Below are 72,089 nucleotides of genomic sequence, written 5' to 3'. Positions count from 1 at the left end.
TTCCTTGTTAACAAGAATGATCTGGAAAACACTGGAATGTGAGTTCCTTCTCTGTAGGAACATGCTAACAGTATGTATATTTTTGGTCGTTATCTTCCCTCTCTCTGATATCAGGATGTAGCCTGTGGGCCTCATGACAGGTATTGTTCCTACAAGCCCAAATTGTAATCTTTTCCTGACAATCTCATAGTTTATATCACATGAGCTCCAGGCTTAGTCAATAATTTTTAAAGTTGCTCTCCTACGAAGAAGCCTTTTCTCCAAACATGCCTGGAGGAAGAAAATCCAAGATCCTTTACAGTTTACGCCTATAAATATACTATTAGAAAAAGCTCAAGTGCCCAAATCCCAGAGATCTGTGGAGGATGTTAAAAAATTTGGCTGCCTCAATAAAGGTCTGCTATATTTTTAAAAACTCAAGGGCATTGTGTGGTTTAATCTGGCTTCTTTTTATTTATTTATTTATTTATTTATTTATTTTTGAGATGGAGTCTTGCTCTGTCACCCAGACTAGAGTGCAATGGCACAATCTCGTGTCACTGCAACCTCTGCCTCCCAGGTTCAAGCGATTCTCCTGCCTCAGCTTCCCAAGTAGCTGGGATTACAGGTGGCGCCACCACACCCGGCTGATTTTTGTAGTTTTAGTAGAGACGGGGTTTCAGCATGTTGGTCAGGCTGGTCTTGAACTCCTGATCTTGTGATCCGCCTGCCTTGGCCTCCCAAAGTGCTGGGATTACAGGCGTGAGCCACCGCGCTCGGCCTAATCTGGCTTCTTAAATAGCAAAGTTACTTTCTGATACACAGGGAATCAGCAGCAAGCTAAAAGAAGTTAAATTCAGTAGCAAATGGTGTAGCAAATTATTTCAAGAACAGTAAATAAGAACAGGGAATGTCAAGGTTCCCCCAAACATTCAGAGTTGAACATGAAATCACCACCCACCTAAAAGATGGGACAGATATTTGAATATTAACTTTGTGAGAGACTGTATTCCAGGGCCAGGACGAGGAGTGCATTTGAAGTCTGTGTTTACTTAAGAAATATCTGGCCAGGCAAAGTGGCTCATGTTTGTAATCCCAGCACTTTGGGAGACTGAGGTGGGTGGATCACTTGAGGTCAGGAGTTCGAGACCAAAATGGCGAAACTCCGTCTCTACTAAAAATACAAAAATTAGCCAGGCATGGTGGCGGGCGCCTGTAATCCCAGCTACTTGGGAGGCTGAGGCAGGAGAATCACTTGAACCTGGGAGGCAGAGTTTGCGGTGAGCCAAGATTGTGCCACTGCACTCCAGCCTGGGTGACAGGGTGAGACTCTGTCTCAAAAAAAAAAAAAGAAAAAAGAAGAAGAAAAAGAAAAACATCTGCTATAGAGCAAATGAGTTTAACACCTCTAAGGAGTAAAGATATCAGAAGAGGAAAGATCAGCTTCTAATTTAACAAATATCTTCCTTATTGGGATATGCCAGGCACCAATCCCAGATGGTGGTAAATAAGAGAGATGCACTCCTTAGCTGCATGAAGCTTAAAGTCTAGTGAAAAAGTACTTGTCATTCCAACAAAAAAATCAAACCCCACACTCCTACATGATGAGCAGGGTTCTTGGTTCTATATTGAAAAGGAAGAAGCTGCACAGCCTGGAACACACAGAAAGAATAGCAGAGAAAGAGATCAGGGGGCCCCAAGTGCCCTCGATGGGCATACAGTGACATAGTCTGTGCACTTGAGTGGCCTGGAAATAGACAGTAAACTCTCTAACAGCATGAAACATCCAGCTCTCGCCCCTTTCTTCAATTCTGTGCTCAGCCAACAACATCCTTGTCGTAACTTGGCTTTCAAGATATGGCAGAGGCTTTTAGTTACCTTCCTGATACTGATTACTGATTTTCCCCTTCTTTCTGTCAAAGAAGATAAACTTCTTCTCTCCCCTCTTATATGCTTTACATGGAGGGCTGTGAATTAAACAAACAAAAGGCAGATTTAAAAGGAGATGAGGTACACATTTTTTGTTAATATTTACATGCATGAGAGTTCACAGAAAAGAAGTGAAACTCAAAGAAGCAGATAGAACTGGGGCTTATATGCCATTTTAACAAGGAAAAAGGGATTGAGTGGGTTTTTTAAGCAAGACAGAGGTTGTTTTTTTAACTTTTATTTTAGGTTCAGTGGTACATGAAAATTTAGGTTTCAGCACTTGTGTCATGAGGGTTTTTTCTACAGATTATTTCGTCCCCCAGGTACTAAGCCTAGTACCCAGTGGCTATTTGTTTCAGATCCTCTCCTTCCTCCCATCCTCCACCCTTAAGGAGGTTCCAGTGTCTGTTGATCCCCTCTTTGTGCCCATGAGTTCTCATCATTTAGCTCCCACTTATAAGGGAGAACATGCGGTATTTGTTTTCTGTTCCAGCATTAGTTTGCTAAGAATAATGGCCTCCAGCTCCATAAATGTTCCTGCAAAGGATATGATCTCATTTTTTATGAGCGTGAAAATGGTATTCCATGGCATATATTACCACATTTTCTTTATCCAGTCTATCATTGATGAGCATTTATGTTGATTCCATATCTTCACTATTGTGAATAACGCTGCAATGAACACACATGTGCAGGTATTTATGGTAGAACGATTTCTATTCCTTTGGGTATATACCCAGTAATGGGATTACTGGGTTGAATAGTAGTTCTGTTTTGAGCTCTTTGAGAAATCGCCACATTGTGGAACTGCTTTCCACAATGGTTGAACTAATTTATACTCCCACCCACGGTGTATAAGCATTCCCTTTTCTCCACAAACTTACCAGCATCTGTCATTTTTTGACTTTTTAATAATAGCCATTCTGGCTGGTGTGAGATGATATCTCATTGTGGTTTTGATTTTCATTTCTCTAATGATCAGTGATATTGAGCTTTTTTTTTCATTTATTTGTTGGCTGCATGTATGTCTTCTTTGAAAAGTGTCTGTTCATGTCCTTTCCCCACTTTTTAATGGAGTTGTTTGTTTTTTGCTTAATCTAAGATCCTTATAGATGCTGGAATATTAGACCTATTTCAGATGCATCGTTTGTAAATATTTTCTCCCATTCTGTAGGTTGTCTATTTACTCTGTTGATAATTTCTTTCGCTGTGCAGAAGAAGCTCTTTAGTTTAATTAGATCCCACTTGTCAATTTTTGCTTTTGTTGCAATTGCTTTTGGCATTTTCATCATGAAATCTTTGCTATTCCTATGTCCAGAATGGTATTGCATCGGTCGTCTTCCAGGGCTTTTATAGTTTTAAGTTTTACATTTAAGTCTTTAATCCATCTTGAGTTGATTTTTGTATATGGTGTAAGAAAGGGGTCCAATTTCAATCTTCTGCATATGGCTAGCCAGTTCTCCCGACACCACTTAATGAATAGGGAACACTTTCCTATTGCTTGTTTTTGTCACCTTTGTCAAAGATCAGAGGATTGTAGGTGTGCAGCTTTATTTCTGGCTCTCTATTCTGTTCCGTTGGACTATGTGTCCATTTTTGCACCAGTACCATTCCATTTTGTTTACTGGAGCAGTGCAGTGTAGTTTAAGTCAGTTAATGTGATGTCACCAGCTTTGTTCTTTTTGCTTAGGATTGCTTTGGCTATTTGGGCTTGCTTTTAGTACCATATGAACTTTAAAATAGCTTTTTCGGCTCAGCATGGCAGCTCCTGCCTATAATCTCAGCACTTTGGGAGGCCAAGGCCAGTGGATGACTTGATGCCAGGAGTTCAGGACTAGCCTGGTCAATGTGATGGAACCCTATATCTACTAAAAATATAAAAATTAGCTGGGCATGGTGGCACATGCCTGTAGTGCCAGCCACTCGGGAAGCTGAGGCACAAGAATCGCTTGAACCTAGGAGGCGGAGGTTGCAGTGAGCCGAGATCACACCACTGCACTTCAGCCTGGGTGACAGAACACCAAAAAATAAGTAAATAAATAAATACATAATAAAATAGCTTTTTCTAGTCCTGTGAAGAATGTCACTAATGGTTTGATAGAAATAGCACTGAATCTATAAATTGCTTTGAGCAGTATGGCCATTTTAATGATAATGATTCTTATCCATGAGCATGGAATGTTTTTCCATTTGTTTGTGTCATTTTTGATTTCTTTGAGCAGTGTTTTGTAATTCTCATTGTAGAGATCTTTCATTTCTCTGGTTAGCTGTATTCCTAAGCATTTTGGTTTTTTTTGTGGCAAGTGTGAATGGGATTGTGTTCCTGATTTGACTCTTGGCTTGGCTATTGTTGGTGTAGAGGAATGCTAGTGATTTTTATACATTGATTTCGTATCCTGAAACTTAGTTGTTTTTTCAGCTGAAGGAGCTTTTGGGCCAGGACTATGGGGTTTTCTAGATATAGAATCATGTCATCTGCAAACAGTGATAGTTTCACTTCCTCTCTTCCTATTTGGGGTTGGGTTGTAAGGGACAATAAATTGTGGGGAAGGAACTAGGAGAGTTACAGGAAAACTAATAGCCATTAGTTTTTATTAGTAAGGTCTGTTTGTGCAAACTCATCTCAGTATCCACTCTCTGCCTTCAGTGATGAGTTACTACTCCTGGTTCAGAAGAGGCACTTCTCATAGGGAAATTCATCCCCTGCTTTTAGGCAGATAAGAGGAGGACAGAGAATTCTTCCTGCACCTGTTTATTCTCAATTGAAAGAAAATTGAAAAAAAGAATATTGAAAAAAGCTTGTAGGTCTTTTTTAAAATGGCATATTTTGGGGTGGCATATTCTTATCTCCTTCATTTTTTAATAGAACATCTAGCTGAATATATGGCCACCTACAATAAAGACTATATTTCCCACATGCCCTTGCAGCCAGGCTTATCCATGTGACTTAGTTCTGGCCAATAGGATGTGAGAAGTGTTACGGGCAACTTCTGTGTCAAGATCCTAGAAGAAATGCATCAGCCTTTTTCTCCTTCTCCCTTCTCACTGGCTGGAAAGCAGACATGGTAGGGGGCATTCTTGGATCACATGGGTGAGGCCACACCCTAGGGATGATGAAAACATAAATAGAAGAAAATTGGGTCCCTAAGGTCTTTCTGAGCTTGAACTTTTATATGCAAATAACCAAATTTCTATGGTATTTGGGCTACCATGACACTTGGATCTTGGATCTGTCTCATTCAGTTGAACTTATCCCCTGACTAATACACTGTGTAAATTTCCCCTTACAGGGGATGCAAGTCAGAAGACATGCATGTTCAGCCCTCTGGTAATCCAATTTCACATGGCAAATTAATACATTAGCAGTTGTCCAGAAAGCAGGAGTCAGCCTTCTGCAGTCTGCCAGCAGGGATAACAGCAGATTCCCAAGTCTGGCCTCCTGGAAAGGCTCTTAGAGGTCAGCCCCCAAGCCTATAACAATAAAAACAGCTCAGATGGCACAGAGGATGTTGAACCTCACCACAGCACAAACATTAGGGGTGCAGCCAGCAATCCCTCAAGAGTCTGAATAACCAGACCTGCAATCTCATCATTACCACAGATTTTCGTGGTCAACTGCCCTTATCTTTTTTACTATCCATGGCTAACCTGACTAGAATTCTCACAGAAAGTGTAGTGTTATGCCAATCCATTGTTGAAAGAAACACTTTAGAAAAAATAAATTTAACAGGCTGGGTGTGGTGGCTCACATCTGCAATCCAAGTGTGGGAGGATTGCTTAAGCCCAGGAGTTCAAGATCAGCCTAGACAACATAGTGAGACCCTGTGACTACAGAAAAAAAAAAAAAATCTTAAAATTAAGCCAGGCATGGTGGTGTGCACCTGTAGTCCCAGTCACTCGGGGGTCTGAGCCCAGGAAGCCAAAGCTGCAGTGAGCCATGATTGTGCCACTGCACTACAGCCTGAGTGACAGAGCAAGACTCTATCTCAGTCAATAAATCAATCAATTTAACAGCGTTCCTTTGAGCATTAAAGGATTCGTGAATTGGGCATCACACAAAACCAAAAGAGGTCCAAAGAGCTCTGCTCCACAGCATGACCAGCAAGCTTTTATAGGCTGACCACAGAAGCTAAGTAGAGAAATTACTTGATTGGCTACAGCTTGGCATTTGCCTTATTTGGGTATAATCCAGTGGAGAGTCCCGAGTTAGAGGTTGGTTGGTGATTTCTGATTGGTTAAGCTCAAGTTTTGTTTTATGATTTCCATTTAAATGGATTTTGGTTTGTGCTCCAGGTACAGAGACAACCTTGTGTTAATGGCCTCCTTCTTATTTTCTTTAACACCATGATGACCAAATTGTTGCAATTTGTTGGAACTTTCTTGATGTTAGCACCAAACACCTTGCATCCTGGAAACTCCTTAGTCCTAAGCAAACAGGGATGGTTGGTCACCCTGCATGATGCATCCTGGTACATGGACAAACAGCTGCATCCACATCCTACCCAGATTCCCATAACCCTCTGTGTGTGGTCTTTATATTTCACTCATCCCATTGTCAGAAGACATTGTGAATGTCCCCATGAGCTCCTCCATAACACCTGCTATAGTGCCTGGCACAACCCAGAGATAACTAAGAGCTCCTTTAGCTGGATTATATTCTAGTGGGCATGTGAGCATTTTGCTCTCTTAAACTATTGGAAAGTCATCCTTCGTAAAAGAGAAAAATGACATTACAGAATAGGGAGGGAAAGGAGTGATACATTTAATGAAATGCATTTGAAAGTTGGGAAATGATGAGAAGTATATCTCAAGTGCCGCTCTGGAAATGCAATAAAGACAGCAGCATTCCAAACCCTCCCATTTTACAAAGCCAGAAAAATTCTTTTGATTACTGACAGCTCCTGCTATAAAACTGGGAACAAGATCATAAAGAAAGTTATGATGAGGCATCCTTCAAAAGTCAAAGACACAAAGGCTGAATAATGAGAATGGGCCATTTCTAATTAACTAAATGGCTCTGGACTGCCCTCCAGGAGTTGAGGCATAAATCAAGTGGTGACTGTTGTCCATGAATTTTGTCCTTATTTCTGCCCCTGCCACACTGAGCTGCTGTGAGCTGCTGCTTTCTGTCTATCTGTCTGTTATTTCCCCCGAGACCAGGAGTTCCTGGAGGGCAGGGATATCTGGCACAGTGCTGAGCACATGACTGGCATTCAATGATACCTGTGGATGTCACCAAAGTTCCCTGGTCCCCAGATAATAGCTTTTCTGGACAGTGCAGGGTAAAAAGTGAGGACTCACCCAGATTGCCTCTGAGTGCTTCCGTTTCCTGATCCATAAAATAGCACCTAACCCACAATGTTTTATGCGGACTAAAGAAGTCACATGCAGAGACTCTGGAATCCTGCCTGGCATAGAGCGGGTGTCATAAAGTAGTGCTACTTTGATTACTTCCACAATATGACACTATCTATTCATTGTGAAACTTTGAACAGCCTGGATGTTGATTTACTCAAATACTAAGTGAAAAGAGTAAGTTACATAAGAGTGTGTGTGGAATGATGCCATTTATGTAAGAAAAAAATGTGTGAGCAGCTGAAGGCACCTGGACCAGGCCCCCAGAAAGGAAAGGGTGGAGGGAAGAGGAGGAAAAGGGTAAAAGCAAGAAAGGAAAGCAAACAGAACAGTCACACTTTGTTCTCCTCACTCCTGAATTGTTTAAATCTTCTGCACTATGAATGTAATCATGTCTCATTCACGGACTTAAAAAAATTAGGCAAAAAAATTACACAAATGGATCCCCTGAAATCATACTGACCAGTGCCGCCCTACTGAAAGCTCCTGACCATTCAACCAACATCCCCAGGCTGAATGTTGCATGCTGGGCCTCACCCTCACCCAGAGCCCCTCATCACAAGCAGGGCTGACACTAGGGGGCTAAATAGTTCTTGGCTGTGGGGCTGTCCTATGCACTGTAAGTCATCCAGCAGCATCCGGGCCTCCACAACACTACATGACAGTGGTACTCCTTGGAGTAGTCCAAGCTGTGACAACCAAAAATGTCTCCAGACATTGCCAAATGCCAAATGATTTTGCTCCAGGGGGGGCGAAATCACCCTGGATGGGAACTAATGTTGACCCATTTTGTGAAAATGAACAAGTGATTGCCACCTATTTTTAGGGAGTGCCACCTATGTGCCCCTCACTTCTAAGCAAAGCCCAGCATCAGCATGGCAGGAGCAGGCATCGAGAGTGCTAAGCTAGATCATCAGCTAGATCTGCTGCTTCTTCCTTTCTTGGAGAGATAGGATCTCATTATGTTGCCCAAACTGGATTCAAATTCCTGGGCTCGACAGGCACTCACCGGTACCCTGAATACACTGATCTTGTCTGCTTTTTTTTTCTTTTTTTCTTTTTGAGACAGCGTCTCACTCTGTGGTCCTGGCTGGAGTGCAATGGCACCACTCATAGCACACTGTAGCCTCAAACTTTTGGGCTCAAGCAATTCTCCCACCTCAACCTCCCAAGTAGCTGGGATCACAGGTGCACACCGTCTGCTTATTCTTCACTATTGTAGATGGAACAACCTGAGGACCACTATCCACTTCCTCTTAGTAAACACTGTGTCTCCCACAAGACTGTAAAAACCATTCCACAACATTTGGTTTGCAAAACAACCCTTCCCCACACCTGCTCCTGCTGCTTCTCTCAGTCTCACAAGAAAATGTCATCTCTTTCCCTGGGGTCCTGGGCCATGATGATGACAGTTTACATTTATATTGTGTGTTCTGCCAGGAGAGGATGTGAAGAGCTAAACTACACAGGGGACTTTTGAGAAACTATTGGAAACCAGAGGCACTGAAGGATCACAGCTCTGGGAGTGGTTTGGGCAGCTGAAGGGGTTAAAACAAAGGGCCAAAGTTTCTATCATTTGAGAAGCTAAAGCATTCCTTCTCCCCCAACCCCAACTCTCCTCCTCTCCCTTCCCCTTCTCTCCCCTCCTTCCCTCTGCCTTTCCTCTTCCTCACTAAGGAGAATTGGGTTACGTTAGGGAATCTGGGCAGGAACCCCTAAGAACTTCCAGATGCAGGATCTCCAACCTGAGATTTGGCCCCTGCAGAGGAGAGACTAGCCTGTCGATGGAAGTGGCACTGGGCTTAGTGGTAGAAACCTTGGTCTGCTTTCCTTCTGCTGAATATGACTTTGGCAAAGCTCTTATCCTCCCTGGACTTCAGTTTCTTCATTTATGGACTAGAGATAATAATCTACCTGCTTTATTGGCCTCGTGGGATTAATCTAAGAGGTCAGTGAGATAATGTTTGTGTTGAGCTTTATAAATGGTACAGAACTATGCCAGTTGCTCTGGTCCTAAGACTCATCCCCTCCAATAGCTGTAGGCCTAACAATCCCCAAGAGATGAAAATAAGAAGGGGGTGGTGAGTGAGAGGTGATTTGTCAGGAGACACCTGAAGAGATTTGAGTACTGGCCATGTAGCATGTCCCATGGAATAGGAGCTGGGATTTCATGAAGATTGATAAACTCCAGCATTAAAGCATATTTCCAGGATGTCTCCCAATCTGTCTCCCTCCAGATGCAGCACAGTAGCTATTCACATGGGAATGGGAAGGAAAGGGAGGGTGGGAAACTTTTCAGGACACAGAACCTAACAGCCACTTCACCCTCTGTCTTAAGGGGCCTGGAGGCTTTGTGTCCTCCTTTGACATTCCAAACGGATTGTAACAGACTCCTTAAATTGCCGTCAAAGCTCAGAAATTATAAATCTATAACCCAGATGGGGGAAGTATATGTCAGTCACCTTTTCCCCCTATACAGCCTTATTGCCCAGGTGTTATTGTTGAATTCAAGGCGTGGAGGCAAGATTCTCCAACACAGGTAATCTAACCAGATACGCTGCCTGAGGAGGCGCAGAGAAGGCTGGCATACCCTGCTGGGCCATCAGAGGCTGCCCTGCTCTGGCAGAGGATGGGAAAACGGCTCATGCTGCCAGAAGGAAAGTGTTTGTAGATCTGCTGGCTGAGTAGCTTCAAAGAGACAGAACCTTGCCTTTTGCAAATGAGAAATGGAGACTCTGTGATATGACCCCCAGATACTAGATTAAGAACAACTCTCACTACTATTGCCATCTACTGAGATCTCTGATGTGCCAGGCAACTAGCTAAATGCTCTTCCTATCTTTTTTCACCTAATCTGCCCTACACAAGCAAGCAGATGAGGACCAGTAGCAAAGGGACTTGCCCAAAATGACACCATCTGTGAGTAGCAGAGCCAGGATTCAAACACAGATCTGTCTAATCCCAAAGCTTTAACCTTAACCACAACACACACTGCCTTCAAGCTGCCCAGCAGTGTTTCCTTCCAACAGTTCGTTCTAGAGTGTACATTAATCAATGTTGCATAGTAATAAAGTCACAAAGTGGTTCACAGTGGCTCACAGTGCAGTCAAGGTTAATTTCCCTGACCCAAATCCCCTGTCCTGGCCCTCTTCTAAACTCTATTTAAGAAGTAAAGGGGATTTTGGGGGAGCAGACAAAATAACCAGTGAACTTTTGGGACTATCTTCAATGTAGCAGACCAAATAAATAATTAACCCAAAAGTTAAATTCCTTTTTCTGTTTAAAATCTAAGCATGTTATAAGGAAAGCCAAAAGTGGGATCTTTGAAAAGCTGAATGAAAAGGACTAACTCCTTCAAAACAATTCAAAAAATGGGGGAAAAAAGAAAGCAGGAAAGTAAGAAAAATTAGAAATGAGACTACAAATGTGAGAGCAATTAAAATAGTTCATGAAAATAACTGGTTATGCCAATAAATTTGAATACCAGGATGAAATTGATGGCTGTTAGTAAAATGAATTGCCAAAACAGACTCAGGAAGAGATAGAACTGAACAATCATGATAGAATTCTTGGGGAAAATATGTCAAACATCTACCACTACAGTAGGAACCAGGCCCAAATACTTTTGTCCATAAATTCTATCTGTCCTTAAAAGAATAGTTTATTCCTATGCTATTCAAATCATAACAGAAAATGAAAGAAGATGAAAATTTTTTTCCAAATTATTTTGAGTAGATATAACTTTGATTCAAAATATAATTTTTAAGTTAAAAAATTTATAGTCTTGCATTATTAATAATATAGATGAAAAACGTTACTTAATATATTAACGAAATGAATTTGAAAGTATGTTTTTGGTTTTGGTTTTGGTTTTTTAATATATTTTTTGGTTATCCATTCCTGAGTTACTTCATGTAGAATAATGGCCTCCAGCTCCATCCAAGTTGCTGCAAAAGACATTATTTTTTCTTTTTTATGGCTGAGTAGTATTCCATGGTGTGTGTATATATATACATATATTCATGCCACATTTTTTTAGCCACTTATTGGTCAATGGGCACTTAGGTTGGTTCCATATCTTTGCAATTGTGAATTGTGCTGCAATAAATAAATAACATGTTAAGTATGCAGGTGTTTTTTGATATAATGATTTATTTTCCTTTGGGTAGAATGGGTAGAATGGATCTAAGGGTTGATCTACTTTTAGTTCTTTAAGAAATCTCCATACTGTTTTCCATAGAAGCTGTACTAATTTACATTCCCACCAGCAGTGTATAAGCTTTCCCTTGAAAGCATATTTTTGAAGCACAGTAAGCAAGTTGGGTTTATTACAGGGATTTCAGGATGGGTTAAAATTATTAAATGGTTTAACATCAGGAAATCTATTAGTGCAATTCATTGTATCAGTAGGTTCAAGATGAAAAATCCATACACTTATTTTAATAGATGTCAGAAAAGCATCATGTAAAAATTCTGAGTAAAATTATAATTTAAAAAAATTCTAAATTTGATAGGGTAGTCAACATATATCAATAGCAAACAGCATATTAAATAAAAGTATGATACTGAAGTTAAAACAGGAAAGGATGCCTGCTATCACCACTACTTTTCAACATTGTTCTTGAGGTTCTGAAATTATTATTTATAGATTTTATTCCCAGGAAATCCATGCACCTCAACTAAAAACCTATTAGAACCAAAAACATTCAGTAACACAACTGTTTAAAGCTAAATATATACAGGCCAGACGCAGTGGCTCACGCCTGTAATCCCAGCACTTTGGGAGGCTGAGGTGGGTGGATCATGAGGTCAGGAGATTGAGACCATCCTGGCTAACATGGCAAAACCTTATCTCTATTAAAAAAATACAAAAAAATTAGCTAGGCATTGTGGCAGGCTCCTGTAGTTCCAGCTACTCAGGAGGCTGAGGCAGGAGAATGGCTTGAACCCAGGAGGTGGAACTTGCAGTGAGCCGAGATCGTGCCACTGCACTCCAGCCTGGGCAACAGAGCAAGACTCCGTCTCAAAAAAAAAAAAAAAAGCTAAAGCTAAATATATTCAAATCAAAGTTTTCATTTATATCAGCAACATGAAATTATAAAACATAGTGGGATAGTAGATCCACCTCAAAATATTTTTTAAATGTTTAATGCCAAACATTAAAATTAATAAAACAGACTTATTATTTAATAATCAAGAGGATGATACGAATAATTTACTTTATGTTTTCTTGATTCTTTTAATACTACCCAGAATCAGTGAACTCTGTGGCCATAAGAGGCCTGAGAAATTATTCAGTCTCCCTCCCTGTTCACTATAAAGGAAACTACGTTTGAACAACGTCACTCTGCTCATAAATCCTGTGAGAAGCTGGATAAAAACTAGAATCCAAATCCAGCCCATCCCCTTCCTCCTCCACTTTACTACTTTCATTAAAGGATTTTATTTGCTAAAAAAAAGAAATGTATTTAAAATGCCCTCTGATTTAAGAAAAATAATTTGCAAATGCCGTGGAGATTAAAACTATCTGTGATTGTTTTCTTATGTACTTTAAATTGTCTTTGTGAAACAAAGGTCTGCAGGGTAGAACAAATGTAAAGTGCTCTTCCATCACACCAAACTCTGGGCAATTAGTGCTTTTCAATAGTCATTATGCCATTTCTAAAACAATAAAACCTAGTGATCATGATGCCTGGTAGCAGATTGCAGTGCATCTCATCTGTAAACTCCCCAAAGTGTCAGTTTAAATCTGTGCATGGTATTGCAATTATAATGAAAAATGTTCTGAATTTAAAGCTATCTACCTTCAACCATCTGGAGACGTTCCTTTATTAAATGTGCTCCTAGCATTGGTGGAGTCTCATGATAATTCATTTTTGAAAGAAAAGAAATTCATCCCTGGTTCACAAGCCGGTTCAGACAGCCTTGCAGTCTTGCATTTAATAATAGCCTGAGAAACAGAGAACAAAAGCTGCTGTATCTCTGCTGAGACAATTCGAAGACAGAGACTAGAGAGATAAAGACTATCCTGGTCTCAGACTCGGTTAAGATTTAAAAGCAATTTACAAGTCAATTCAAGAAAGACTGACAAATCCAGGAAGACATTAGCTATAATACAAACATGAGATTACTATCAAGCTGTAATAACAAAATCCAAACATTTTCTCACCATCACCTTTGGGAAAGAGAAAGAAAGAAAGAAGGAAAGAAGGAAGGAAGGAAGGAAGGAGGGAAGGAAGGGAAGAAAGAAAGAAGGAAGGAAAGAAGGAAGGAAGGAAAGGAAAGAAAGAAAGAGAAAGGAAGGAAGGAAAAAAGAAAGAAAAGAGAGAGAAAGGGGGAGGGACGGAGGGAAGGGAAGGGAAAGAAGGAAGGAAAAGAAAGGAAAGGAAAGGAAAAGAAAGGAAGAAAGAAAGGAGGGAGGGAGGGAGGGAGGAAGGAAGGAAGGAAAGAAAGAAAGAAAGGAAAGAAAGAAAGAAAGAGAAAGAAAGAAAGAAAGAAAGAAGGAAAGAAAGAAAGGAGGGAGGGAAGATGGATGGATGTTAGCATAAAAAGAGAAAGCAGTGCAGTTCCTGAAAGTTTAAATCCCAATCTTCCTGCTCAGCATATTTTTCCAAAAGAATAAAATACATATTCGGGGAAGATGTAAAAGAGGCCATAATATAGTCCATAGCATTTTCTTTAATGTAGGCCATTCCATTTTCTTTTAGGAAAGTTGCTTCTCCTTTTCTATATGTAACTGTTCAGAAGGTAAGGTCTTTAAGCATATGTGTTGGGCATCTGTTCACATAGCCTCCTTTTCCTCACCTTCATTGTAAGGGGATCCCATATTTTCATCTTTTTATTGGTATTATACTTTAAGTTCTGGGGTACATGTGCAGAACGTGCAGGTTTGTTACATAGGTATACACGTGCCATGGTGGTTTGCTGCACCCATCAACCCGTCACCTACATTAGGTATTTCTCCTAATGCTATCCCTCCCCTAGCCCCCACCCCCCAACAGGCCCTGGTGTGTGATGTTCTTCTCCCTATGTCCATGTGTTCTCATTGTTTAGCTCCCACTTATGATTGGGAACATGCAGTGTTTGGTTTTCTGCTCTTGTGATAGTTTGCTCAGAATGATAGTTTCCAGCTTCATCCATGTCCCTGCAAAGGACATGAACTCATCCCTTTTTTATGGCTGCATAGTATTCCATGGTGTATATGTGCCACATTTTCTTTATCCAGTCTATTATTGATGGACATTTGGGTTGGTTCCAAGACTTTGCTATTGTGAATAGCGCCACAATAAACACACGTGTGCATGTGTCTTGATAGTAGAATGGGGAATCCCACATTTTCTATGAGGAACTGCACTTTCTAAATTCTGAGCCATATGGCTTAGGAAACACAAACACACACACACACACACACACACACACTTAGCTATATGCCTAGACCATCAGCGTGGCTTAGGAAACACAAACACACATACACACACACTTAGCTATATGGCTAGACCATCAGCGTGGCTTAGGAAACACAAACACACACACACACACACTTAGCTACATAGGTAGACCATCAGCACAGGCTGAAGTGAGACACAGCTGATGTTCTCTCCAGGCAGTCACTGCCCCTTGAGAAAACTGAGCACTTTCTCCAGGGAGACCCTGAGTCAGAGGAGGCCTCCCTGTCCAGATGGAAGCTTTCTAAGCCAGAGCAGAGTCAAGATATCTTCCCTCCACTCATGGGCAGTCACCAGCATCAGATCGGTTTCCACTGCCCCTGCCACCTGCTGCCAATTCTGGAAGAACTGGTTTCAGGGAAAGAAGCAGATACACAGTCATGTGTCGCAAAATGATGTTTCAGTCAATGAAGGACCGCATATACAAGGGTGATCCCGTAAGATTATAATGGAGGCCGGGCGTGGTGGCTCACGCCTGTAATCCCAGCACTTCGGGAGGCCAAGGCGGGCAGATCACAAGGTCAGGAGATCAAGACCATCCTGGCTAACACAGTGAAACCCTGTCTCTACTAAAAATACAAAAAATTAGCCGGGTGTGGTGGTGGGACCCTGTAGTCCTAGCTACTTGGGAGGCTGAGGCAGGAGAATGGCATGAACCCGGGAGGCGGAGCTTGCAGTGAGCCGAGATTGCGCCACTGCACTCCAGCCTGGGCGACAGAGCAAGACTCTGTCTCAAAAAAAAAAAAAAAAAAAAAAAGATTATAATAGAGCTGAAAAAGTCCTATTGCTCAGTGACATTGTAGCTGCTGTCATGCCACAGCATAACACGTTACTCACATGCTTGTGTTACTTTACATGCTGGTGTAAACAAACCTGTGCTGACAGTTGTATAAAAGTATAGCATATACAATTGTGTATAGCACATAATATTTGATAATGATAAATGACAATGTTACTGGTTTATCAACTTACTATACTATTATTATTTTAGAGTGTACTTCCTTCTACTTAAACATTTAAAAAAATAGTTAAAAGTAGCCCGGGTGCAGGCTCATGCCTGTAATCCCAGTACTTTGGGAGGCCGAGGCAGGCGGATCACGAGGTCAGGAGTTCAAGACCAGTCTGACCAACATGGTGAAACCCCGTCTCTACGAAAAATACAAAAATTAGCCGGGCGTGGTGGCGCATGCATGTAGTCCCAGCTACTCAGGAGGCTGAGGCAGGAGAATCGCTTGAACCTGGGAGGCAAAGGTTGCAGTGAGCCGAGATAGTGCCACTGCACTCCAGCTTTGGTGACAGAGCAAGACTCCATCTCAAACAAAGAAAGAAAGAAAGAAAAAATAGTTAAATGTAAAACTGCCTCAAGCAGGTCCTTCGGGAGGAATTCCGGAAGGCGGCATTATTGTCACAGGAGATGACAACTCCATACCTGTTATTGCCCCTGAAGACCTTCCAGTGGGACAGGCTGCGGAGGTGGAAGACAGTGATACTGATGATCCTGACCTTGTGTAGGCCTAGGCTAACATATGTATTTGCGACTTAGTTTTTAACAAAAAAGTTTAAAAGATAAAAAATTTTAAAATGTAGAAAAAACTTTATAAAACAAGGATATAAAGAAAGAAAATATTTTTGTACACCTGTACAATGTGTTTGTGTTTTAAGCTAAGTGTTATTACAAAAGAGTCAAAAGTTTTAAAAAATTAAAAAGTTTAAAAAGTGAAAAAGCTTGACAGTAAGCTAAGGTTAATGTGTTATTGAAGGAAGCGAAATTTTTTTCTATAAATTTAGTGTAGCCTAGGCATAGAGTGTTAATAAAGTCTACAGTAGTGCACAGTAATGTCCTAGGCCTTCCCATTCACTCACCACTCACTCACTGATTTGCCCAGAGCAACAGTCGGTCCTGCAAACTCCATTTATGTAAGTGCCCTTGACAGGTATATCATTTTGTATCTTTTTTTTTTCTTTTTTTCAGACAGAGTCTAGCTCTATTGCCAGGCTAGCATGCAGTGGCACCATCTCAGCTTACTGCAACCTCCTCCTCCTAGGTTCAAGAGATTCTCCTGCCTCAACCTCCTGAGTAGCTAGGATTACACGCCACCGAGCCCAGCTAATTTTCTGTATATTTAGTAGAGATGGGGTTTCACCATGTTGGCCAGGATGGTCTCAGTCTCCTGACCTCATGATCCGCCCACCTCGGCCTCCCAAAGTGCTGGGATTATAGGCGTGAGCCACTGTGCCCGGCCTATTTTGTATCTTTTATACCATGTGTTTACTGTATCTTTTCTATGTTTCCATATATTTATATACATAAATTATTACCATTGTGTTACAATTGCCTACAGTACTCCGTACAGTATCATCCTGTATAGGTTTGTAACCTAGGAGCAACAGGACTTACCATATAGCCTAGGTGGATCAGCCGTCTAGTTTTATGTAAATACACTCTGTGATACTCACACAATGACAAAATCACCTAATGATGAATTTTTCAGAACGTATCTCTATCATTAAGCAACACACAACTGAACTTCAAGAACATATTAAGCCCCTCCCCCTCACACTATAGGTCTCTGGAGTCACAAGTTGGCCTGGGAAAAGAGTTTAAGCCAATTATAGATTACAGTTATAGCCTGGATAGAATTAAGTCAAAAGTAATTAAAATGTTAAAGAATTTGCTCAAGATTTTATTAAGGGACAGGAAAGAGGAAATTGACAAAGTGTGGCTATAGGCAATGACTGCAAGAAATAAAAACTATTCCTGGTTTATATCCCCCTGAGTTTGACAGGTTACAGATTATTTTTAACAACAAAATCGTAATAGCACAGGAAAACAAGAAAGGCCATCAAAAGGCTATAAAGTGTTTTTAAATCCTGGGAAGATACCAGATGGAGTTACGTTAGTATAAAAATCGGAACTGAGAACATGCTAGCCCAGAAGACCTGAGATGACTGAGGCTAACCCCCAAGGGCCCCAGAGAACTCCGTAGTCTCTACAGAGAAACACCAGGTGCAGGGGCTGGCCAGGCAGCCATGATCAGAGAGATTTATGGAAGAACTGCATTCCGAATCAGTGACAGTGCTAATGGGGGTTTCCTGGAGCTGTTGAGGGAGGGTGGAGATTGATTTCAAAGAAGCATGAGGGAAATTTTGAAAGTGATGGAGTATTCTATATCTTAATTGGGATGGTGGTTATACAGCAGATAGACTGGACACCAAAAATCAATGCACCACTGCGCTCCAGCCTTTTTACATTTTATTATATGTAAATTATACCTTAGTAAAGTTGATTTTTCAAAAGAGATTTCAGCTACACATTAACCAGCTGAAAGGTATGGGTCGTGTTTGGATCCTAATTCAAACAGTTTAGGGAAACAAGAGAACTTAAAGAATAAATTGGAAAATATGAACATAATCTGGATAGTCTATGATTTAGGTATTATTGCTGATTTAGAGGTGGGTATGATGAAGGTATTGTGGTACATTTAAAAGGAGCATCCTTATCTCTTAGAGATTTACACTAAAATGTTTACAAATGAAAGTATACAATGTCTAGGGTTTGATTCAAAATAATTCAGGGGGGTGGATATAATGAAAGGCACTACAAAGGAAACAAAATTGGCCACGAGTTAATTATTGGGTGGTGGATACATGAGGCTCATTATACTCTTCCCATTACTTTTTTGTATATTTGGAATTTTCCACATTAAAAACTTAGAAATAATTACAGGCTGATATGGTTTGGATCTGTGTCCCCACCAAATCTCATGCTGAATTGTAATCCCCAATGTTGGAGGCGGCATCTGGTGGGAAGCGATTGGATCGTGGCGGTGGATTTCCCATGAACAGTTCAGCATCATCCCCCTTGGTACTGTCCTTGCAAAAGTGAGTTCTTGTGAGATCTGGTTGTTTAAAAAGTGTGTAGTACCTCTCCTCTCTTTCTCTTCCTCCTGCTCCAGCCATGCAAAATGCCAGCTCCCCCTTAGCCTTCCGCTATGATTATAAGTTTCCTGAGACTTTCCCAGAAGCTGAGCAGATGCCAGCACCATGCTTCCTGTACAGCTTGCAGGATCATGAGCCAATTAAACCTCCTTTCTTTATAAATTACCCAGTCTCAGGTATTTCTTTTTAGCATTGCAAGAATGGACTTATACATATGCATATATGAAAAAGACCAAAAGACACTTCAATAACATATTAAATTGGTCATGGTTTTTAGAATTAGGGTTATTGATGATTTCCAATTTTTTCTCCATAATTTTTATCAAAACTTTTTTAGGAACATAACATTTTAGGGTTTTTTTTTTTTTTTACTGTTTCAATTTTACCCATCCTTTAAGAATAACTCAAGTCTTCTCTCCTCCAAGACCCTCCCCTGGTCCCTCCAATAAAGATTGTCTTCCTTCAACAGCACATGAGAAACCACTTCCTCTTCTTAGCACTTGGCACATGATATCTTTGGTAATTTATTATCGCATATGTTTATTGTTGCAGTCTGGGGGGTCCCTAAGACCACTCTTGGGTTTAATTTTTTGCTAGGACTCAAATAACTCAAAAAAATCCTTACACTTGTGATTCCAGTTTATCAAAGTGAAAGGATACAGATTAAAATCATCAAAGAAAGAAGATGCACGAGGTAGAGTCCAACGGAGACCAGGCATGAGCTTCCAGGTGTGCTCTCCCAGGACAGTCACGAAGACAATGCTTACTCCCCCCCAGCTGAGTCTTAGTATCTGAGGATTTTACCGCAGCTCAGTCGTGAAGACATGGTTGGCTAGCTGTGTGGCTGGCCTTAGGCTCCAGCCCCTCCAGAAGTCAAAGCCATACTATGTAGCCCAAGGCCACCACCACAAATCATGCTGTGCTTTGGTCTGAATGCTTGTTCCCTCAAAATGCATATGTTGAAACTTAATCCCCAACGTGATAGTATTAAGAGGCAGGGCCTTTAGGAAGTGATTAGTTCTCCACCCTCATGAATGGGATTAGTTCCCTCATAAAAGAGGCTTGAGGGAGCCTTTCCACCCCTTCTGCCATGGAAGAACACAGCAGCAAGGTGCTGTTTATGAAGCAGAGAGTCCTCACCAGACAGTGGATCTGCTGATGCCTTGATCTTAAACCTCTAGAATGTGAGCAACAAATTCTGTTCTTTATAAGTTACCCAGTCTAAGACATTTTGTTGTAGCAGTGATAGCAGCAGCAGGCCGTCCTGTGCAGCCACTGCCATCATGCTGGCTGCTGCAGGGAAGACACAGGGAGGAGGCAAACAGCCCCTCCCACCCCAAGCCCACCACTCTGAGGGCTGCCAGGATGGGGCCAGGCTGGGTCGTGCTATGGGCAAGGGGGAGCTCCAGACCACCCCTGAGGGCCAGGACCACAGAGGGAGCTCACGGCAACATCACCCCTGCCCCGATGCCGGCCCAGGTCCAGTGAGGGCCTGGAGCACCTGCCCCAGGCTGCAAGGGGGCGCAGCTGGGTGCTGTGCCCATAACAGCAGCCCGAACAGACTAAGACACACTGTTAGCACAGACTATCTGGTATGACTCAAGGCCTCCAGGTAAATAAGACATTCTGGCCAAGCAGGATGTTCCACGGGTTTGGAGGTTACCTCCCAGGAGCTAGGCGAGGGCCAAATGTTTTGGGGTCAAGGTTAACCTTTCACTATACAAATGTCTTCTCATTTATGTTTTCAATCCCCTGAAATACCATAAATTTATCATTTATATTTTCAAGCAGAAATACCATAAATTTCGCTATATTTTCAGTTATTTGGCATGTGCTTTGCACAGAGAAGAGAAATGCTTTCTGTCGAGGCCCTTGCCCCATACACACTTGCTGAGAGAGGGCCGAATAAGTCTGTTGAAAGTAAATGAGGCAGTGGAATTAGGGTTTCCACCATCAGAGATGGACAAAATCTGGGAGAATGGGAAGAAAACAGTTCAGGGAACTGAGCGATAAGGAATTTTGGAAAAGAATTGAAAAGGCAGGTAGAACAATGTTTTTTGAAGTGAAGTCAACAGACCAGCAGCATCAGCTTGACCTGAGAACTTGTCAGAAATACAAATTCTGGGCCAGGCACGGTGGCTCACACCTGTAATCCCAGCACTTTGGGAGGCCGAAGCAGGCGGATCACGAGGTCAGGAGTTCAAGACCTGCCTAACCGTTAGGGTGAAACCCCGTCCCTACTAAAAAAAAAAAAAAAAAAAAAATTAGTTGTGTGTGGTGGCACATGCCTGTAATCCCAGCTACTCAAGAGGCTAAGGCAGGAGAATCACTTGAACCCGGGAGGGGGAGGTTGCAGTGAGCAGAAATTGCACCACTGTACTCTAGCCTGGGCGACAGAGTGAGACTCCATCTCAAGAAAAAAGAAAGAAAGAAAGAAAGAGACAAAGAAAAAGAAATACAAATATACAAATTCTAGGCCAGGTGTTGTGGCTCACACCTGTAATTCCAGCACTTTGGGAGCCAAAAGCAGGAGGATCGCTTGAGCCTAGGAGTCCAAGACCAGCCTGGGTAACATAGGGAGACCCTATGTCTATAAAAAAACTTAAAAATTAGCCAGGTGTGGTATCACATTCTACAATTCCATTCAATTCATTTCTGAACTAACTACCCAGAGATAGTGTCAGACTCCACAGTTTCAAGGACTCAGTCCCACAGGACTGACCTTACTCCAGATGCCAGTCAGAAGTGTTGGGTCCCCAGGTTTCCAGGACTTCTGTCCAACTTGGCTATAAATCAGGGGTTCTCACAAACCCCTCATCAGCTTGGTAATTTGCTAGAACAGCTCTCAGACCTCAGAAGTCACAACTTGCTTGTAACAGTTCATTATCAAGAATACAATTTAGGAAGAGCCAAAAGGAAGAGATGCATAGGGCAAGGTATGGGAAACAGATGCAGTTTCCATGCACTCTCTGGGCACACCACCCTCCCAGCACCTCCAAGTAGTCACCAACCCAGCTCCCCAAACCCCACTGTTTAGAGATTTTTATGGAAGTTTCATGGCACAGGCATGATTTATTGAACATTAGTGATTGAACTCAACCTGCAGCCCCCCTCCCCTCCCCAGAGGTCAGGAGAGTAGGACTGAAAGTTCCAGTCCTCTAATCATGCCTTGGTCTTTCTGGTGACCAGCCCCCATCCTGAAGCTGTGTAGGGGAACCCAGCCACCAGTCATGTCCTTAACATATCACTCTGGAGATTACCAGAGTTTTTTGGAGCTATGTGCCAGGAACCAGGGACAAAGACCAAATATATATGCCTTTATTTTATTTTATTTTATTTTTTTGAAACAGGATCTCTCTGTGTCACCTAGGCTAGAGTGCAGTGATGCGATCTCAGCTCACCGCAATCTCCGCCTCCCAGGTTCAAGCGATTCTCATGCCGCAGGCTCCCAAATACCTGGGATTATAGGCGTGCACCCCCATGTCTGGCTATTTTTTGCATTTTTGGTAGAGGTGGGGGCTTACCATGTTGCCCAGGCTGGTCTCAAACCCCTGACCTCTAAGTGATCCTTTCACTTCGGCCTCCCAAGGTGCTGGGATTACAGGCATGCGCCAACACATCCAGCCAAATATGTATGTCCTATTATGCCACAGGAACCCACAGAAGAGCTGGTTGTATGTTTGGATACTTGGACACAATAGCCACTGGTATAAAGGGCAGTCTATGAAGATCACAGCTCCAAAGCCTTCACTTCACTCAGCTATTCGGGGCCCACATAGGTAGTAAAGTGGCTGACCAGTGACATTACACTCTCATGAAAGGTCAGGTTGTAGAGACTTGTTAACAAGAACAGAGAATGCATGAAGTTCCTTTTGCTTCTAGAATGAACCATGTTGCCCCATAGCCCCAAGGAGCACCCCCCGCAGTTTCTCTCATAGGAACCAAAATGGGTTCAAGTCAAGGATCTAAGTGGTAAATCAACAGAACAATATTTATGAAAAATTAAAGTGCAATGTTTTATAAATGCTAACCCACTCTTTGGCCTGGATTTATGGCTTGCTCTAACAGCTCACTTTTCTCTCTCCTCAAGCTCAGGTTCTCATTCGTACCCAGTTTATTAGGAAAAAATAGATTGGAGCAGGGAAATTTCCATAACAATGATCCTCTCTCATGCTGAAGACACTCTTAATCAATGAACTGACAGCGTAATGGGCTGCTCATTAGATCCTTCAAGAATAATAAGTCTCAGGCAAGTGAAGGGGCTCTGCCTGAGCGTAAAATTGAGGAAACCACAGAGAAAGATATGAAAAAAGCCAAGAGGCTGCAGTAGATCTTCTTAAAAAGGAACTGTCTCAGTGATGTACTTGGCATTTTGCAAAAGATTATCATGGCTTTGTAAGCATAACAACTTTCACTTATGATTCTTTATAAAAAGAAAAATGAATAATGAATTTGGTGTTGTGATTAGACAGCCTAAAATACATACATTCAAATCATTGTAAGTGTTTTAAAGAAGCGGTATCAGTAACGTATTGCTGAGTAAACAAATCATCACAAAACTCAGTAGCTTAAAACAACAATCAGTTGTTCTTTCTCGTGCACCTGGAGGTAGGGGGTGACTAGTCTAGTCTAGGCTCAGCAGGGATGGCTCTGCTCCATGTGTCACTCATCTTCCCTGGACCAGTGGACCAACTGAGGCATAGTCTCCTTGTGGTGATGGCCAGGCACAAGAAATCAGGTGGAAACCCACAAAGTCACTTAGCCTAGGTTTGGACTTGACACCATCACTTCTGCCTCATTCTGTTGGCCAAAGCAATGCACATAGATTAAACCCAAAGTCAAGGGGCAAAGTCATGGATGGAATGCATGGTACAGGGAAGGGTAAACTAGGGGCCAATAATGCAATCTACGACAGGGAGAAATGCATTTTTCCCATAAGGCATATGAACTGAAATTCTCTATAGTTGAACACAGTTCCTTGATTTTTTTTTCAATAATAAAACTATTTCTTTAAAAGTGACAGAATGTATTTGCTCTAAACTGCTTTTTCGGCCTCATCTCCATAAATGCACTGGCTTGCTCAAACCCTCCTCTGGAACACAACTAGCCAACAGATATACCCTATAATTCTACTTTTTTTTTTCCTTTGCTTAGAGCAGTGATTCTCAAAGTGTGGTCCCTGGACAAACAGCACAGCATCACATAATAATTCACTAGAAATGCAAAATCTAAGTCTTCATCCAAGACTTACTAAATCAGAGTAGTCTGTGTTTTGATAAGCACTTCAGGTGATTCTAATGAAGGTTTAAATATGAAAATCACCATCTTCCCCCACAGAGGACATTTGACTCTGTTGCTATTATTAAGCCCAGTGCAGATACCCCCTGAAGAATGCTTTATGTCACCACTTCCCCCAGCCAAGACTATCTCCCCACTTTTAAACTCTCCTGGTACTTATTATATAGTCAGTAAATTATTAGTTACTTTTTCATATTACCATATCTTATCTTCCCAGCCCAACTATAGATACAACTATAGATACTATAGCCCAACTATAGATACTGGTCAACAGGCCATTTACCATGGAATTTAGAATCAGAGGGACTTGGTTCTAGTCCCAGTTATGCCCCTTACTAAGTACATGGTCTTGGGCAGGTGACCTAACCTCTCTGAGCCTCAGTTTCCTCATACAGATATGAAATTGGTAAAACTCACTCACTCCACAGTGTTTATGCAAAAATAGCAGTAAGCTAATACAAGCACTTTCAGCATGGCATCAAGAAGGCTGGGGCCAGTATTGGAGACCAGAACATGCCACCCCAAAATATGCCACTTTGATATAAGGATTATTTTGAGCCAAAGGCAACTGAGAATCAACAGATGAAGGAAGACTTCTCTTACCTCTCATTTTCTGCCTTAAAGCAGGACATAAATTTATAAAGATGTCCCTCCTTCCCTCTCTACCAGGAAGGACAAAGGTTGATCACCAAAGACAACTTTAGACCCTTATCAGCTTGGAGATGACATCAGAGGAATCTACCCAACAAACTTTACTAACCAGCCTTTATCTATCATTCATTTCTCATTTATTTTCCTTCCCACAACTTTCAGCTCATAAAGACTCAAGATCCTTTTTCTTTTTTTTTTTAATTTCCATTTTTATTTTTGGTTCAAAGGGTACACGTGCGAGTTTGTCACATGGGTAAATTGTGTGTCACTAGAGTTTGGTGCATAAATGGTTTTGACACCAAGTAGTAGGTGTAGTACCCAATAGGTCATTTTTTGACCCTCACCCTCCACCCACCCTCCACCCTCAAGTAGGCCTTGGTGTCTATTTTTCTCCTCTTTCTGTCTGCGTGTACTCAATGTTTAGCTCCCACTTCTAAGTGAGAACATACATTGTTCAGTTTTCTGTTCCTGTATTGATTTGCTTAGGATAACGGCCACCAGCTGCGTCTGTGTTATTGCAAAAGACATGATTTCATTCTTTTTATGGCTGTGTAGTATTTCCTGGAAAATGTGTATCAAGGTCCTTTCCCCTTGTCTTGTCGCTTCTCCCAAAATGTGTTGTTTTTGTTGAAGACACTGTATAGGCCAGAGTTGTAAGGCACCTCTTTGAGATTTACTCATTTTTCCCTGGTATCTCCCATGAATACATGAGACATACATGTTAATAAACTTCTACTTTTCTCTTGTTAACCTGTTTTTTGTTATAAGGGTCTGTTACAGGTAAGAGGAAGGTTTTGGGGAAATTATTTCTTCCTCTTTTATACCAGTATTTGGGCTTCTTCACCTCTCCTATAGCATCTTAGCCAGTGCAGATGAATGCATTAAACTGCTGGTTAAACATTTGTTCTGTTTTAAATATAAGTGGGATTTTATTCTCTGGACTCTTGCTCTCTCCCCTGAGAAGTCCAGAGTTTTCCTATGCCATGCAATATTCATTCCCACTATCTTCTTTGGTCACAAGAGTGGAGTTCTGAAGGATTGCTGAGGCCTCAGGACCTAACAGCCAGCAAACTTGCTCCAGTGCCCACATGCTGCTCTGAGAACCATGAAGCAGAGACATTTATGAGATCTAAAACCCTTTGTGTAGCTTGTCTCCTGGCCCTGGGCCTGCTTTCAACTGGGTTTACAAGAGGCATCGAGACATTCAGCTGTTTGATCAGTGCCATATGAGGACAGTGATTTTCAACACAGCATGAACCAAGTGGTAAATTATCCCAGCTAAAATAATCCCCATCAAAGAGAGATGCTGGACTTGAGCTTTCAGAGTTGACTCTCAGGTCATTGATGTGTTAGTTATTGTCATCCAGGACCTTTGGCTAATTCGACTTTTTTGTGAATGCCTTAGAGGTTCAAGTTGAAGAGATGGCGACTCAGGAGACAAAGAGAATTAAAATGCTCTTAATTACAAAGAATTTGAATGTGTTTCACCTAGGAATTTAGAAATGTGAACTCTGGTTAAAATCATCCCAGAGCAAAGATTTGTGAATTTAAGCATAATTACTTTCATTTCATTCTAAGAAATGCTAATTATGAAGCTAGTTTTGTAAAGAAATCATTATGTATTGGGGAAAAGGTTCAATCACTACACATTTAGAGATAGAGGATTCATTTACTGGCAGATAATACAGGTGCCATAACTGAGCTTCTGTGGAACAACATAGTTCCACTTTTTAAAAAAGACATTACAGTAGCCCTATTGAAATATTTACACTATTCTGAAGGATGTCCATCACATGGAATTGGAAGTACCAGAATTTCATTTTTTCAAGGGACATAGATTGGAAGTGGCAATGTCAAACTTTACCTGGGCCTTGGACTCAGAAAAAGCCACTGTAAGCAGCAAGAGTTGAGAAATCCCCACTGCTCTTCCAGACCCATCTCCATCCTTCCAAAATGACTCCCTTGTTTATAAAATCCCAAATTTTCTCCCTTTTCTTTGGGATATTCCCTCATTAATGAATGATATCCCAATTGCAATAGCCCAAATCAATTCATTTCAATTGCCCAGGGAATTCTGTCCTAGACAGAAGGAAAAAACATGTCTCTCTACTTTTTCTCTCCCAACTAAAAATGCAATTAGTACATGGTTAAGTCTATATCTACCTATCACTAGGTATAAAGTTAAAAGTTACATCCCGTGCATCTTCTCAATGTTGTACCTCCTTCATCTAACTTCAAACCAACATATTTAGAATCACTTTCTAGCCAGATATTTGGCTTAGGTACAGCTGTGGGTACTGCCAGTTAGAAAGCTCAGCTCTTGGTTTTTCTACAACCAGAGCACTACCTTGTTTTATTAGACTAAACCTCGTTTTATTAGATGAGAGTCCTTCTAGTTAATGCCCCACCTCTGGTCTGGATGCCCACTACCTGCTGGCTGACCTCCTCTTGCACATGGAGCCTGCTGGCGGGTGCTCCCTGGTGAAGTGTAGGCTGAAATCCCTGCCTACCCATCTGACCTTCCCCTGCTAGACCCTGCTGATGCCTGTCTAGTGTAAGAGACAGAGTACCTGGATTAATTAAGGGGATGATTTCATTCAAGCTACTGCTATGTTGGGGCCCGGAAAGCAATACCCTAAAGTATGGCACTTTGGCATGCTGAGTACTTTGAGCTATAGGAGATTGGAACACCCCAGAAGCAGCTTCAGAACAAGGTCTCTCGGACCTTCTTCCCTCTGTCTCTCTCCCCTCTTTCCCCCACTCTCCCACAGGGAGGGTCTCTCTCTGAAGTTCCCTTATCCACCTAAAGATAGGCTTTCCAGAAAGAATACAACTATCATAAGCTCCCTCCCCAAGAATCTCAAAAACCAGGGAAGATTAACTGTATCACAAGAGAAGAGACTGAATGCCTAGACAGGCTTTATCACAGGCTATCACCTATTCTTTTAAGTCAGAGATAATTTTTGTTTCCTGAGAGACTTTTTTATCTGCATAGCAAGATGACATTTGTTTGTCGTGCATTTCCTCCCCTCACCTTCCCATACCTTGTGTCACTACCACCCCCAGAAGCCCCAGGCCTCTTTTCCTTTCTGTAGCTCAGATGCTTTATAAACTTCAATCATTTGACCCTTTTTTGAGTCTCACATTTTGTGGGACTCCCATGCGTATGCACATAATTAAAGTGGTTTTTCTCCTGTTAATCTGTCTACTGTCAATCTATTGCACAGACTCAACTATGGAAACTTCACAGGGTACAGAGGAAGTTTTCCCTCCCCTACAGCTACAAAGAAGATGTTGATTAATGAGGAACACCCTGAAGAAAAGGAAGTTGTCCTGGGGTTTTCTAGAGGCAAGTAGCTTAGGTGTGGTGGCCCACACCTATAATCCCAGCACTTTGGGAGGCCAAAGTGGGTGGATCACTTGAAGTCAGAAGTTCGAGACTAGCCTGGCCAACATGGCAAAACCCCATCTCTACTCAAAATTCAAAAATTAGCTGGGCGTGGTGGCAGGCACCTCTAATCCCAGCTACTTGGGAGGTTGAGGCAGGAGAATCACTTGAACCTGGAAGGGGGAGGTTGCAGTGAGCCAAGATGGTGCTATTGTGCTCCAACCTGGGCAACAGAGTGAGATGCCATCTCAAAAAAATAAAATAAATTTAAAAATTTTTTTAAATAGAGACAATTAGGCAAGGAAGTCATCCTCAATTCTCATGGGGGTCATAAGGAAGAGTGGAGGTGGCTCTCATCTTGGGATTTGTTGGAATATTCAAGAGCAGAGTGGTCATCTACAGTTAGCCCTTTCTCAGAACACAGAAGGGTGGGAAATTTCCTAATCAGCTCTGCATTTTGGGAGCACAAGGCTAAGGAAAAATGCAACATTGTCACTAGTATCTGAGTTCCCACCATCTCACCAGAAACTCAGCTCTGATAAGCCCCTTGCAGGCTGCCATGTGCCAAAACAAAACACTTATTTTAAAAACAATAATTGCCAACTTTCATACAATAATGCTTTGTTTTCTTGGGGCATTTGGAGTTCGGCTAATTGATCACCCCCCAGGAAGAGATTTTCAGCAAACTGGCTTTCAGAAAGCTGAGCCACTTCCTCACAACATTCTGTAAGATCAGACAGACACAGGCATTTTTGTGCATCTCCTAAAGCAAATGCTAAAGCCCCTGAGGGCTGTGAGGGTCAAGAGAGAGCATTCCTCTTGGCCCTCTGAGGGTTCACTGAGAAATCAACTCACAAAAGGTGGGTTAATTGGAGGAAAGGCATACAGATTTATTTAACATGTATACACAGGAAACTCATAGAGTCATTACCACCTTCAACGTAGTTCAGAAGCTTATATTCCATCCTAGAAAAGCAGGTTATGGGAGAAGAGAAGAAAAATTCTGTTTGAAACCAGCCCAATTTTCCAACAAGCTGTATGCCTATAGAACTGAAGTTTGAGAAACTTGCATTTGTACAATGAAACACCCTTGCTGCCTGTTGACCAACTCCTCTTCCTTACCCCTCCCTAATTCCTATTTTCCAGCATGCACATCATTAAAATAAGATGCTAGACCCCTCATTCAACCACCTGCTGCCTGTTTATCACCTCCTCTTCCTTGCCCCTCCTGTTTTCCTTCTCAACTAGATAAACCCTTAACTTAGTAAGGGACAACCTGGATTTGCAGTTTGGCTTCCATTTCTCTGGCTGACATCATCCATAAAATAATGAACCTTCTTCCCTGGCAATACTCATTGTCTCAGTGATTGGCTTTCTATTCAGTGGGCAACGGGACCTAGAGAGAACCCCTGGTGTTCAGGAACATGTTGAGGGACAATAAAGGATTACTGGGGAGAATGAATGGACCCAGGTGCAGAGATTAACATGTCATCCAAATTAAAGCATTCTTTTGATGTAAATCTATCATTTGTTCGTCAAGCAAAATCACGTTTCAGTAGTTTCCAGCTCTGCAAATCTCAAATCCATCAGCTGTATTCAAACTGTACAGGCAGAAAGGAGACAAAGATAACAGCCAAGGAATTTGTTTATGCCCCTGGGTTTTTCCCCAGCTCCCAAAGTACTAGAAATACAAGCATAAGCCATGACACCCGGCCTTGATTTTAGAGTTCTGACCTCCAGAATTGTGAGTCAATGTACTTCTGTTGTTCTAAGAGCTGGTCGGTGGTTCTTTGTTACAGCAGCCCTAGAAAACCAATGCACTTGTAGAAAACCTAAATTACTGCAAAAAGAATCTGCCCCAGCACAGTCATACGCTGCCTGAGATCCTATTCCACTCAAAGGGAGAGAATAAAAATATGAAATAAAAATTGCCACCAGCCTTTAATAACCACCCCAGAAAGCAGGACTTCCCACCCTCATAAATTACAGATCACAGTGTGCCCTGATGCTGCCTTTTCAGAAGCCAGTGTGACAGTATCCCCAAAGAAATACACAAACCCTTTGACGCAGAAATTTCGCTCATAGGACTTGATCCTCACACATACTTGCGATTAAATGCACAAAGATCCACACAAGAAGATATTCAATGCAGCAGTTGTTGATAATCACCAAAGCATGGGAGACAAAACCTAACCTATAACTGCCTCAGTAGTTATAGGTTATATAGTTATAGGTTATATACCACCCACACAGAATAACCTGCAGTGGCTAGGCCTTCCCAGACCAATCTCAATACTAATGTGGAAAACTCTCTAGGCCTAATTGTTAGGAAAAAAAAGCAAATTGTGGATCAACAGATGTAGTATGTAACAATTCATGTGTTTAAAAAAACAGGGGCCAGGCACAGTGGCTCAAGCCTGTAATCCCAAAGTAAGGCCAAGGCAGGCAGATCACGAGTTCAGGAGTTCAAGACCAGCCTGGCCAAGATGGTGAAACCCTGTCTCTACTGAAAATGCAAAAATTAGCCGGGCATGGTGGCATGTGCCTGTAATCCCAGCTACTCGGGAGGCTGAAGCAGGAGAATTGCTTGAACCCGGGAGGCAGAGGTTGCAGTGAGCTGAGACTGTGTCATTACACTCCCACCTGGGCAACAGAGCAAGACTCCATCTCAAAAAAACAAAAACAAAAACAAAAAAACAGTAACGAGAGGTTCTGGATGTTGAGGAATGAGAGGGAAAGTAGATGTGACTATAAATGGGTAGCAGAAAGATTATTATAATTATCTTAGTCCATTTGGGCTGCTGTAACAAACATATTGTAAGTTAGGTAGCTTATAAACAAACGGACAAAAAAAAATTTATTTCTCATAGCTCAGGTGGCTGGGAAGTCCAAGATCAAGGCACAGACAGATTCAGTGTCTAGTGGTGGCCCTTTTCCTCACAGATGGTGCCTTCTCGCTGGGTCCTCACAGGGTGGAAGGGCAAACAGGCTCCCTGGGATCTCTTCTTTATGAGGACACTAATCCATCTCATAAAGGCTCCACTTCCCAAAGGCCCTACTTCTTCATATTATCACATTGGGGATTAGGTTCCAATGTGTGAATTTGGGGACAGCACAAACATCCAGGCCGTAGCAGTGGTGATGGGACAATACTCTATACCTTGATCACCATGGTGATTACATGAGTCTACACATGTGATCAAATGGCAGAGAAATACACACACATTGTACCAATGTCCATTGCTGGTTTTGATATTGGGGGAAATGGCGTGGAGGGTTCAGGGGACCTCACAGCACTATCCTTGCAACTTCCTGTTAACCTATAATTACTTCAAAATAAAAAGGTTTTTGTAAGTAAAAACAAATATAAAAAAAATTACATAGAACATTAAAAAAAACTCTGTATGTGTGTATATATATGGATACGAGTGTCTATGGATGCACAGGAAACTGTTTGAAAGCATAGTCACCCATCATTGCCAGTCCTTTTCCCTGGGAAGGGAGTGGAATTTGTGGAGAGAGTAAGACACTGTACTCTAGAACTCTATCAACCTTAGTATTGACAGAATATTTTACAACAAAGCATGTACTTTATAACAATGTTACTTTAAACAAAAAATAGGTCTTTCGAAGAGCAATCTGTTTGTCCACCTCTGAGGGATGGCACTACTAACCACCTTTGTTTTCTATTCTAGAATTTAAAAATAAAGTAAGCTAAGAAGAGGGAGAAAAGTACCTAAAATCAAAGAACATTGCTTCACACACCAGCTCTTCTGGGTAAGTGAATGATGGGGCTTTTATCTGCCACCTGGAGAAGAGATTCAACACAGTAGAGAAGGGGCTGGAATCAAAAATACCCACCCAACCCATCAGCAGCCCACCAGCCTCTCCCTCGCATTTGTGATTGTTAACTGCCCCCTGCAGAAGCTTCCCTTTGTATCACAGCAGTCCCCCTCATCTGTGGGGAATATGTCCCAAAACCCCCAGCAGATGCCTGAACCTGCAGATTGTACTGATCTCTATACATACTATGTTCTTTCCTATACATATATACCTATGACAAAGTCTAACTTATCAGTTAGGCACAGCAGGGGATTAAAAACAGTAACAATAAAATAGAACTATAACAATACATTGTAATAAAAGTTATGTAAATGTGGTCTCTCTCTCTCTTTCTCTTAAAATATTTTAATATTTTTAGACTGCAGTTGACCATGGGTAACTAAAACCACTTTAAGTAAAGCTGTGGATAAGAGGGGACTACTCTATACTCACTGAGAAAGAGGTGTCTGCAGAACAAAACAAGAAAGCACAGCACTTGCTTTTGTCTACTTTGGAGAAACTATTTATAAGGACTCCTGAAACCACTTGCACATGTGGAAGAGTAGGGGTCCAGTTGTAAGAGAAAAATATTAAGACCTCTCCCCTCCCCCTTCCCTCCCCCTCCCCCTTCTTCTCCTTTTCCCTCCTCCTCCCTCTCCCTCCCTGTCCTTCTCCTTTTCCCTCTCCCACCTCCTCCCACCATCTCTCTGTTGAGGCAGGGCAGGCAAGTGCTGCCCCCATGTAGAAAGTGTGCCACCAAGAAAGACCTGCATTGGAAGGGCTAGATGTATGCTGCATAAGCTGCATAGACCTTACAGGGAGTCTCTCTTCTCCTTCTTGCTTCCTTTGCACAGAATCACCATAGATATCACAGGAGCTTATGCAGTTGGAGGAAAAGGAAAAGAAAACCATTTAACAGCAGGCTGTCTCCTCTACACAAAAGATGCCTTGTTCAACAGGAGAATTCACCAGGGTTTGGGACAAGCCCTTACCGTCAAAGAGTGTGTTTTGGCCAGCCATGTGCTCCAGGCATGTGCTTTTCTTGGAAACCTCGTCAGGAGAGGGTGACAGTCGGCAAGGACTCACGTGCTGAAGTTCCAGCTCATACCATCACTCCACGTTCACCCTGCTGCTACCACCACTTTAACAGCCCTAGAAGGACAGAGACTCAGCTCTGGATGTGTGCAAGTTAAAAAAAGGGAATCAAACCCCCTTTAAAAGAGTCTAGAATGCCAACTTTGGGTAATCATGACTCGATGCTTTATCATTTATTTCATCACTACCTCGACCATTGGGATTTGCAAGAATTTCCCTTTAACAAAGTAGATCTTTTCTAGTAGGTTCTGCCCTCCCACCCTTTTCCTTTTTATTTTTTTTACTCGGTCCCTGATAACTTCATATCTCTTGAGGAATGGCTGAAACCCCTCACAACAGCCCTGACTTCTGAACCAAAAGTCAGCATTCCCTGGACACACAGGATCCTGTCACACACAAGGAGGGGTCAAAGGAGACCAGTGGCCATGCCAGATAATGACTAGCAGAAGAACTATCAACTCTTCCAAAGTCAAAATTAGTATTTTTTATAGACAATGTATTAGTACGTTTTATGCTACTGATAAAGACATACCTGAGACTGGGCAATTTACAAACGAAAGAGGTTTAATGGAGAACTCACAGTTCCACATGGCTGGGGAAGCCTCACAATCATGGTGGAAGGCAAGAAGGAGCACGTCACATCTTACATGGATGGCGGCAGGCAAAGAGAGGGCTTGTGTAGGGAAACTCCCATTTTTTAGAACCATCAGATCTCATGAGACTTATTCACTATCATGAGAACAGCACAAGAAAGACCCGCCCCCATGATTCAATTACCTCCTATCAGGTCCCTCCCACAACATGTGGGAATTCAAGATGAGATTTGGGTGGCGACACAGCCAAACCATACCAGTGGGCCTGCAACTATTTTTTATAATCATCAAAGTCATTTATTGAGCACCAACTGGATATATGGCCACTTCGAACAATAAGATGTGACTCTTGCCCTTATGATGTTTTCAAAATTGAGATCAAATCCACATACCATAAAAGTCACTATGTTGTTTCCAACTTTAAACCAAACTTTTATACTAACCAATCTGGACAGTGAATTTACTCATTTAATTCCCTAAGGGTATACTTGGGAACCAAGTTATTTTGGAAACTCTACAAAGAAGGTATAATGCTTAAAGTTCAAGGCTGTCTTGTGGCCTCCCAAGGCCTCCTCCAATGGGCCCTTCCCCCTATCCCCCAAGCCTCATCTCACACCCTCTCCCATTCCTCCCTGGGCTCTGGCCACACAGGCCTGCCCTCAGTTCCTTCAACACTAAGCCTTGCCTGCTTGTCACTGCCTCTTCTTAGAAGGCTCCTTTCCTAGCTCTGCAAGACCAGAGTCTTATGCAGGTCCCAGCTTCTGTGTCCCCACCTAGGACACCTCACTTCATGTAAGGACTTTCCTCTCTCTCATCATCCCATCTCCCTCCCTCCACTGAACAAAACTTGTAATTATCTTTTTATTTTATTTTATTTTATTTTATTTTATTTTATTTTATTTTTGAGATGGAGTCACTCCGTTGAACAGGCTGGAGTGCAGTGGTGCAATCTCGGCTCACTGCAACCTCTGCCTCCCAGGTTCAAGCAATTCTCCTGCCTCAGCCTCCCAAGTAGCTGGGACTACAGGCATGTGCCACCATGCCCAGCTAATTTTTTTTTTTTTTTTTTGGCTTTTTAGTGGAGACAGGTTTCACTGTGTTAGCCAGGATGGTCTCAATCTCCTGACCTCATGATCCGCCTGCCTCAGCCTCCCAAAGTGCTGGGATTACAGGTGTGAGCCACCATGCCCAGCCATAATTATCTTTTTATTTGTTCACTAATTTACATCTTCACTGCCCAGCCATAATTATCTTTTTATTTGTTCACTCATTTACATCTTCACTCTCCATCCTTCTCCCATAAGAAAGGAAGCTTCACAAAGGCAAGGAGTTTGTCTCTACTGTTAACACGGAGTAAAATGTGGGACACTCATGCTCACCATAAATAAACCTGCTTTCAATATTTTCCTAAGATTCATGTAAAACTTTAGGGCTTTAATCACCCACTTATCTGTGTGTTAGAACAGATCTAGTATTGCTTTCCAAGGAAAGGGTTGGCCCTGCAGACAAGTACTTCTGTGAGCCCTGGGCAAGCAAGCCAGCCCTCAGTTCAGGCACAAATCCTGGCCAGATCCTGCCGTTGTCTTAAAAGGATGCCTACCGTTTCTCCAGCCCAGGGTGACTTAGTTGATGCTCTGTAGCTATTTATCAGAGGACAGACATCAAACTCACTGCTACATATTTAGCAACTCCCACTTAGTTGCCATAAATAATATGATGAAGGGCTGCCTGGAGAATATGCCATATATTCTTTCCTTTAACTTTATTTATTTACGTATTTATGAGACAGAGGCTCACTCTGTCACTCAGGCTGGAGTGCAGTGTGGTATCATAGTTCAATGCAGCCTCCAACTCCTGGGCTCAAGTAATCCTCCCACCCCAGCCTCCTGTAGTCACTGAGACTACAGGCATGAGCCAACCCACCTGGATTCTTTCCTTTAATTTTTAATGGAACTTTTTTTGCATCAGCTAGACCCTTAGAGAGAAAAATTGAACCATTTTTTGTTCCCATATAAAAGTTTTTACTAAACTATACTTTTTCACTCTACCGTTGACCCACATTGAAAGATACTATGAGACACAACCCTGGGAAACTCATTATTCTATATGATTACATATTCTCTCTGAAGTTTTTGAGGATATTATTTGCTACATTACACTGGGTCTCCTTTGAAGACCCACAAGAGAAATCTCTCAGCTCCCCTGTAACAAAAATAGCTGTGCTTTTCTGAACACTGGCTTGTTTTTAATCTTTTATGTGCCACGAATCTTATTTATGCCTGTGCTTTGGAGGCTAAGGAGCTCACAGCCACACTTTTGGAACCATATCATGCACACTTGATGTGCTAACCTTACCCTGGGCTTCACTGGATTTTTTATAAAGTTATTTTCCTTTGACCTCCATTTTTTACTCACCTGTTTTTATCTTGTTAAACTAAATCTATTATTGTCTCATAATCCTTTCTGGAATAAGGCAGGGAATCTATACAACCAGAGTTAAGATTTTGGCAGTTTGATGCCATGTTACATAAAAACAGTGATATGGGGGTATATTTGGACAGCCTGGTTTAAAATACAGACTGTGTAGGATTTCCAGGGTTTAGTTCTGAGGCTCCTAGGGTCAGCCCCAGGACTACTGAGATTTACACCAAGCAAGAAATCTATGGGGTAGTCTATTAGGAAAGATGTCTTCCATGATGCCAGGGACAAAGAAAACACACAGTGGCTTCCAGTATGAGCATCTAGGCAAACTCATTAGGTTGGATGCTCCAAGTGGAAGGTGGTGATCTGTAACAGAGCTGTTATCTACATGGGCAACCCTCTTTTTAGTGTGTGCTCTGGGTGAGTTTCAACATTCTACTCCATGCATCCTCTCTGTTATCCCATCTCTCACCTCACTAACCCCCATAGCCCTTCTATTCACATCTGTTATCAACACAACCCCTCCTATGGTTTGAATGTATCCCCCAGAATTCGTAACTTAATCCCCAATGTGACAGTGTTGGAAGGTAGGGCCTAATGGGAGGGTTGGGTCAAGAGGGCTCAGCCCTCATGAATAGGTCAATACCATTATGAAAAGGGCTTGCAGGAGTGGGTTCACTGTCTTGTGCTCTTTGTCCATCCACCTTCCGCCATGGGATGGTGCAGCTCTAAGGCTCTTACCAGTTGCTGGCCCCTTGATATTGGACTTCAGCTTGCAGAAGTGTGAGCCAATAAATTCCTGTTCTTTGTAAATTACCAAGTATGTAGTATTCTGTTATAGCACACAAAACAGACCAAGACACCCTTCAAAGCCCTCACCCTCTTCTCTGAGCATTTTCTTCTTGTTCCTCTGGAAATCAGATGGTCTGATACGGAGGAAAAAATCTTTTTCCTGGGTCTCTGGCTGGAGCTCTGGAAACTAAACTGACAAAAGACAGATTAACAAGAAAATAACAGAGTGTATAACACATGCAACGTGCATACACAGATGAGAAACAGTGATAAGAAACTCAACGTGGTCGTTAGATCTTGGGGCTTGTTTAGCATCTTAACAAAGAACAAGACATTTTTAGAAAAGTGACAAGATAAAGAAAAAGACATGTAAGCTTTTAGGGGCAGCAGACCGTGGGAAGGTAAACATATGGGGGAAACTAATGGAAGATAAGGTTAATTTAGTAAGATTTGTTTGTGCAGCCCATCTTGGTGCTGATACTCCTTCTTCATGGCCATAAAACTTCCCTGGGAGAGGGATTTGTGGTGGCCTTATTTCTCAGGTGTATCTGCTTTTAATAAGACAAGGGAAGCTCTGGAAAACCTTCTTTCTGCGTTGGCTCTCATTTGCCTCCATCTCAAAATAATTCCCGTGCCAAAGCAGCATACTTTGGGGTGACATATTCTGATCCCCTGCAATCTCTAATCATATCTCTTCCCAAAAGCCAGGGCCACCATGTTGGAAAAGGTCAGGGGATGCCATTCACATAGGAGGCAATGCTGTGCAGTGAGCATTCGATGTGACCATTGGGAGGCAGCCTGGGCTGTGGTCCCTCAAGAGGTGCTGCTTTCCCTTCTGCACTTCACATCCCTCAAAGCCTGAAGGTGCAAGCTCTTGGAACAGAACATCCTCAGCATCAGTCTTCACTGTTCCATACAGTTTCTGTCTACCAACCTCCCGGTCGCTCCTCCCCATTCACTGATGACTGCAGCATTTGTCTCAATCCCTTTCTCCTCCCACTGCTGTTATTATTCTCCGTGATTTCAACATCCACTAGATGCCCCATCCCAAACTCTGGCCTTTCAGTCTTTTCCTTCAATCTTAGTTTCAATAATCTTTTCCTTCACTGCACCATAGCCTCACAACTGGAGTCATCAATAATGGTGCCTCCTCCAATCTCAAAGTGAAACATCCAAATCTTTGTCCATCCTTTCCTATCCTTCCACTCACCTACTGCTATGGTTGGAATGTTCGTTGACTCCAAAATTCATGTCGAAGTATAGTTGTCATTGTAGCTGTATTAAGAGGTGGGACCTTTATGGGGTGCTTAGGCCAAAAGAGCTCCACCTTCATGGGTGGGTTTGGTCCTGTTATAAAAGGGTGAGTTCAGCCTTCTGCCGTGGCTGATGTGGCAAGAAGGCCTCACCAGATGCTGGTCCCTTGATATTGACCTTCTCAACCTCCAGAACTGTGAGTCAATAAATTTCTGTTTATTATAAATAATAAACAGTCAGGTATTATATCAGCAAAAATAGACTAAGACACAAACTCTAGTACTTCCACTCTAGCAAAGGTTTTCTGATCCACTTGTCCAAACACTTTTTCACTATTCAGAACCCCAGTTGGGTTAAACTCCATTTAACCCAAACACATAGTGAAACTCTTCGGGAGATTCTTGCATGGCCAAGCTGACTGGACTCATTTCACATTTATATCAGATGTGCAAATGACACTGTCAGGCACTCCTCTTACACCTCCCCAAAACAAGCTCTTTCCCACTCTCTGGGATTACAAAAACTGAAATAATCCAGGCCATCAATGAACATCACCTGGGTTGTCCAGGTTGCTTCAGACTGTGGCCAGCCACCAGTGGGGTCCAGTCATAAGGATCACTCAGATCTCACAGGCTAGTGGGGGCCTCAGCCCCTTTTGCACTCCTGGGGCTGCCTGGGAGCCTCTCACATGCTCATGTACGGTCCTCTCAACATTGTACCTTTTGTCCTCCTCTCTTTGACATCTGCTACCAAAAAGTCACTTGAGGTGGCACCTCCCTGTGGCTGGCCACCAAGAGGATGCCTTTCAGGATCATGCTGCAGTGGAAATGAGTGTACTCTTTGCTCAGGACCCTTCCCTGTTCCCTGTGGAGCTGGTAGGACTATGATCACAGCACTCCAGCCACAAGTCTAAGCTGGACTTCTCTCGACCTGGGTTCAGCTGGTCATAGTATCCCATACCCCAGCACAATAGTTGGTCCAGGAGTGGGCACTGCCACAAGCCTGGTCACCTAGAGTTCTCAACAAATACTGGGAGATGAAAAGGCATCTTTCCACTGAGTGTTTCCCTGAATCTAGCGCACTGTCAGCCATTTTTCCTCCTAGGTGGAGCAAGCCTTTCTTCAGGAGGCCAATACTCAGAGAGGCAGAGAGCCCAAGTACCGTCACCTGAACCTATACATCCATCCAGGCCTGAAGATCGGTCCCTGGGCTGGACAGGTACAAGCATCAATTCTCCTTTGTGCTGGACCCAGTTTGGTTTGGGTTTCTTCCATTTCTCGGCACAACTAAGCACCATTAGTAGAGCTGGTTGTCCATGCCGAGACCTGATATTCTTGATTCTGCTCCCCTTGAGGAGCCAAGACTGCTTGAAGTCCCCTGGGGTCTTCACCACACCTGAGCTACACTGTGTTCCACGCAGGAGAAGGAACAGTGGCCCCCTCGCTGTGGTGCACATTGAGTGCAACTTAGACCCCAGAACCTCACTGGTTCCTACAGCTTCTGCTAGCAGCCACACTCTCTCCAGGACTCAGATCAAGTTCTTGAATCTGAAGTGAAAGTAAATGTGCAAGGCATGAGCCCTGTTGTCCTCCTCAATCCAGGCTCTTCATCAGCACCAATGCAAAAATCTCTCCTCCCTCCCCTTCCAAACAATAGCCTTCTGCCCCTCCGTTGTCACACGTGCTCAGACATGTCTGAACACCAAGTTAAACTCAGTCTGCAAACACACACACACACACACACACACACACACGCACTTACTTCTATGCTTAAGGTAAAAAGAAAGAGCCAAAGGAAAGAACTGTAGAACGTTTTGCTCCAAAAGTCAAGAGGAAGGCGATCCATGCAAAGAAAATGAAGAGAATAATAAATATAATAACTGAAACGCCTTTTAAGAGATTCAAAAAGGACAATCTGTTTTCCCCTTCAAATGCCAGCCAAAAGGGGGGGAAAAAGTTTCCAGCCTCTACGTAGAAACATAGCCCAACTGTAATTTCATATGGCTGAATCCACTGCCTGATTGGTCTCTGCCTGGGACCGTTTTTGAGTAGCTGCCCTTTTCTCCATTGATAGGCCTACAGTGGGAATGACCATGTTCACACAGCGCAATCCTCAACTCCCACCATCCCCTTACCACAGACCAACACCCTCTAGCCCAGGAATTTGGAATGAAGACCAGAAGAGGCAGCTCAGCCCTACAGGAGGGCAAGGAGGACTATAGCTGCAAGAGCTGCTGGCTGCAATTTTCTAGATACTGCATCCTGGCTCTGGTTTATGCTGAGGCCCAACCATGGTCCTGATCTTGGGTTCTACCATGGACCCCAAAGAATTCTGTTTGCTGAAACTAGCTCAAATGGATTTTTGGTACTTGGCAGCCAAGGGTATTAATTAGAAGAGACATTCAATGAGGCAAAGATGATTATTAGAGGAACTTAATGAAAAGAGCAAAGTGATACCCTTCCCCACTAAAAAAAGTAAGGAGACCAAATCCATGTCTCCAAAGATGAACCTGCTGGAGGATGAGTGTCAGGCAAGGGATCATGGGCATATTATTCTCCCCTAGTGCTAGTGATATCAAGATGAAGAAAAGGAGCAGTTACTGTGAAAAAGAAAACTGGATTGACAGCTGTCTTGGGAACATGCAGAAAGAGGCCAATCTTTAAAATTGAAGCTAGGTAGGGAAGGAATGAATAACTGCATTACCATAAGCGAATAAGTGACATTTGACCTTCTGCCATGGTTCATGTGAACCCAATCAGCTGTACCGGCCCCAGAGGATGCCCTCCCTTACTTGGAGCTGAAATGCAGACTTCAAAATTTCACAGCTGATGACAGTATTCTCAGGAAGAGCCCATGAAGTGACAGATGGGAAGATGCTTTGCAAAGTGTAATCACTCCACCAGCACAAAAGAGAGAAATCATCATTTAATTTCTGTCCCACAATTATTATTTTGTTGAACATGTGGAAGGACAAGAGAGAGAGAAACTAATGAAAAATAAGCAATTTTCTAAAATTAAAACAAAAAAAATTAACAGGGCCCAGAAATCGGATTCCATCGTTTCTGTGAGTGAAGCCTTTCTATGACTTCCTGCCACCTACAGATCAAGTCCCAGACCTGGATATTGTGGCTACGCCACATTGCTCACTTCCCCTCTCCCAGCCCCAGTCCTGCCCTCTGGGCACCAGCAACATCAAAGGCTCATGGCTCTCCTACTCACCACGCTGGTCCTCATCTCTGTGCCTGGTGGCCAGCTTCTAGCACATCTCCTTCCTTGTTGACACAGATTTCATTTACTTTTTTGAAAAATCACTTTGTTCTTACCACTTCATGTTCCTCTAACAATCATCTTTGCCTCATTGAATGTCTCTTCTAATTAATATTCTTCTGGCTGCAAGTAACAACAACCAGCTGAGCTGGCTTCAGCAGAGAGAATTCATTGGAATGATATTGCCTGCCCCCACATCACCTGGCTCATTCACCTGCTTAATTCCTACTTTTTTTTCTTTTTTTACTTTTTTTTTTTTTTTTTTTTGAGATAGTGTCTCACTCTGTCGCCCTAGGTGGAGTGCAGTGGCGCGATCTGGGCTCACTGCAACCTCTGCCTCCTGGGTTCAAGTGATTCTCGTGCCTCAGCCACCAGAGTAGCTGGGATTACAGGCACACACCACCACGTCTGGCTAATTTTTTGTATTTTTAGTAGAGTTGGGATTTCACCATGTTGGCCAGGCTGGTCTCGAACTCCTGGTCTCAAGTGATCCACCCACCTCAGCCTCCCAAAGTGCTGGGATTACAGGCATGAGCCACCTACTTCTTTCTTTAACCTTCAGCTCATGGATCTCCTACCCCAGCAAGACTTCAGGGCCCTGCTGGGTTAGATGCCCCACCTCTGCGCTTCCATAGTGTTCTGTACAACACTTTTTGCCATCTTCCTCACCAGTGAAACCAGGAGCTCCTCAAGGCCAGGAACTTGATTCCCCAGTGTCAGTTACTTGCATGGCTGGTTGGGAGAATTCAATAAATGTTGGACACATACACAAATTATCAAGAAGGTGAATTCTTGCTGGTGACCAATGTAATAGATATGAATCACTGTCACCTATACATATATTTTGTAATTGCCTGAGCAGTTATCCTTGTCCATGGAATCCTATTTCTCCAGAGTCTATTTCAATCTATTTCACCCACATTCTGCCTGCTTCAGACTGTCTGGTACCTCTCCCGCTCAGATTTTCCATTTGAACTTGAGATTGTTCCATTTATCACCATTATGTTGTTCTGGAACATAAGGCCACACTTATTATGGTGGACTTGATGTTACCTGGTGACAAAAACACTAATTAGGAATTACCTCATGTTTCAGATCTCAGGATGTTTTTTTCAAATGACCGAAGCTGAATGACTTGCTTGGTGTTTATTTAAATAACGATAATAAGCAGATAAGCAGGTCTTACTTATATGTAAGTGTTCAATATATGATCTCACTTCATCCTTACAATAGTCCTGAATAGTCATTATTGTTGCCATTTTATAGATAAGGAGATTGGTACTTAGAGAGATTAAGTAACTTGCTCAATATGCTACAGATAGTAAATGGTAGAGCCCAGAACCAAGCTGAGGATATCAGATTCTAAACCATCCATCATCCATATCAATGGGTGCAATTACACCCAAACACAAGCCAAATGAAGAAAAGGAGGGGGCTGAGAATGGGTGTGATGTGAACCCAAAAGGATGATAAGAAGCTTGACCAAAAACAAGTGACTATATTTCATTATGTTCCCAGCAACTATTTTATTGCTCTAAGAATGTGTGTTACTTTCTTTATTCTCTTATTGTCTGTCATAAAACTGGAAACTGGAACCTGAGGCTAGGAGTGATTGGAATGCATTAATCCTCACTTCTCAGCTGGAATTTGACATAAGACCATATATCTAAGACCACCTTAGGAATCTCTTGAAAGCAATAAGTTTGCAAACTAGATTACCAGCAGCAGCACAAACCACCTTGGGGTTTGTGAGGTCTGCACCTCTTCCCACTCCCTGCTATGAATGCTGCTCACCAGGACTCACACATTCTCTGAGACCAGAATGCAAACTATAAATCATCAAGACTTAGGAGGATAAGGAAGACTCCTTCAGGGTTTCCTCTGGATGCAATAGGCATAGGCACTGTTCTATGCAACCCCACCTGGGCTTCCTGATGGACATGTCCCTAAAAATTACAGCAATGCTCTAACAAATGTCCGATGAAAACTTCATTCAGATCAACTGACATAGATTTGGAAAAAACACATCTGAGTCCGAACATGCAGTCTGCTTCACTGCTTCTCATTTGGGGAACATTTCTCCGTTGGGCCAGAAACAGAAAAGTCTTAAAAGTGCTGAGTCTAGATATTTTTAATTAATGAAAAGAACATATCAAAATTTAATGGGGGGAAAATAGGTCAGCTTCCATTTTTTATCAAGAAAAAGGGCTCAGTGGTAAAGCCTTGGAACGCACTACAGACTGAACATGTGTTGCCATTAGAAGAATTGAGGCTGAGGCTTAAGGGTTTCCTCTGTTTTTGACTTTCTTTCTCCGTAAGTGACAGAAAATGGGATTTATTTGTAGAATTTCACTATGAATTGCTTGAGGAAAGTGGACTTGAAAAAAATCTATTGAAATAAATGTTTTGTGGAAGGTAAGCACACAAGTGAAAGGAAATGTTTAAGTTCTAACAAATGGCTGATGATTTGTAAAAATGGTAACTGTGAAGCAAAGCAGGTGTATTAGTTTTTATATTGCTGTGAAGAAATACCCAAAACTGGATAATTTATTTAAAAAAAAAAAAAGAGGTTTAATGGACTCACAGGTCCACATGGCTAGTGAGCCCTCACAATCATGGCAGAAGCTGAAGGAAGAGCAAAAATACTTCATATGTGGTATCAGGCAAGAGGGCATGTGCAGGGGAATTGCCCTTTATAAAACCATCAGATCCCATGTGACTTATTCACTGCCACGAGAACAGCATGGGATAAACCCACCCCCATGATTCAATTGCCTCTTACCAGGTCCCTCCCATGACATGTGGGCATTATGGGAGCTATAATTCAAGATGAGATTTGTGTGGGGACACAGCCAAACCATATCAACCAGGTTGGAAATATTGCTCATTAGTGTATATTAAGACTTGTCTAATTCATCTTGCGAACAGAGGGAAATAAGGGAGCAATAAAGTAAAGCTGTTCCAGTGACTTGTGAATTAAAAGGAACTTGCTTCTCTTTCTGTCTCCTACAGATGAGACAGAACTGCCATTTTTCCTTTGCCACGTGCTGTGGAGTGACTCTTCCCAAAGAGAATGCTACCAACATATGAGTTGTCACATTACCCTCTTATGCCTGATTTCAAACAAGGCATTCAATAGTCACAAGGTAGAAACAGCCCAACTGTTCATCAACACATGAATGAAGAAACAAAATGTTATCAACATAACACACAATGGATATTGTTCAGCCATAAAAAAAGAATTAAGTGCTTACATATACTACAATGTGGATGAACCTTGAAAATATTATGCTAAGTGAAATAACCCAGACACAGAAAGTCACATATTATATAATTTCATTTTTTTCTTTAATGGTCATTATTCTTTTATTTTTCCAGCTTTATTGAGGTACAGTTGACAAATAAAATTTTATATATCCAAGGTGTATAACATGATGATTTCATACATGTGATAAATTGTGTAATGATTGCCACAATCAAATTAACACAACCATCACCATTTTGTGTGTGTGTGCACATGTGTGTGGTGAAGACACTTAAGATTTACTCTTGACTAGGTGTGGTGGCTCACACCCATAATCCCAGCACTTTGGGAGGCTGAGGTGGGAGGATTGCTTGAGTCCAGAAGTTCAAGACCAGCCTGGGCAACATAGTAAGACTTTGTCTCTACTAAAAAAAAAAAAAAATTAAAAAAGATCTACTCTTAGCAAATTTCAAATAAATCATACAGTATCATTAACTATAGCCACCATGCTGCATATTATATCCCCAAAACTTATTCATTTTATAACTGAAAGTTTGTACTTTTATCCAGCATCTCCCCATTTCCCCCAACCTCTCAGCCCCTGGCAACCACCATTCTACTCTCTGCTTCTAGGAGTCCAGCTCTTTTATCCCACACATAAATGAGATCATACAGGATTTGTCTTTCCGTGTCTGGCTCATTTCACTTAGCATAATATCCCCTCCAGGTTCATCCCTGTTGTCACAAATGGCAGGATTTCCTTCTTTTTATGGCTGAAGAGTACTCCATTTTCTTTATCCATTCATCTGTCAGTGAGTTGTCTTTCTATCTTGGCTATTGTGAATAATGCTGCAATAAGCATGAAGATGCAGATATCTCTTCAAAATACTGATTTCATTTCCTTTGGATATATACTCAGAAGTGGATTGCTTGATTGTATGGTAGTTCTATTTTTAATTTTTTAAGGAATCTCCACACTGTTTCCCACAATGGCTATACCAACTTACATTCCCAGTGGATGAGGGTTCCAATTTCTCCACATCCTCACCAACACTTGTTATCTCTTGGGTTTTTTTTTTTAATAATAACTGTCCTAACAGGTGTAATGTGATATCTCATTGTGGTTTTGATTTCTATTTCCCTGATGATTAGCAACATTAAGCACCTTTTCATATACCTGTTGGCCATTTGCATATCTTCTTTGGAAAAATGTCTATTCAGGTTCTTTGCACCCATTTTTTAATCAAGGTATTTGATTTTTTCATCAAGGTATTTGATTTTTTCCTATTGTGTTGTATGAGTTCCTTATATATTTTGGATATTAACCCCTTATAAGATATATGGTCTGCAAATATATTTGCATTCTGTAGGTTGTCTTTTCCTTTTTCTTAATTTTTTTTCTTTTCTCTTTTGATCTGCCACTTCAGGAGGTTGTCCTTTCATTCTGCAGGTTGTTTCCTTTGCTGTGCAGGAGATTTTTAGTTTGATGGAGTCCCATTTGCTTATTTTTCCTTTTGTTTCCTGTGCTTTTGATGTCATATCCAAAAAAATCATCACCAACGAATGTCAAGGAACTTTCTCCCTATGTTTTCTTCTAGACATTTTATGATTTTAAGTCTTATATTTATGTCTTTAATCCATTTTGAGTTAATTTTTGTATGGTGTAAGGTAAGAATCTAATTTCATTCTTTTTCACATGGATATTGTTTTCCCAGCACCATTTTTTAAAGAGATTATCCTTTCCCCACTGTGTGTTCCTAATGCCCTTATGAAAGATTTGTTGACTGTATATGTGGAGGTTTATTTCTGGGCTTATATAATTCCATTTATATTAAATATCAGAATAGGTGAATTCATAGAGACAGATTGATGGTTGCATGGAGCTAGGGAAAGAGGAGAATAGGGAGCAACTGCTTAATGGATACGGGGTTCCCTTTTGGGGTGAAGAAAATGTTTCAGAATTAGATAAAGGTGTGACTTCAACATTGTGAATGTATAAATGCCTCTGAGTTTTTCACTTTAAAATTGCTAATTTTATCTTATGTGAATTTCACCTCAATTTTTTAAATTCTATAAAACAGGGTATTTACCTTAATAAATGCTATATGGAAATTTTAACACCTGAGTAAGAGGATGGTATAATAAATGCTTATAGTAAAAACACATTTATGAGAGCAGGCCTGCTGCCCTCCACATCACTCAAAAGTGAAGCGTGGAATTCTTTGGATGGGTCATAATCTTCTGAAGAGATATAGATTTAATTACAGGACTATGGGTTTAGTTGAGTAGGAAACCTCCCAGCCACAATATTCTATCTACCATCTCCTATGTCCATTCTTATAAGAAAAAAAATGCAAACGTCAACATCTCCCAAACTTCTTTCTTTAAAGCTGTGCCATGGTTATGTCTGCCTTTTGTTGAGTACGTTGGGTGTGGGAGAGCAAACTGTCCCACCCCAAGACGGCCCCTCAGGTTCACGGAAACACCATGCACCATAGCACTCACAAGCTCCTCTAGGACGTGAACCTCCATCCATACTCAGGATCCAGCCCCTACACAGGGAAAGACCTGAGTTTTAAACAAATCAGGGAATCTGAGAACACTGGAAAGTTTACTTTTTGCTGGCTCAAGTCTTATTATATTTGCTCCATCTCCACAAAAAACCCTACTCTAAGGAAATGTACTGTACAAGAGAGATACGTTAATTATGAATCCCAGGCCGTGACTCTCAACTCTTCCCTCCCAGAAAGAAATACCCTAGAGTTAAAAACTACTTCAGTTCTAAAATAACTTATCAGGACTTTAAAATAACTCTGCTGCCTGCAACCAGAAATCGGCTAAAGCAGGTTCAAAGCTGAATGGGTGGAAGGGATAATGCAATTCCTAGTGCAATTCTTTCCACATGGGGCCATAGGAGGAGAGAACATCTGAACACACTGCTGGTCCTTAGACACACTCTTTTCAAGTTGAACATTTGCACAGGACAATGACTAGGAAAGAGACATATCTGAATGTACATAGAAAGTAACTCATAAGCAATGATGCAAAGTTGGAATCAGAAGCTGAATGCAAATCTGAAAGCTACACTTGTACAGCATCTTCACCCAGAAATTCCTCGATACTGCAGGGGGAAAAAGTCCAATTTGTCAGTGTTGACAAGAAAACATATTATTATTCTAAAGACTGCTTTTCCTTGGGATCTATTTCAGGAGATGCAGGCACAGAACACAATGTGATGCGTGCACTGGGAACTGTCCAAGGTCCCCAAATAAATCTCCTACTGTTATCTTCCTCGAGAGGAAGGAAAGAAACAAACCAAGGAAATAAATACTATTGCACCAAACTGGTAATTAGAGAATCAGTAAACAGAACAAGCCCTAAAGTTTGGATACCATCATATTTGTCTTCCTCTCTTCACTCTAGAATTTTTTGCACATCTTCAGATAGGGGGAAACTGATCAAAATGATAAGCTACTGACAGTCTACCTCCCCTTGCCTCAAGTCATAAACACAACATTCCTCTCTTTCAGAATCTCTATTCATATCAGAGAGCATAAGACAGACAGAGGTTTGCATTAACAAATTCTTTTTTTATCTTTTTTTTCTTACTTCAGAGATCTTTGTTCTGATGCATTAAGAAATTCTTTTTTTTTTTTTTTAGACGGAGTCTTGTTCTGTCACCCAGTCTGGAGTGCAGTGGTGTGATTTCAGCTCACCGCAACTTCTGTCTCCCAAGTAGCTGGGATTACAGGTGCATGCCACCATGCCTGTCTAATTTTTTATATTCTTGGTAGAGACGGGGTTTCACCATGTTGGTCAGGCTGGTCTCAAACTCCCGACCTCAAGTGATCTGCCCACCTCAGCCTCCCAAAGTGATGGACCACCTGATTTGTGAACTCCCTGGAATTTTGCACAAAATGTGTGTTTACCTGCATCATCTAGAGAGAGGGGTAATAATTTCATCAAGCCCTCAGAGGGATCCTTAACCCAAACAAGCTGTAGGTTCATTATTTTAAAGGCTCCCAAGAGAGATAGAATGACTGAGCAGAACCTAGTTTTGGCTTGGCCCTTGGGTTGCCACCATCTTTACCATATTCAGAATCTGGTCTTCAGGAGCTATGGAAATATTTTCACTCTACTGGTTTATTCAAACAATTTTTGTTGTATCTATTATGTACAAGAATGGGGAGTGGAGCCAAAAGCCATTGTAAAATTTGAAACCAAGTCCCACAAAATTAGGCAAGCATCAATTAAGAGAACTCACAATGCTAAAGCAAATCAGGTACATTTTACAAAGACTTGCTCCAAATCAGCAATGACTTACGTTGACTTGGCTTACTTGAGACTTTAAATTTAACAGATATGCTCTTAAACCCTTCCACCTTCCTTCAGTTTAACCTATACCTGTAGACACAACATTGTGAGGTTGCAATTTAAATTCATATCCAAATCTGCAGATAGTCACAAAACTAAATCAAGTCATTAGCATATTGTGGTTTCCCAAGACTCTAGTCCTATATACAATTTTCTTAACAGCTGCTATTGATTTGTCTTGCATGATCCCAGGTGAGACCAGTTCTATTCTCTAGAATCTTCTCTGACAGGCTCTACAGTGTGTGTGTCATCCACACAAACTCAGAAAGCAGAAGTCAGATCCACATGGGCACTTCATTTAAAAAAAAATCACCTCGCAGCATGGAGAATGCAGGTTCTGATCTTCAACAGGAAAGTCTCTTAAAGGTTTCTCCTCACTCCCACCCCTGCTGTATTTCTCTCCAATGTATTTCTGTTGTTTATTAAGAGGTTGTCCAGGCTTAGAGATGTTCGTGTTTACATCGAAAGAAAGCAGCAGAGCTGGATGGGAAGCGAGGCAGTGCTGCAGCTGCAGAACCCAGCCTCCCAACCACAGGCCATTCTGGGAAGGTGGCATCCCAGTTTAATGAGAAGAAAACAGAGACGCATATATGTCTATACAGTATTTGGTCACCCACAGGCCAGCATTCTTCCCATTCCTCCAAGAGCAAGGCAGTTACTTCTGACCTGTTAACCACAGCACTGAGTCAGACCTAAGGTAAAATGTCCAGATCAGCCCTGGGCAAGACAGTGAGGCTGGCCAGATTTGGCTCTTCTTCTTGCACTCCATCCAGCCTGTCCCCTTTCTACTTCTTCCCCCACCAACCTCCACCCCCAGCTAATCACCCACCAGCAGCCCACTCTGTGAGCATATCCTTCAGAGATCCTTGTTCTGATCCATAAGAAATTCTTAACCAGAGAGGGACCACCTGATTTGTGAACTCCATGCAATTGTGCACAAAATGTTATGTTTACCTGGTCCTGAAAACCATCCCAGTCCCCTGGTGTATCCCTGGCTTGGGATCCTATGGGACATGTTTTCTCTCACTTCCGGGTGAACAGAGATGTCCTGCACAACCAGCCTGTCTCCCTCTCTCTCTCCAAGCAAAATGTGTGTCTCTTGGCAGTGACATTTGAGGACCAAGCCTTCATACTGGCTTCCCAGCGGAACCCAGTGTAGGCTTGTCTTGGATGCTCCTGGAGCAGTGACAGATGCTGCCAGGTGGGGTGCTGGGCGCTGACTTCCACGCAGATGCCAGGGTGAATGCAAATTCCCTCCAGGCATTGCAGCCATTTGCTCCAATCTCGCTTCTGCCAGCATCTCCTCTGCCAGATTCAACACTGGTTTTTTTTTTTTTTTTTTTTTTGCTTCTTTTACTTTCTCTGCCCCAACCCCTGAGGGAGCTATTAATGAATGGACAACTGCCCAAAGATCAGCAGCCACAGGCCGGTGGAAGCCACGAAGCTGGAGAAGCTCCAAAGGGAACAGGCCCCGCTGGCGAAGGAGCCGTGACCTTGCCCGGCCAGCGTGCGGTGGGGTCACGCCCCAGCTGCACTGAACTGTCATATCCGGAGCTGCGCTCTCGGCAGGAGCACGCATCTTAGCAGTACAGCTTCTCGACCAGAAATACAGGTCTAACAATCAACTGCAACCCACGACGGCCTCACACAAGAGCTGCAGCCCCAGCACCGAGCTCCTCGAGGGCCCTCTACGAAGCCAGCCGCATTCCTCCAGGGGGCTGTGTTCTCTCAGGGACACTGTGGGCGCTGGCGGGCTAGAGCGAGGAGCCAGGGTCACACTGCACCTTCCGAATTCTCTCCCTCTGCACTTTGGTCACTCCGGAGAGGTCCAGGCAGAGCCGCGAGCTGCGCACCGGGACCAGACGGGGATCCTAGTCCCTCCTGCGCCACCTGCGGGCCGCTCCATGCGCAGCGACCCAGGGTCAGCAAATGGAGTGGTGACAAGAGGCGCAGACGGCTCTTTTGCGCTTCTTGGGGGGCTGCGGAGAGTTGTAGGGAGGATTGAATGAGTCCAGTATTCAGCGTCAGTGTTCTCTATCAAAAAGGTTTGCTATTTCTATCCTATCCGGTTTCTTCTAACAACTCTTTTTTTCTCGTGTCCCTGGAATCACAAGACCTCACTGCATTTCACTACACAAAAGCACACAGCTAAAACTGAGGTATCCTGATGCAAGTCACTGATCCCAGAGAGAAAACAAGTGATTTACTCCCAGGAATTACACAAGGTCCGGATGGAATAGTGCTGTTTATCTGACCACCAACATTCTCAACCTCAGTTGTCATTTTCAGACAAAAATCAAAAACAATGTAAATATAAGGAACGTCTCCTTATGTGCCTCCTCAGCAGTGTTCATACTTTACAGAAAACTATCAAAGTTTCTATCTTTTCTGATATAAATGGAGAAACAGCAACAGAGAATTGAGAACAAGGGAAGTAACTACACTGTTTGGTAACATATGTTGAAGTCCTAGTGCCTGGGGCCTCAGAATGGGACCTTATTTGAAAATAGGGTCATTTTAAAGATGGAGTCTTGCTCTGTTGCACAGGCTGGAGTGCAGTGGCACAATCATAGCTCACTGCAGTCTTGAGCTCCTGGGCTCAAGCGATTCTTCCTGCCTCAGCCTCCTGAATAGCTGGGACCACAAGCAGCTCAATACAAATTTAGATGAGGTCATACTAAAGTAGCGTGGGCCCCTAATCCAATATGACTGGTGTCCACATCAAAGGGAAAAATCTGGACACAGGCGCACACACACAGTGATATGGTTTGGTTCTGTGTCCCCACCAAATCTCATGTCAAACTGCATTCCCCAATGTTGGAGGTGGGGCCTGGTGGGAGGTGACTGGAATGAGTGTGGTTCCTCATGAATGGTTTAACACCATACCCCTTGGTGCTGTTCTCATGATACTGAGTTCTCACCAGATCTGGTTGTCTAAAAGTATGTAGCCCCTGCCCACCCCCCCACCCACTCTCTCTTGCTCCTGCTCCAGCCACGTAAGACGAGCCTGCTTCCCCTTCACCTTCCACCATAATTGTAAGTTTCCTGAGGACTCCCCAGAAGTTGAGCAGATGCCAGCATCATACTTCCTGTGTGGCCTACAGAACTGTGAGCCAATTACACCTCTTTTATTTAATAAATTACTCAGTATCAGATATTTCTTTATAGCAATGCGAGAATGGACTAATACACAGGGAGAGTATCATGTGAGCATGAAAGCAGAGACCAGGGTCATGTGTCTACATGCGGAGGAACATCAGAGATGGCCAGCAAACCACTAAAAGCCAGGAGAGAGCTCTGGAAGAGATTCTCCCTCACAGCTCTTCGAAGGAATCAATCCTCCCAACACTTGATCTCCAATTTCTACTCTCCAAAACTGGGAAATAATAAATTTCTGTTGCAGGAAGAAACCAAGGCAGTGGTAGAGGAAGAGAATGTGGCTGTGGCAGAGGAAGAAGGGGTCATAGGTCATAATGTCTCTCAAGATGACTCTTTCAAAGTGATATGGGATTTGGGATATTTTTTGTACAGGTTTTGTTTATGTCAGTTTTCAATCAACATAAATGTGGGACAAAAAAAGCTTCTGTTGCGTGCTGTTTGTTACAGTGGCTCTAGCAAACTGATACATTCTTCCACAACCAGAAAGTGTAGGGAAAATGATGCATTCTTCCTTCCACAACCAGAAAATGTAGGTTATGTGGAGAAGAGGCAACAGTGGGTGGTCTGTGGATATTCATGGATTTACTCCACAAAGATTTTTGGGTACCTGCCCTGGGTAGCTACTGTGCTTGGCTCCAGGGCTACAACAGAGAGTAAATCATGGTCCAGTCAGATAGGCTCTCAAGTCACAACACTGACTTCCCTACAGCCAGGACAAGTGCTTAGGGAGCATGAGGAGAGTAGCATAGGGACTGGAGGTGTCTAGGAGGAATCTGCGTGTAACCAGGAACAGCTGTGTGTAACCAAGGAGAGCCAGAGGTGGCCAGGATAACAGATGCAACAGCAATCAGGGCTACAACAGTGAAAGAAGAGGCTTCTGGCAGCTCAAATGCCCACAACCAATGTTGCTGACACAAAAATATGAGGAGGAAACATCCTCTCTTAGCAACTGGCATGACATCTTATCTTGTTGAAAAGACATTTTGCTAAGAATTCAGAGTGGGAAAGTATGATGAGACCTCAAATGTTACTGTAGGTCACTAAACTGCTTCTAAGTGAGAGCAGGATCTGTTACCAGCATTGATTCATCTGGCTGAGCAAGTTAGGCTGAGCCCTGCACAGGGAAGCAAAGAGATCCCTAGTGGAAAGGCAAAAGGCAAGGGACTTTGGGGACAGAGAGAAATGCCTAATTGGGATTTTTAAGTCAGTTATTGAGGTGAAGGGTGGTTAAAGTCCTCCCTCTGTTTCTTCCAGGAATTTTCCAGTGACTGCCCCCATTGTTCCTCAATGCTCAGGGAAGGGCCTTGGTGGGGACAGCCCAGTGAAAAGGACAGGTGAACGCTGACAGCTGATTAGCCCAGATGTTATGTTTTTTTAATAACCTTCTCACCATTACTCTAGTTGTGAGGCATGTGCACAAACAGAAACACCACCTGACTCCATGTAAAAACTATTCTCGGGAATAATGTTTTCCGAAAACAATGGTATTTGCTACATTCTTTAACCTGTCTGTGAACAGGGAGGCTTATCTTTAGTTCTCACAAACACCATGTAAGGTGTGTAGCATCCTGCCTATTTTAAAGATAAGGAAGAGAGGCTCGGGGAGCCCAAGTAACTTGCCAAATCCTGCAGTGGTGTGTGGTGGGGACTGGATTCTCTCTCCCTCCACCCAGATGTCTTTCCATTCCAGAACGTGACTGCCTGGCCCCTTCATGCCCCTCAGTCAGTCCACCAAACTGGAAATCATAGACTCTGTGTGTGACTTGAAATGAACAGCCTAACAAATTTCAGGGGCGCTGAGAGTGTGGGGAGGAGTGGGAGTGGTTACAAGACTTTTTAGGATGAAAACACTTGTGTTCAAAGACTTTGTAGTCAAGTTCTCGCTATCCGATCACATCGCCAGAAGCAATGCTGGATTTGCCCTCTCTCACTTTTACACCTATATACAGAAAGATGACCTCCAAACGGTGCTGTGGTCACAATCACCCAAATCTCAATTCACAGGGTGGTAGTTTTACAACTGTAAGGAGCCCAGATTTTTCTGTAAGAGGCAGAAATCTACTGAGTGCCCAGTTTTTTATGGTATATGGTTTTAATTCCCCCTAACTCAATTATGATTCTATACATGTTAAAAGCTACACTCAGTCTTCAGGTGGCTGAATTATTTTTTCTTAACATAATTCATGAATTATGGCTTATATACAATGAAATTCTATGTAACCTCTAAAAAGAGAAGTAGGTATATACATACATATGTAAAAGAGAAAATATGTCTATAGTATGTCAAATGAAACAAAGTAAAGAGGAGAATGGCATATATATGTGCCTATTTTTTATTCTAAAAAATAAAAGATTAGGCCAGGCACAGTGGCTCATGCCTGTAATCCCAACACTTTGGACAGCCAAGGTGGGCGGATCCCCTGAGGTGAGGAGTTCGAGACCAGCCTGACCAACATGGCGAAACATTATCTCTACTAAAAATATAAAAATTAGCCAGGTGTGGTGGCTGGTGCCTGTAATCCCGGCTACTCAGGAAGTTGAGGCAGGAGAATTGCTTGAACCCGGGAGGCGGAGTTTGCAGTAAGCCGAGATCGTGCCACTACACTCCAGCCTAGGAGACAAGAAGGATACTCCATCTCAAAAATAAATCAATAAATAAAAGATAATTATATATAAAGAGATACAAGAAACGTTCACATAACCACACATGGTAAAAATTGGGAAAGCAGCCCAAAAAAACAGGAGAGTTTGGCATCTGCCTTCCACTGAGCATTAAGGGAGCATTCTGAGAAAATGCTGCTCAGCCAATGGACCAGCCAAACACACTGTCAGTCTTTGGCTCGCTTAGAGTTTCTATCGTGAACAAGTGTTGAATTTCATCAACTGCTTTTTTGGCCCATGTTGAGATGATCACCGACTTTTCTCCCTTAACCCATTAATATAATTTACCTCAATTGATGTTATAATGTTAAATCAAACCCAGCTTGTTCATGATTTACACAACTAATGGAGGCAGGATTTGGCTGGCTAATATTTTCGGTAGGATTTTTGTAATCATGTTTCTAAGTGACCTTCCTTTCCCATTCAGCCCTTGTCGGGTTATGGAATCAAAGTTATTCAACCTCAAAATATGACTTGAGAATTGTTCCTCCTTTTTCGATATTCTGGAATAGTTTGTATATAATTTGGATTATTTATTTCTGGAATGTCTGACAGAAATTGCCAGTAAAAGCCATCTGGAATATTCTTTGTGGAAAGACTTTTAACAAATGGTTCAATTTTCTTAGATTATAAGACTATTCAATATTCAATTTCTTCTTAAGTTAATTTCAGTAGGCTATATTTTTTGACAAGTTTGTCCATTTTATCTAAACTTAATGTTTGTTAGCTTAAAGTGGTTTATATTATATTTTAGTGTCTGATTCCTAATATTTTCATTTCTAATATTATTTGTTTCTCTCTTCTTTTCTAGATCATTTTTACCAAAAGTTTGACATTTGTTTTAGTCTTTTCAAGAATCAAATTGGCTTTATTGATCCTCTCAACAGAAAATGTTTTCCTATTGTTATTCTAATGTTTTCTATTTTGTTAATGTCTGTCCTTAACCTATTACTTTCTCATTTGACTTAGGTTTATTCTACTTTCTTTCTACTTAAGTCTGATGGTTGTTAGTTCATTAATTTTTTGCCTTTTTAACATATTAAATATTAATTTATTAAATATAATATGGGATATTTAATATTAATACTCAATATGCTATTAACTTATTAAATATAAAATGGGATATCCTATATTATATGCCATATATCTTTAACATGTTATATTAAATTATATTAAATATTTAACACTATCCATTTTCTTCTAAGAAATACTCCACAAGATTTAATATTTCACCAATATCTCATGCACTGCTGACCCCAAGGAGTTGTGGGGCAGCTTGCTGGGTATTGACGTCAGTTTCCATCAAAGGCCCCCCAAGCGCTGTGGCACAACCCACACTGCACCCTTCCCCCTTTGTTGCTCACTGGCTCCCAGTTTTGCTCAGGTATTGAGAGTCCTTGGTTTCTCAGGCTGTTTCCAGCCCCAAGGGATTAATGCTGAGTACTGAGCCACTGTGGGAATCCAGTTCCCTCCCATGTGATTGGAACAAACCTTGCATGTGACTCAATCCGAGCCACTGGGATTGGAGGAAAGCCTGGCAGGGGTAGAGGCGGGAGAATTGGCAGAAAGGTTTTTGTTCCCAATGAAAAGAAACACAAAGGAGAAAACACTGCTCCCCTTTGCTAAATGTTGTCACATTCAGTGGCAGGAACTCCCAAAGCTATTTTGCAACTGTGAGGGGGAATGTTTCCCACACACCGAAAATGGCAGAGCTGAAAGCAAGAAAGCAACAAGAAATTGATGATGTGGAAGGCCTGCAACTGCATTTCTTGTTACATAAGATAAGAAGCTCCTTATTATTTAAGCTCCTTTTGCCAGGTCTCATTATTTGCAGCTAAAATTGTCCTGCAGGTGCCACAGGAAGACAGCCTCCTGCCTGCTGAATGGCACTGAGTGGCAGATTTACGGTGGCATTGCAATGTCATCTTAGAATGCTTACCATGAATAGGGCAACTGAAAAAGACACGTGTTCTTGCAGCATTGCTTATGTCATCTTAGAAAAAGCACATTATTCTACATCATTCTTTTGTTCTTAGGAACTCAGGAAAATGTCTCTTTTGTAAATGCATATTAAAATGATAGATGATCAGAATAAGCTTGTGAGAGGAAAAAAATAAATAAATGAAGTGAGGTCAGAGCTTGTGTCTGCCATCGTGAGGACCCAGAGCAGCCTCCTGAAAAGCCACATTACCAGCTGGGCATTCACACGGCCTGAGACACGGGATGTGTCCCTGTACATGTGTCACTACCTGCCAGGTACAGTACAGGCATGTTGGAATGGTCTTGGCTAAGCACTGACTTTTCTAGAAGATAACATTTCCATGTTAGGGTCCTTGCCCATATCTTCCAATGCTGTCTTCAGTTGGTATTATTCAGTGTCCTTGGGTTGCAGGTGACTGAAACATTATCTCAGAATAGTTTAAGAAGGCAAAAAGGAAAAGCACACATTTAACGGTTCATGTGGGCAAACCAAGGAAAGGGGTGTCTGGATGTAAGGACCTAAGCACCCCATCAGGATGTTGCCTCCTCTTCTCGGCTTTTCTCTGCACATCAGCTGCCTTCTCTCAGGCAGATTTCTCCACGGGGCTGGAACCACAATGGCCAGCATCCCGTGGCTGTCACGCAGACTCTTGGGTGGAGAGTCAAGCCTGCCCCCCACCAGCTCCAGTGGGAAACTCTCTCAGTGCCCACTTTGGGTCACATGCTTATCACTGGACCAATCTCTATGAGAAAGAGGGTGTTGGGAGTTGAACCGTGTTCCCTCAAAAGATATATGCAAGTCCTAACTCTTGGTGTCTGTGAATGTAACCTTGTTTGGAAATAAGGTCTTTGCAGATGTAATCAAGTTCAGATGGGGTCGTATTGTATTAGGGTGAGCCCCAGTCCAATAACTGGTGTCCTTACAAGAAGCAAGAAGTTTGAACACAGGTTGGAGTGATACATCTACAAACCAAGAGATACTAGGGGTTGCCAGCAACTTCAGAAGCTGGGAGAGAGAAATGAAACAGATTCTAACTCGGAGCCTCCAGAAGGAACAAACCCTACCATCACCTTGCTTTAAGACTCCTACCTTCTACTACTGTGAGAGAATCCATTTCTGTTGTGGTAAGCAACCCGGTTTGTGGCATTTCATTACAGCAGTTGTAGGAAACTAAGACAGAGGGCAAGACACCTCATCTAGTATAAATGTGATGGCATAGGCTTTGTTTTAAACTGTTTCTTTTCAAAAACTTTTCTTATCTAGCACATTTATACTAGATAAGGTGACCCCTTGTGATGGTTAATTTTATATATCAACCTGACTGGACTAAGAGATGCCCAGATAGCTGATAAAACATTATTTCTAGGTGTGTCTGTCAGGGTGTTTCCAGAAGAGACCTTTGAATCAGTAGACTGAGTAAAGAAGACCACCGTCACCAATGTGGATGGCATCCTCCAATTCACTGAGGGCCCAAATACAACAAAAGGCAGTCAAAAGATGAATTTTCTCTCTCTCTGCTTGAGCTGGGATGTCCAATTTCTTCTGTCCTTGGACATCAGAGTTCCCAGTTCTTGGGCCTTTGGACTTGGACCAGGACTTACACCACCAGCTCCCCTGTCTCTCGGGCCTTTGGACTCAGACTGAATTACACCATGGAATCTCCTGCTTCTCCAGCTTGCAAATGGTAGAGCATGGAACTTCTTGGCCTCCACAATCACATGAACCAACTTCCAATAATACATATACATCTCGTAGTGGTTCTGTTTCTCTGGATTGCAGGTCGATCAGGTGCCCACTGCAGTGGGAAGGGAGGCGGGGTACTATGAATGGCAGCCCCTAATACATGGCTGGAGGAGAAAAACGAGCTGTACCCCAGAAAAGGGAGAGGGGCCTTGTTACTGGAAGTAGAGGGTAAAGAGTGCTGGTCAGGCAAGCACAGGAGCAACTGCGTCATATCATCCTGTCATCATCTGTGGCCAGATTTCTTAGAGATGGAGAAAGAGGAATATGGTTTTGGGTGGCAGGAAATGTTTATTCCTTCTTCTGAAGATAGTGCAGATTCCTTCATCCAAAGCTAGGAATCTACAAGCCACTGCAATTTGAACAGCTTTATTCTTCAAGGATTGAAGTAGCTTGATTTGGTTTGACAGTCAGGAAGTTCATAGATTCACTCTGTGGTGCAATTCTGCTGTAAGAAATGTTTTATTAATTACACCAAGATACATAACAACTTAAAGGTAAAGTTCCTGTGAAGCACATATTCTATTTCAGTTACCTATCAGAGTTGACCTTTTATCTCAGCAATAAAATTGAAATTGTGCATCAAATATGATAAAAATCTATTCCAATGAATTGAAATTAGTTATCATGAATGTGCTTTTAAACTATTTTTAATTGCTAACATACTGATATTAAATGGAGAGTTAGAAGATGAAAAAGTGTACTTATACAGAGTAATCTTCAAGCAGACACCATTAGATGGCCTTGTGCTTAAAGATTCTATTTCCAGGCAAGCCCCACTGCAGTTAGAATTCTAATGAACCACACAGACAGAATCCTTTAACAGCTTGGGCAGCCAGGAATCTTCTCCACAACCATATTCACTTTCAGTATGCACGCCTTGCACGTGGACAGCAAAGGTAAAGGAATTAGCCTCATGAATATGCATTCAAACCAGTCAGCCAAGAAAGAATCTACTGAGTCCTCATTCATCATAGCCAAAGTGCTGCTTTAGACACTCTATGTATATCAACTAAGTTAAATCTCACAATACGCTCATGGGTTGGGTACTATTATTATCCCCATTTGATAGACGCAAACTAAGAAACAGAGAGGTTATGGTACTTGCCCAGATCACACAGCCAAAACAGGAGCAGAGCACCAGGGTTCTAACTTAGACTGTCTGGTTCCAGAGTCTGTGATCTTAACCTGCCTGGGACACAAGGATCTGACAAAGATCCCTAAAGGGTCTTAAAATACCTCCGCCAAGATAAAACTTTTCTAAGTGAAGTTTTAGTCAACAGTACTTGATAGCAGAAAGTGAAATGGTAAGTAAAGAAAGCAGTTCTGTCCATCCACGCGGTGTTTGACAACAACCACTGTAGTCAGAAAGGTGGTAAAGGAAGTGAGGGGCTGCCCTGGAAGAACAGGCAGGATTAGGTTAAGGTGAGCAGAATCCAGGCGCTCATAACCCAGAGAGAGCCACAGTTTGTCTCTTTGCCATAGAATAGAGTCGTCTTGTTTCCTTTCACATAGCTTGGGCCGGAATCCACAGGTCACCAGGAAACGTGTGGCAAAACCACCCAGGTGAATAGGTGCAAACCCCTGTAAACTAGGGTGACCAACTCACCCTGGCCTTTCCAGACATTCCCTAGTTTTCACACTAAAGTGCCGAGTCCAGAGACCCTCTGAGTCCTGGGCAGACAGAATGCTTGGTCACCTTACTTGTAAAATTCTAATAGGAGAAGGAAAGCTTTTCGAAAAGAAACAGTTTAAAACAAAGCCTATGCCATGCACATTTCTACTAGATAAGGTGACCCCTTGTGATGGTTAATTTTATGTACCAACTTGACTGGACTAAGAGATGCCCAGATAGCTGATAAAACATTATTTCTAAGTTTGTCTGTCAAGGTGTTTCCAGAAGAGACCTTAGAATCAGTAAAGACCACCGTCACCAATGTGGATGGCATCCTCCAATCCATTGAGGGCCCAAATAGAACAAAAAGGCAGTCAAAAGATGAATTTTCTCTCTCTCTGCTTAAGCTGGGATGTCCAATTTCTTCTGCCCTTGGACGTCAGTGTTCCCGGTTCTTGGGCCTTTGGACTTGGACCAGGACTTACACCACCAGCTCCCCTGTCTCTCAGGCCTTTGGACTCATACTGAATTACACCACTGGATTGCCTGGTTCTCCAGCTTGCAGATGGCAGATTATGGGACTTCTTGGCCTCCATAATCACGTGAACCAATTCCTAGAATACATATATATCTCCTAGTGGTTCTGCTTCTCTGAAGAAACTGCCTAATACACCTCAAAAAGACTAAAACCATTGATACCACTGAACCTGAGCTTCTCTGGACACTGCCACATCGAGGCTGTGGGACCTTAGGAGAATCACCTCATCACTCCAGGCCTTAGGAAGATCACCTCATCGCTCTGGGCCCTAGTTTCCCCACCTGTAAAATTAAATTTCAGTGCTAATAACCAACCTATTATTCTTGAGTTAACATCAGTGTTAGAGGAGAGCTCCTGACCATACACACACACACACACACACATACACACACACACTATACAAAGTTTTCTTATTTAGGGGAAAAACTCATTCTGCACATTATTTTTCACTTGAGATATTCATTATTTGAGGTATACTCTAGCATAAATTTAGTACTTGGGGATTTTTTTAAAGATGATTTTTCTAGATTTTTAACATGTTTCCTAATTTTACTATAGCCAGTCTTAATTTCACAATTAAGGGTGGGGGTGGGGAGATGCCTTCAGAATAACTGATGTGATAAACATCACAAGATGCTCTTCATGAATGGTAGCTCTTATCTCCCAGACACGTACCTTGGGAAGGCTGAACAAGCTAGGTCAGGAGAGCAGCAACCACCAGGAGCTCTCTGCTCCAAATAACAAGGCCCCTGTTGATTGGGCTACCATGTTACCATTTGAAGACAAGGGTAGAATTTGTATAGTGGATTGATTATTAAAGAAATGTGGTTAGAACAATTCTAGTCAACAAAAATCCACTAAGCATACAGGACACAGAGAGCTGTGGCTCAGTAAATCTAACTGAAATATAAGCAACTTAATTTCAATAAGTATAAGAAAATGGTTTTGTTGGCCAGGCACAGAGGCTCATGCCTATAATCCCAGCACTTTGGGAGGCCGAGGTAGGTGGATTGCCTGATGTCAGGAGTTCAAGACCAGCCTGTCCAACATGGTGAAACCTCATCTCTACTAAAAGTATGAAAAAAAAAAAATAGCTGGGCGTGGTGGCATGCACTTGTAATCCCAGCTACTCGGGAGGCTGAGGCAGGAGGATCGCTTGAACCCAGGAGGTGGAAGTTGCAGTGAGCCGAGATCACACCACTGGCCTCCAGCCTGGGTGATAGAGCAACTCTGTCTCAAAAAAAAAAAAAAAAAAAAAGGTTGTGAACTATTTTCCATGCTGATGTTGGGGAAGGGGACAGTCTAGGCGCAGATAATTTGCCAGGTAGTATATCATGTGACCCACTCACCTTTCCTCTGTGCCCAACTATGATTACCCTCTCACTCTTTGTTTCCAAAGGAATGCAGAGCCAATTTTTTAAATCATGTCTTTGTTTCCTGGAATAGAGGATATTAAGAGATTAAGACTGTGAACACTGATGCCCTTCTGACCTGACTGAGCCTTGTACTTCACTCCTGAGTTCAACCTACTTATATAGATGGCAGGTGACAAGTAAAGACAAAATTATGTTGTCTACCCACTGAGATGGGATGCATCTCAGGTAAGGGACTCATAGCCAAGGTCACACTGTCAATCAAAGACAGAAAAATTGGATCCTGAACTTCCAGTAAACAGAGCAACAAGTATTTTTACCTTTCATATCAGTAAGAGGGTTATCTCATCTTTAGCTGGTAAGAACTTGTTCTGCAGAGAGATTGCAATTTAACACCTAGCATGCCATCTCTAATGGGTAACATGCACAAACTTTCTGCCTTTTCCTATCTACAAGATCAGAGTAAGTGTCCAAGCTTTGGTTTATTTTATGTATCCCTAAATACAGAGGTACCCCTGAGTTAGGGTGACACAGAGCATTCTAGAAGCAACCTTATAGAAAAACTTAATTGCAGGCTTAATCCCAAAATAGAAATTCTTTTCACTGCAAATTGTCAGTGTGATTTGGCATGCCCCAAAATACACACTTGGGTGCCATTGGTCATTCTTTCATTAGAGTTTTATTTCTGAGCTGCCTGAAGTTTTTTATTCTTTTATCTTCCTAAACTTCAGTCATTTAAAATAGTGTGGCAGTTATGAAACAATAAACATAGACATCAATGAAATAGCATACTGTCCAGAATTAGACACACATAAATGATCAGTTGGGTTTCAACAAAGGTGCCAGGGCAATGGATTAAAAAAAATCTTTTTAACAAATGGCCCTGGGGCAATTGGTCATCCACATGCAAAAAAAGAAAAGAACAACTCAAAATGCATTATAGACCTAAATATGAGGGCTAATACTATAAAATTTCTGGAATACACAGGAGAAAATCTTAATGACTTTGGGTTAGGCAAAGATTTCTTCAGTAAGACACAAAAAGCAGGAATTTTTCTTTTTGATAAGTTGGACTCCATCAAAAATATAAACATTTTACTCTTCAAAAAACCCTTTTTGCAAAAATATTTGCAAAACTTACATCTATCCAAAGCACATAAAAAATGCTTACAATTCAATAATAAGACAAATAGGCAAAATATTTGAACAGACATTTTGCCAAAGAAGACATGGATGGCAAATAAGCACATGAAAAAATGCTCTGTATCATTAGTCATCAAGGAAATACAAATAAAAATCACAACGAAACACCAGTACACACCCACTAGAATGGCTAAAATTAAAAAGACTGAAAATAACAAGTGATGGCAAAGATGTAGAGGAAGGAAATCCTAGCCAGCACAATCAAGCAAGGGAAAGAAATAAAGGGCCTCCAAATTGGAAAGAGGAAGTCAAACTATCTATGTTTTCCAATGATATAATCATATAACTAGAAAACCCTAAAGCCTCCTCCAAAAGACTTCTAGATTTGATAAATGAATTCAGTAAAGTCTCAGGTTACAAAATCAACCTACACAAATCAGTAGCACTACTATACAATGACAACAATCAAGCTGAGACTCAAATCAAGAACTCAATCTCCTTTACGATAGCTGCAAAAAAATAAAATAAAATACCTAGGAATATACTTAACCAAGGAGGTGAAAGATCTATATAAGCAGAACTACAAAACACTGCTGAAAGAAATCACAGTGACACAAATGGAAATATATGTCATGCTTATGGACTGGAAGAATTAATATCATAAAAATAACCATACTTCCCAAAGCAATCTACAGATTCAATGCAATTTCTATCAAAACACCAACATCATTGTTCACAGAATTAGAAAAAGACAATTCTAAAATTCATATAGAACCAAAAAAAAGCCTAAATAGCCAAAGCAATCCTAAGCAAAAAGAACAAATCTGGAGGCATCACATTATCCAACTTAAATTATACTACAAGGTTATAGTAGCAAAAACAGCATGGTACTGGCACAAAAGTATACACATAGACCAATGGAACAGTACAGAAAACCCAGAAACAAAGCCAGATACTTACAACCAACTGATCTACAACAAAGTATACAAAAACATAAATTAGGGAAAGGACACCCTGTTCAGTAAATGGTGCTGGGGAAACTGGATAGCCATATGTAGAAGAATGAAACTAGATTCTTATCTCTAGCCACATAAAAAATCATCTCAAAATGGTTTAAAGACTTAAATCTAATACCTGAAATTATAAAAAATCCTCGAAGAAAACCTAGGAAAAACTCTTCCAGACATTGGCCTAGGCAAAGAATTTATGACTAAGACCCCAAAAGCAAATGCAACAAAAGCAAAAATAAATAAATGGGACCTGATTAAACTAAAAAGCTTCTGTACAGCAAAATAAATAATCAGCAGAGTAAACAGACAACCCACAGAATGGTAGAAAATATTTGCAAACTATGCATCCAACAATATTTTGACTAATATCCATAATCTACAAGGAACTCAACTCAGCAAGGAGAAAAACAAATAATCCCGTCAAAAAAAGGGGAAAGCGTTCTGCATTCCCTGAGCAAAGTGTCCAGCAAAGCCACAGAAACCATCCCTGCTATGGAACAAGAGTTGCCACAGCCCCAGGCTGACAGAGGGTCTGGAACGGAATCTGACAGTGATGAATCAGTACCAGAGCTTGAGGAACGGGATTCCACACAGACAACCACACAACAAGCCCACTGGCAGCAGCAGCTGAAATTAATGAAGAACCAGTCAGTGAAGCAAAACAGAGTCAGAGTGAAAAAGAAAGCACAGAAGGCTATGTCCAAACTGGGTCTTCGACAGGTTACAGGAGTTACTAGAGTCACTATCTGGAAATCTAAGAATATCCTCTTTGTCATCACAAAACCAGATGTCTACAAGAGCCCTGCTTTGGATACCTACATAGTTTTTGGGGGAACCAAAAATGAAAATTTTTCTCAGCAAGCACAGCTAGCAGCTGCTGAGAAATTCAAAGTTCAAGGTAAAGCTATCTCAAACATTTAAGAAACAACACAGACCCCAACTGTACAAGAGGAGTGAAGAGGAAGAAGTTGATAAAACAGGTGTGGAAGTTAAGGGCATAGAACTGGTCATGTCACAAGCAAACATGTCGAGAGCAAAGGCAGTCCAAGCCCTGAAGAACAACAGTAATTATGTTGTAAATGCTATTATGGAATTCACAAAGTAACCAACTGAAAACAACTTGTTTGGTGTTTCCGAGAAGTAACTGCAGCTTGATTTGAAATTTGTGCTGTTTCTAGAAGGGCGATAACAATCATTGCAGTATGGCTCTCTAGGAAGCCCTATCCCTAGGAAAAGGGAGAACACACCACATCAAGGGATCGCCCTGTGGGACAAAAGAATCTGAACAGCAGCACTTGAGTTCCAGACTTTTCCACTGAAATAGTCTACTCAAATGAGAAGGAATCAGAAAAGTAATTCTGGTGATGTGACAAAAACAAGGTTCTATAACACCCCCAAAAGACCACACTATCTCCCCAGTAATAGAACCAAACCAAGAAAAAAAATCTCTGAATTGCCAGGTAAAGAATTCAGAAGGTTGATTATTAAGCTACTCAAGGAGACACCACAGAAAGGTGAAAACCAACTTAAAGAAATATAAAAAACAATACAGGATATGGATGTCCATGTCTCCAGAGAAACAGATCTCATAAAGGAAAAACAATCACAACTTCTGGAAATAAAAGACACACTTAAGAAATACTAAATGCACTGGAAAGTGTCAACAATAGACTAGAACAAGTAGAAGAAAGAACTTCAGAGCTCAAAGATGAGGCTTTCAAATTAACTCAATCAGACAAAGACAAAGAAAAAAAGAATTTTTGAAAATTAACAAAGACTCCAAGAAATTTGGGATTATATTAAATGACCAAACCTAAGAATAATTGGTGTTCCTGAGGAAGAGGAGAAATCTAAAAGTTGGAAAACATATTTGAGGCAATAATTGAAAAAAAAAAACAAAACAAAACTTCCCTGGCCTCACTAGAGATCTAGACATCCCACTATAAGAAACTCAAAAAAACACCTGGGAAATTCATCACAAAAAATCATCACCTAGGCACATAGTCATCAGGTTATCTAAAGTCAAGACGAAGAAAAGAATCAAAAGCTGTGAGGCAAAAGCATCAGGTAACCTATAAAGGAAAACCTATCAGATTAACAGCAGATTTCCCACCAGAAACCCTACAAGCCAGAAGGAATTGGGGTCCTATCTTTAGCCCCCTTGAACAAAATAACTGCCAGCCAATAACTTTGTATCCAGCAAAACTAAGCTTCATAAATAAAGGAGAGAAAAAGCCTTTCTCAGACAAACAAATGCTGAGAGAATTCACCACTACCAAGCCAGCATTCTAAGAAATGCTAAAAGGAGTTCTAAATCTTAAAACAAAACCTCGAAATACACCAGATAGAACCTCCTTAAAGCATAAATCTTACAGGCACTATAAAACAATAACACAATGAAAAAAAAGGTATTCAGGCAGCAACTAGCACCTCACATCTCAATACTAACATTGAATGTAAATGACCTAAATACCCCACTTAAAAGATATGAATGGCAGAATGGATAAAAATCCACCAATCAAGTATCTGCTGCCTTCAAGAGACTCACTTAACACATAAGGACTCACATAAATTTAAGGTAAAGGGTTGCAAAAAGATATTCCATGCAAATGGAAACCAAAAGCAAGAAGGAGTAGCTATTCTGATATCAGACAAAACAAACTTTAAAGCAAAAACAGTTTAAAAAGACAAAGAGGGGCCGGGCACGGTGGCTCACACCTGTAATCCCAGCACTTTGGGAGGCCAAGGTGGGCGGATCACAAGGTCAGGAGATCAAGACTATCCTGGCTAACACAGTGAAACCCCATCTCTACTAAAAATACAAAAAATTAGCCGGGCATGGTGGTGCGTGCCTGTAGTCCCAGCTACTCAGGAGGCTGAGGCAAGAGAGTGGCGTGAACCCAGGAGGCAGAGCTTGCAGTGAGCCGAGATCGCGCCACTGCACTCCAGCCTGGGTGACAGAGCGAGACTCCATCTCAAAAAAACAAACAAAAAAAAGACAAAGATGGACATTGTACAATGATAAAAAGGATCAGTCTAACAGAAAAATATCACAATCCTAAATATATATGCACCTAACACTGGAGCTCCCATATTTATAAAACAATTATTACTAGACCTAAGAAATGAGATAGATGGCAACACAATAATAGTGAGGGACTTCAATACTCCACTGACAGCACTAGACAGGTCATCAAGACAGAAAGTCAACAAAAACCAATGAATTTAAACTGTACCTTAGAACAAATGGACTTAACAGATATTTACAGAACATTCTACCCAACAACTGCAGAATGTACATTCTTTCTTCAGCACATGGAACATTCTCCAAAATAGACTATATGATAGACCAGAAAACAAGTCTCAGCAAATTTAAGAAAATCAAAATTATATAAAGTACCTTCTCAGACCAGTGGAATAAAACTGGAAATTAACTCCAAAAAGAACCCTCAAAACTATACAAATACATTGAAACGAAATAATCTGCTCCTGAACAATCTTTGGGTCAATAATGAAATCAAGATGGAAATTTTAAAATTATTTGAATTGAATAATAGTGACACAATTTATCAAAACCTCTGGGATACAGCAAAAGTGGTGCTAAGAAGAAAGTTCATAGCATTAAATGCCTACATCAAAAGTCTGAAAGAGCACAAATAGACAATATGATGTCACATCTCAAGGAACTAGAGAAACAAGAACAAATCAAACTCAAACCCAGCAGAAGAAAAGAAATAACAAAGAGCAGAACTAAATAAATTGAAAAAAAATACAAAAGATAATGGAAACAAAAAGCTGCTTCTTCAAAAAGATAAACAAAATTAATAGACAATTAGCGAGATTAACCAAGAAATAAAGAGAGAAGATCCAAATAAGCTTCATTAGAAACAAAACAGTAGGTATTACAACCTATATCACAGAAACACAAAAGATCATTTAAGGCTGCAGTGAACACTTTTCCATGCACAAACTAGAAAATCTAGAGGAGATGGGTAAATTCCTGAAAATATACAAACCTCCTAGATTAAATCAGAAAGTGAAAGAAACTCTGAACAGACCAATAACAAGTAGCAAATTGAAACAGTAATTTTAAAATTGCCAACAAAAAAAAGTCCAGCACCAAATTCTATCAGGCATTCGAAGAAGAACTGGTACCAATCTTGCCAAAACTATTCCAAAAGATACAGAAAGAGGGAATCCTCTGTAAGTCATTCTATGAAACCAGTATTACCCTAATACCAAAACCAGGACAAGACATAACAAAAAAAGAAAACTCCAGACCAATATCCCTGATGAACATAGCTGCAAAAATCCTCAACAAAATACCAGCTAGCCAAATTCAACATATCAAAAAGATAATCTACCATGAGCAAGTGGTTTTCATACCAGGGATGCAGGGATGGTTTAACATATGCAAGTCAATAAATGTTATATACCACATAAACAGAATTAGTCCGTATACCTTCATATGGACAAAGTTTAAAATATGTATAAAGTTGGGTTTTAATATAACTGAAGGCTGCCAAATATCAAACAACTAAATTTAGTATTGCCTATGTCTGAGTGTTCTATTAATGGGCTAGTGGTGTTTGATATGTAACAAAGGTATACATCATTCATACATTATATTTATTTCATAAGTTTTATTTTTCCTGACTTCATTTTAGCAAAATTATATTTTTATAATCAGGATTTTCAGGCCATGCACAGTGGCTCATGCCAATTCCAGCACTTTGAGAGGCAGAGGCAGGAGGACTGCTCAAGCACAGGAGTTTGAGACCAGCCTGCGCAACATAGCAAAATCCCGTATCTATAAAAAAAAATTTTTTTTAATGAGCCAAGTGTGGTGGCATGTGCCTGTAGTCCCAGCTGCTCTGGAAGCTGAGACGGGAGGATTTCCTGAGCCCAGGAGATTGAGGCTGCAGTGAGCTGTGATCATACCTGGGCCACAGAGTAAGACCCTGTCTCAAAAATAACAATTTTCATATAATTTGTGTTAGATTGATAGCAATGCCCTAAACTATTAAATAATAAAATGTAATAATATTCAAAATATATAAAATTAGAATGAATTTTCATTAAAAATATAAATTATTTGATTTTAAAAATTAAAATTATTTTCATGCTTTCAAGATAGGTTGTTTTTCTAGAATATTCCAAAGTATATGTGTATGCAAAAATCCAAATTTTAATTAAGGAATATAAAATTTTTACATCAAGAGTTTTTAAAGCTGAAGTTGTATTTAATTTTTGGAAAATGTAATCAAAGCATATTAAATATATTTTATAGAAGTAAAACTATTCCTAATTTTAGTGTTCAATTTCCATCTAGCCCCCTATATAAAGAATATATAACACACTTCAGGCATATTACTTCTAGACAAATTTAAGAATAATATGCACTGTTTTAACATTGCAAATTATTCCTCAGCTACCATGTGTAGCTACTGCAAAACTGTGCTAATTTATGAGTACCTCTGGAACCAAGAATTGGAGCACAAAGAGAAAGAAGAAAATGAACGTTTGGCACTACTGAGAAACAATAATTCTTTATGCAAGAATTCATTGCAAGTTAATTAAAGATAAATTAATTACATTATTTTTTCTTTACCTCAGTGCTCTGCTGGTCAAATCATTCTTACCCTCCCAAGCAAGTCCAACCCAGGCAGCAGTACAACCCTCAAATTTGTGGCATTCAGTTACAGTTGCCTTTGTTTCAAGGACATAGGGCAAGAGTTTGTACAAGGGAGAATTTCCCTGGGACCTGAATGGTGTTAGTCACAAAAGCAGATGTCTAGGTACGTAAGCCTATGTTGAGCACCAGTTCTTAAGTGACAGAGCTGGCCATTTGGTCTTTGACGTGTGTGTGTGTGTGTGTGTGTGTGTGTGTGTGTGTTTATGACATATAAGACTCTCTAAAGCATAGAGCTCAAGTCTAAATGCACCAGTGCTTGTGGTAACTCTCTTACATTTTTTATCTGAATATATCCACTTTTTATTCAGATCAGTTAAATTAATCTTTAATTATACAACTAATTTGTAAATATATTCCTTTGTTCCAAAATTATTTACACGTTGAAGATAAGGCTAAAATCCAACTCATCTATCTACCCCACCCCACTGTTATAGGTTTGGCTGCAAGTCCATTACCAATCTCTCTAAATGCATTACATCATAATAATAGCCAACACTGGTACAATACCAGTATTCTAAGCATTTTACATCCCTCATCCTTCTAGCTTTTTATCTTTTTAAAATCCTCATAACAACCCCGTAAGACAGCTACTTTACATAAATATACTCATATATTTACTTCTCAAGGATCTATAGCACTGTGTGTGTTCAGCATAAAATATATCATACTTAAGGATTAGTCTTGAAACATATTTTGTTCTCTTAATATATCTTGGAGATCTACTCATGTTAGGACATTAAGATACTACTTTCCTTCTTAGTAGCAAGAGGTATAGGTAAGCAAAATACACCCCTTGCTTTGGGAGGGAAACAAGTTTTCTAAAGACGTTCAGAATTTCCCCATTTACTGAGATTTCTAATTTCTTGATTTCTAATTATTTTCAGCTTCTGAGATCCACAGGCAATTAGCAATCAGGTGAAAGGTTAGCTGCACAGCTGGCCAACAAAAAGCCTCCCTCTGCAAAAACTCGAATTTGCTGTGCAACATATTTCTCCCACTAGAAACATGTCAGCTCTTGAAGTGAAAAAAGGACAAAAGCCCCACCAAGCTATTTCAGGATGACTTTGTAATAAACACATATGAAGGAGCAGGAATAGTCACATCCATACAATTATTCTTCACTGGAGAAGACCCACCTCTTCGGGACTAAATGACTAACGTACCAAGTTGATCTTAGCCCTCTCTTTCACCTTCCAGCAACCTGCACCCTGCCACCACCAGCGATGCTCTCTTGCATTCTGAATTAGCACAAGCAGCTGAATTCTCCTCCAAGCTATTCCTCTTCCCCACCACCTCGTAAACAGATCTGTTCCTACATGGAGCTTTCAACTGGGTGTTGGAAGAACGATCGTCTAAGTTATTTTTTCACATTAATAAGTGAGTGGCTGCTACTTCCTCTCTCAAAACTGCCCAAACAAGAGCTTGTTTTAATCTAAACAACTCTTTGGTGAATTGAGGCTCTTTGGGTGGATAATTTAGGGACAGGGAAACCACCCAAATACTTACTCCTCTTCATTATTGTCAGTAAGAAAGGCAAACTAGCTCATTAGTATTTATGATGCATCAAAGAAGATGAAACCAGAGATGCAGAGTAGAGCTAAACATAAATAAACAAAGTGGTCAGCATGAAACAACCGAGCTTGCTGGGACCATAAACCTTCAGGCAAGAGCTGAAAGGAGAAATGGGGCAAAATATGGGGAGAGGTAATGAGAACTGATATTTTTATCCTTTCTTCTTTGCAATAGCAAAGTAGAATTCAACTGCTTTAATAATCAGGAGTTTGGATTTATAGCATGCTAGAGGCTTTGTGTTTCTTCATGAAAAGAAGCGCCTGGGTAATTTTGCTAATACTTATTATTTGCCCCCAAAGTCTCACTGGGAGAGTTTTCAACCATCACCCTGCATCACTTAGGAAAATAATATTCCTGAAATCCTCATCTGTCTAGGTCTCATCTCTAGGGAAGTCTCCATGGTTTTAAGCATTCTTGCCCTTATGCATAAAACATATTTGTTACACTCACCCCCAGTGGCTGGAAAATACAGACCCAACACGCTTCACCCAGCTGTACCTTTAATTAAGAGAAATGTGGTGTGCGCAGACTTTATGCGAATGTTGAATTCTGTCCACAAGACCCATCAGCCTGTGATGCCCTGCTCTTCTCACCTCTGACAGCCTCTGATATACATCCCTCCCCACACGCCTTCCCCCACAGCCTCTCATAACACCCCCCTCCGTACATATCCCTACCATAGCCTCTGATGCCAAGTCCTGCCCCACAACCCCCCGCAGCCTCTGATGCCACACCCCTTCCCACACACCATTCCCA

The 72,089-nt window shown here is 41.5% G+C and overlaps 1 pseudogene; it reads left to right on the top strand.

Annotated features, from left to right (window-relative positions):
- The first annotated feature begins 59,258 nt into the window (after positions 1–59,258).
- Positions 59,259–65,171, top strand: LOC129045089 (nascent polypeptide-associated complex subunit alpha-like; annotated as a pseudogene).
- The last annotated feature ends 6,918 nt before the right edge of the window (positions 65,172–72,089 follow it).

This window comes from Pongo pygmaeus, chromosome 8 (assembly GCF_028885625.2).
Source record: "Pongo pygmaeus isolate AG05252 chromosome 8, NHGRI_mPonPyg2-v2.0_pri, whole genome shotgun sequence".
Classification (NCBI taxonomy): domain Eukaryota; kingdom Metazoa; phylum Chordata; class Mammalia; order Primates; family Hominidae; genus Pongo; species Pongo pygmaeus.
Note: the sequence above shows the minus strand (reverse complement) of the source record. Positions and strands in the feature narration are given on the sequence as shown.